Genomic DNA, 72,089 nt, shown 5'->3' on the forward strand with positions numbered 1-72,089 from the left:
GCCAGATCCACAACGTCCAGGGTACTTCAAGGGGTATAATACTAAGCACGCATGGACTCACAAAACATGCTTATGGGATCTGCCTTACTTCAAAGATCTCCTTTGCCCACACAACATCGACATGATGCACACTGAGAAGAATATCGCCGAGGCACTTTTTGGTACATTGTTCGGCATAGATGGGAAGTCAAAGGATAATACTAAGGCTAGAGTCGATCTGGAGGTGCTATGTGATAGGACGTTACAAAACATGAAAGAACCAAAAGGAAAGCAGAACTGGACGAAGCCAAAGGCATGGTTCAATCTTGGAAAGCCAGCTATGAGGGAAATTCTCTTGTGGGTGCAACAACAGTTGATGTTCCCCGATGGGTATGCAGCGAATCTAAAGAGGGGAGCAAATCTTGATAAACTGAAGATATTTGGTCTCAAGAGTCATGATTGGCACATATGGATTGAGCGGGTAATGCCGGTGATGTTGCGTGGCTTCATCCCTGAGGATGAATGGCTAGTACTGGCAGAACTCAGCTATTTCTTCCGTGTTCTTTGTGCGAAAGAACTATCGCCTGGCGTGCTAGAAGAAATGGAAGAGTTGGCGCCGGAGTTGATCTGCAAGTTAGAGAAGATCTTTCCACCGGGCTTCTTTAATCCAATGCAGCATTTGATTTTGCATCTCCCGACCGAGGCAAGATTGGGGGGGGCGTGCAAAATCGTTGGTGCTACCCAACTGAGAGGATGCAGAAGACGCTTCGAGAAAAATGTAAAAATAAACGTAGAATTGAAGCATCGATGGCTGAGGCATTCATCACAGAGGAGGCGGCAAACTTCGTAACAGCGCACTACGAAGCCAAAAATTGTCATTTGCATAATCCGAAGCCTCGGTACAATGCTGACGAGCCTAAAAAGGGTGGATCCAACCTCAGCCTATTCAAAGGGAATCTCGCACCAGCTAGTGTTTCACATCCAGTATCTTTGGATAACGAAGAATGGCGGACCATTTCGTTGTATATCTTCAACAACCTGATAGAATTGCGGCCGTACATCGAGTAAGTTCTCGATACATTGTTTCGCAACTTCTATTTCCTTTGAACTACTCTTATTCCTGGATATGTCATACAGTCGATACGTCACCATATTCTCGTATGGAGCGGAGATCCAAAAGAATTCCGTCGAAGAGTATGAGCTTCTCGCAAAGCAAGGAGGTGGCTATCCCGGTTTCATCTCTTGGTTCAAACAAATGGTAATTTCTATTAGACAATTTCATTTCATTCGCTAATTTGTGCATAATGCAACAATCCTTTCATATTAAACTTGTAGGCTAATTCAGAGTCTATGGACGCCGAATTGAGACAAGTCGCTAATGGTTTTGACTATAAGGTCCGTTCATTTGACAAGTACGACATCAACGGGTATCGCTTCCGTACCTATGGCAAAGAGCTATCTATGGCCGACCGAAAGTAAACAAATTGTTGTGTATCTGCTATCGGCGAAGGAGGTACCGAGTATTATGGGAGAGTTGAAGCAATTTATGAACTTCTGTTCTATGGTGAAAACCCACCGAATGTCGTAGTCTTCAAATGTTATTGGTTTCAGCCGAAGGAGACTAGAAGGACTCATGAACATGTAGGGCTAGTTGAAATCAACCAAAGCACTCATTTAGATGTTCCTGATGTCTATATTATGGCTCAACAGGCGACCCAAGTATTCTATCTACCGTGGGCCTGCCAAACTAATCCAAATCTGAAAGGTTGGGATGTTGTTTATGAAGTGCCGCCACGTGCTAGACTTTCTCCCCAAAGGAAGAGGATTATGAACCTCACATTAACCCAGACACATATGAAGGAGAATTCTTCCAAGAGACACGTCTTTCCAAAAAGCGTTTCAAGAACCGCTATACTTCACCCCAAAACATTGAAGTAGACAGCGACAATGAATCCGACATCACCCCAGAGGAGGAACAAGAAGAGCCGGAACAAGAAGAGGTTACTGCTGCGGATGACCTGTCAATGCTTGACCGATTACGTCAAGGTGGCCTTGCACATGTTGATGCCAATGAACCCTATGAGCCCGTCATTGATTATAGTGATGATGATGATTATGCCTTTATTGATGATACTGATCGAGATTATTAGTAGTGTCAGGTATTACATTTTTTATGTTGTACTTGATGATGATACACTTAAGTGATACACATATTATTATTCATGTCGGTCTTTTTTTATGTTGTACTAATTTCGTTTACTGTTTGTCATGGCAGGTGTTGAAAGATGGTGGGCGCTGGTCGGGAGCGTGGTCTGAGGTCTTCCATTCCAGACGCACCTCTCCGCCGAGCGTTGCTGGACAGTATGGCCACACCTCCGGGCCCTTCTTCGTCGACCGCGGTGCTCAGCAGGGGACGAGGTAGGAAGAGAGGAGGTGGGGCACGTGGTCGTGGGAGAGGAGGTAGGGTGACTGCTACGGCGCCTTCCTCGCTGCCACCCCCAGCCGTTTCACCCAAGCACGTGACTACTAGGGTGGACTCGTCCGAGGAGGAGGCTACACGGACTCCGGTCCACGAGCCTCCGGTCCATGGGTCTTGGGCCCACGAGCCTCGGGTCGACTGGCCTTCGGCCCACGAGAGTTCGGCCCACGTGACCCCGGAGGAGCACACGTCCGGATGGGGTACCTGGCCGAATCAGCCCGAGGAGCCGAGTGGCCATGCTGATGATGGCGGGGAGCCGACTGATCTTGAGGAGGAGGGGGGCACCGTCTACCAGCGTGGTGCTACACGGCTCCCGTCCGTGCCAGTGACCCGCGAGCAGAGGGGTTGATTATTTTCCTTGATGGGGAGAGGTACGTAGGTGCATTTAATATTTTTGTACCTTGTGCATTCACGTTTTTTCAAAAAACTAATGCGTTGGCCTTGTCATGCTGCAGGGGTTGGTCGATGAGTGGTGCTCAAAACAATGGCTAGCCCTCCACAACGAGGCCAAGGACAAACGTGCCCAAATGGAAGGTGTGCCACACCATCAAGGCAGCTCCAACTTATATCAGTTCGGGCGCAACTGGGTATGTGGTTTGCTTCATGATTCATGCAATTCATTCATCATGCTAGCTTGAGCCCTTTAATTACTAATTTTCATTGTTTCTCTCTTTCAGGCACGCTACAATAAGGCGGATAAGGTGCCAGAGGTGTACGACCTGTATGCCATGGCCCACACTGCCTCTTTCAAGAAAGTCAAGGCTTTCTCTCAGTCTGACCTCGATGATGCAAACAACTTCACCAACATCTCCTCCCACAACAAGCTCGTGAGATATAGAGATGAGGGGAAGGCGAGGAACGGGGAGGACTTTAACCCGAGCCAGGGTCCCATTGATCCAGAGCTGTTGATGATATCTGGTGGCGGGAGGTCCCATGGCTCCATAGCCATTGGAGATGGACTTATCCGTTGTCCTAGCACTCTCCCGGAGATCAAGGCGCGCCAGTCGAGCTCCGCTCCTGAGATAAGGCCTCGTGAACGGCCAGTGCAACTCGCCATCAAGGTTAGTGATACGTACTCAGTTATCTTTCTCCATTACATTGTGTGCGCTTCCATCAATGATTACAAATGGTCATGTGAGTGGTGTTGCAGGCTGCTATACAGAGTGAGAGAGATAGAACGGAGAAACTTCTGGCGGAGGCGGCGGAGAGGCAGCGGGAGTTGGAGGAGAGGACGACAAAGATGATGGAGGAGGAGAGGGCACGGAATGACATGCAGGCAAGGGCCATGTACGAGCTCCTTGTGGTAAGTTTCTTCTGCAGATTAGCCAAAACATTCATGTAATGTTTGTCTCATTACTAACTAGTATGACTGAGTCGTCAAAACTAAATGTGAAGTCTGTGTGCGAGAAGACAGGTCAGACCGCTCCGCCGATGCCAGTGATTGCTCCTGGGACTACGGTGAGTTTTATTTGAATGGACATTACTTGCTAGTCTTAACATTTGAGTGTCATCATGCTAACAAGACATTGGAAATGATGTTTGTTGCAGCGTAACTCCAGACAAGCATCGCACGATCCTTCTCCAGCTACCGACACGAGCCACCCCGCTCCTACACCTCCTGGATCTTGGTAAGTTTATCTAGTGTTTTGCTTAACACATGCATAAAGACCTAGACTTAGCTTTATTTCCTCCAATGCTTACCATAATGACCTAGACTTAGCTTCTTCTCCTCCAAAATGACTTAATAAGCTTACTGACCTCCAAAACCATCCATTTTACCTATGTTAGCTCTAAAACGATCTGTACTTAGCTTACTTATGTCAAAAATTGCATAATTAGCTTAGTTAGCTCATAGACGATCCATTTTACCTAAGTTAGCTCTAAAATGACCCATTTTACCTAGGTTAGCTTATAAATGATCCAGTTCATCCAAGTTAGCTCAAAAATGACCCATTTTACCTAGATTAGCTCCTAAATGATCTATTTTACCTACGTTAGCTTTAAAATGACCCATTTCACCTAGGTTAACTCCAAAATGACCCATCTTACCTAGGTTATCTCATAAATGATCCATTTCAACTAATTTAGCTCATAAACGATCCATTTCACCAAGTTAGCTAAAAAACAATCCATTTCACCTAAATTAGCTCTTAAATGATCCATTTCACCTAAGTTAGCTCAAAAAGATCCATTTCAACTAAATTAGCTCATAAATGATCCATTTCACCTAAGTTAGCTCAAAAACGATCCATTTCAACTAAGTTAGCTCATGAATGATCCATTTCACCTAAGTTAGCTAAAAACGATCCATTTCACCTTAGTTACCTCAAAAACGATCCATTTGACCTTACTTAGCTCATAAACGACCCATTTCAACTAAGTTAGCTCATAAATGATCCATTTCACCTTAGCTAGCTCATAAACGACCCATTTCAACTTAGTTAGCTCATATATGATCCATTTCACGTAAGTTAGCTCATAAATGACATACTCTTCTTGTTCTAGTCTTCTTCTTGTTCTACTCTTCTTGTTCTAGTCTTCTTCTTGTTCTACTCTTATTCTTGTTCTACTCTTCTTGTTCTAACTTTCTTATTTTTCATTTTGCAGATTTCATTCACTTGACGAAAGCTTGCATAGATGGAGTGCTCCTTATCCCTTTCTCTGTTTCTTTTGTATCGTTTAACTATGCATGTATCGTTGGATGAAACTATTGTAATATATATGGTTGGATGCCTCTATGTTGAACTTGTTATGTATGATGGAACTATGCATGTAATATATATGGTTGGATGATGAAGTTATGTGTTAGATATCTTATATGTTTGCTCTGTAATGGCCTTTTGAAATATATCTCTATATGTCATATATATTTGTGATGAAAATTGTTGGATTTAATAAAAAACAGATAAAAGAGCCAATATGCAGGCTCTTTGCCGTCTGCCACCGACGGCAACGGGCTCTTTGCCGTCTGCCGCGGACGGCAAAGAAGACACGTGGCATCCAGCTATGCTTCCTGGGAGCTGACCCATTTGGCCAGTTTGCCTACAGTGGCAGACGGCAAAGACTTTGCCATCAGTGGCAGACGACAAAGAACCTGCCATGTAGTGACGTGTAGATGACATCATACGGCGGACGGCAAAGACACTAGAAATTTTGCCGTCAGCGGCGGACGGCAAAGGCCTGCCGTTAGCCACTTAACGGACTGACAGCGCAATTATTGCCGTCCGCTCTCTTTGCCGTCCGCCGCGCTCTCTTTGCCGTCCGCCGCAGACGGCAAAGACTTTGCCATCAGTAGCAGATGGCAAAGTAACTGTTTACCGAAGCCTACTTTGCCGGAGCCTTTTGCCGTCCGCGGCTGACGGCAAAGCTCTTTGCCGTCCTCCGTTCATGCCTTTGCCGTCCGCTGTTCATGCCTTTGTCGTCCGCCGTGGCTGACGGCAAAGTAGCTGATTCCTGTAGTGAACCTGACAAGAAAAAGTTGGGCACCACACTAGAATTGCTGCAATGGAAGGCAGAGAATGGTGTATCTCACAAGGGATTTGGAAAGTTGCTGGTGATGATAAAGAATATGCTTCCAAAGGACAACGAATTGCCCGAGAGTACGTACGAAGCAAAGAAGGCTGTCTGCCCTCTAGGGTTAGAGGTGCAGAAGATACATGCATGCCCTAATGACTGCATCCTCTACCGCGGTGAGTACGAGGATTTGAACGCTTGCCCGGTATGCGGTGCATTGGGCTATAAGATCAGGCGCGACGACCCTGGTGATGTCGAGGGCGAGCGCCCCAGGAAGAAGATTCCTGCCAAGGTGATGTGGTATGCTCCTATAATACCACGGTTGAAACGTTTGTTCCAAAAGAAAGAGCAAGCCAAGGCGATGCGATGGCACAAAGAAGACCGTAAGAAAGACGGAAAGTTGAGAGTACCCCCTGACGGGTTGCAGTGGAGAAAAATCGAGAGAAAGTATGGGAAGGAGTTTGCAGATGATGCAAGGAACGTATGGTTTGGTCTAAGCGCAGATGGCATTAATCCTTTTGGGAAGCAGAGCAGCAACCATAGCACCTGGCCTGTAACTCTATGTTTGTATAACCTTCCTCCTTGGTTGTGCATGAAGCGGAAGTTCATTATGATGCCAGTGCTCATCCAAGGCCCTAAGCAACCCGGCAACGACATTGATGTGTACCTAAGGCCATTATTTGAAGAACTCTTACAGCTGTGGAATGGAACAGGTGTACGTGCGTGGGATGAGCACATGGGGGAAGAATTTTACCTAAAGGCCTTGCTGTTCATGACCATCAATGATTGGCCTGCTCTCAGTAACCTTTCAGGACAGGCATACAAGGGATACCGTGCATGCACGCACTGTTTGGATGATACCAACAGTATATATTTGGACAACTGTAGGAAGAATATGTACCTGGGACATCGTCGATTTCTTCCGAGCAGGCATCCCGTAAGAAAGAAAGGCAATCATTTCAAAGGTGAGGCGGATCACTGGACGAAGCCTCGCCACCGTACTGGTGCTGATGTACATGATATGGTCAAGGATTTGAAGGTAGTCTTTGGAAAGGGTCCTGGCGGACAACCTGTTCCGAATGACACTGACGGAGGCACACCCATGTGGAAGAAGAAATCTATATTTTGGGACCTGCCCTATTGGAAAGACCTAGAGGTACGCTCTGCAATCGACGTGATGTATGTGACAAAGAATCTTTGCGTGACCCTACTTGGCTTCTTGGGTGTGTATGGGAAGACAAAAGATACACCTGAGGCATGAGAGGACCAGCAACGTATGCATGGAAAAGAAGGCATACATCAGGGTCATGCCAGCTACGCTCTTACCAAAGAAGAGAAGGAAATCTTTGAATGCCTGCTCAGTATTAAGGTACCGTTTGGCTTCTCGTCGAATATAAAGGAAATAATAAACATGACAGAGAAAAAGTTCTAGAACCTAAAGTATCATGACTGCCACGTGATTATGAGCAACTGCTTCTGGTTGCATAGAGGGGGCTTCTACCGGATAACGTTCGATTAGCCATTGTGAAGCTATGTGCATTCCTCAATGCAATCTCTCAGAAGGTAATCGATCCAGAAATCATACCAAGGTTAGAGAATGATTTGGTGCAATGTCTTGTCAGTTTCAAGTTGGTGTTCCCACCATCCTTCTTCAACATCATAACGCACGTCCTAGTTCACCTATGTGAAGATATTAACGTTTTGGGTCCTGTATTTCTACACAATATGTTCACCTTTGAGAGGTTCATGGGAGTCTTAATGAAATATGTTCATAACCTTGCTAGGCCAGAAGGAAGCATCTCCAAGGGCCATGAAAATGAGGAGGTCATTGAGTTTTGTATTGACTTTATTCCTGACCTTAAGCCGATTGGTGTTCCTGGATCACGACATAAGGGCAGACTAGATGGAAAAGGCACGCTAGGAGGGAATCAAAAAATATGTATGGACGGATATTCTCTCACTGAAGCACACTACACAGTTCTACAGAATTCCGCCTTGCTAGCTCCATATATGGACGAACACAAGAATTTTCTACGCTCCAAACACCCGGAGCGGTCTGATGACTGGATTACACATGAACAAACCAGGAGTTTCGCCGGCTGGTTGCAGACACGTACCATGCATGACGCCTCTATTGAAGATGACCTGTACTCGCTGTCCCAGTTACCATCTTCGAATATAATGACTTTCAAAGGGTACGAGATAAATGGTAATACATTTTACATGATCGCCCAAGATAAGAAGAGCACAAACCAAAACAGTGGTGTCCGCTTTGATGCAACAACCAAGACGGGAAAGGAAACATATTATGGTTACATAGAGGAGATATGGGAACTTGACTATGGACGTGGTTTGAAGGTCCCTTTGTTTTGGTGCGGATGGGTCAATATGACACGAGGCGGGGTAACGGAAGACCCGCAGTATGGAATGACAATAGTGGATCTCAACAATCTTGCGTATGCAGACAAACCATTCGTCCTAGCTAATGATGTGGCACAGGTTTTCTATGTGAAGGATATGTCTACCAAGCCGAGAAAAAGAAAAGATAAGGAAGCGAATGCATCATACGATGAGCCAAAGTGCCACATAGTTCTTTCTGGGAAGAGAAACATCGTGGGAGTGGATGACAAGACAGACATGTCATAAGATTATGAAAAATTTGATGAAATTGCTCCATTCACAGTGAATATTGACCCGAGCATCCAGTTAAATGATGAAGATTTTCCATGGCTACGACGCAAAGGGACACACGTGAAGAAAAAGTTTCACACCCAAAGATCTGGGATGTGATCGGCTTCACTATCATCACTTTCTTCTGTGTTTCACACCCAGGAGGGAATCTCTGTAATAGTTAGGGTAGTTATGTGTTTTGGCATTTGAAACGCGAAGAAATTTTATGTGCAAACAAATTCTTTCATGCATTTACTGATTTTTTCAGCTAAATGACCCTGAAATTGAAAAGCATTTCAAATGAACTCAGAAAAGGTTGAAAGTTGGCATGGTATCATTATTTCACCCACATAGCATGTGCAAAAAAGTAGAGAGGGTTACCGCAAAAACTGGATGCACTTCGTCTACAAAATGGACAATCTCTTTCGAAGTATCACGGTTTCAAACGAAAACTCATCCGTTACAAAGGCATTTCATTTTTTAAATAACCTAAGCATAAGAAAAAAGAATCACTGAAAAATCTATTTTCATAGTTAAGTTATTCACAAACTAGTGATTCACACAAAATTCAAATAATTCAAAATTTAAACTATTCAAATTTGAAAACTACCGGCACTAATAGAAAGTTTGTAATTTTTTGTACCTAAAGCAAAAATATTCACAAAGAAACTCAAAATATAGCAAAAAACAACTAAAAATAAATGAAACAAAATAAATAAAGTAGAAAAGAAAAAAAAAGAAAAAATCTAAATGAAAGAAAGCCCACCTACTGGGCCACAGCGGCCTGCATACGACTAGAAACCCAAATTCTAGTTGGGCCAGGATGCAGGCCCGCTAGCCCAGTAGGCCCAACAGGGCATCGCAGCAGAGGTAGGCCCAGAAGGCCTGCTTTAGAGAGGAGCTCGAAACAGCAGCGACGGCGGGGCTTATAAGCAGGTGCGAGTGCCCCTCGGCTTGCGAAGTGGGACTAAACTTCTGCGCTCCTCGCATGGCAGCGCACACCAGTTAGTACCGGGTCGTGGCTCCAACCGATACTAAAGGGGGGGGGGGCTTTAGTACCGGTTGGCGCCATGACCCGGTACTAAAGGGGGTGCGGTTCCCGCCGCTTCGCCTGGCCAAAACAGACCTTTAGTACCGGTTGGTGGCTCCAACCGGTACTAAAGGTGCCTTCTATATAAGCAGCACTTGAAAAAAAATCATTCTCCCTCTGTTTCCCCATCGAAGCACCGCCTGCCCCGATCGATCGACGCCGTCGCCACCCCCGTCGCGCGCTGTTGCCGTCGCCACCCCCGTCCCCGTCGCCGCCCCCGGCCCGACCCCACATCGCCGCCCCCGTCACGTCGCCGCCCCCCGTCACCGCCCCCGGCCGTCGCCTCACGGTCGCCGTTGCCTCGCCGTCGTCGTCGCCCCGCTGTGAGCTCTCCCCTCTCCCTCGCCCCCGGCGGCCACCATGGGCGCCGCCCCTCCCCGAGCCCATACACACACACAAGCATGATGAACACACACACACACACACATTTCCTTAAGTTAATTAGTATATACGTATTTTTGTATGTTTAATTAGTTTACATGTTTTAGATTATTATTTCTTCGCTAGTATATATGTATGAATGCATGTTAGATGGATATAATTAGTGTTTAATTAGTATGAATTTTTTTATATAATGTTGTTTTTCTGTTTGTTAATGGATGTATAGAAGTTGTTTTTTCTGTTTTTAGTGTTAGATTCTTAATTAGTATGAAATTGCATATAGAATTTTGACATATGCAATGATAGCATTTTTTAAATTTGTATATAAGAAATCACAATTCGATAATTTAAAAATGTTACTTTTGCGGCATATAGTATTTTTTTCTCGACGAAGCCTGGCCTGCATCCTCGCCGTCGACCCATTCGTGACGACGTCCTGCTTCAGAGGACCCATGTCCGGGACTGGGCTCCGCCGGGCTGGCACTGGGAGGTGCTACCTTTACGGGCTCGCCGATTGGTGAGGAACCCGGGTCCCGTTGTCGACCCTGATCTCCTTTGGTGGCGTTCACGTGGGACACATTTGGTGCAGAGGGAGCCGGCCCCGCCGGAGGTGGTGCGTCGCTGTGTCAGGGAGGAGGACGAGCAAGTCCATCGCTACATGGCTGCTATGGACGTCAGGTTCTCCAATACCTGGCAGGTTCTTTGGGCAGATGACCGGAGATATGATCCTGTGATAGTTCCTTCTCTTTGGGTGTCCACGTGATTCTTCTATAGTATTCGATATTTATTAGCTACCTAGCCAGTGATTATTCGAGACGATGTATTTGAGATTATATATTATTCGAGACGATGTATTCGAGATTATATATTATTCGAGACGATGTATTCGAGATTATATATTATTCGAGATGATGTATCGAGATTATACATTATTCGAGACGATGCATATTATGTACTATATGATTCGGTTTTTCCTTATTGATTGCATCCATGCATTGTAATTTGAATACTAAATTGTTTTATATTTCTTCTGGATTAGTGTTAAATAAAAGCTATGGCGGACAATACCGGCAGAGAGGGAGAAGAGGCCATGTTCGAGATCATACGCATCCCTACCAAGCCAGATGAGCTGAATGAAGCAGATGACGGCTACCAATATCTGAACAATACCGGGGAGGGTGATTATTGTTGGGGAACGTAGTAATTTCAAAAAAAATCCTACGCACACGCAAGATCATGGTGATGCATAGCAACGAGAGGGGAGAGTGTAGTCCACGTACCCTCATAGACCGAAAGCGGAAGCGTTAGCACAATGCGGTTAATGTAGTCGTACGTCTTCACGATCCGACCGATCAAGTACCGAACACACGTCACCTCCGAGTTCTGCACACGTTCAACTCGATGACGTCCCTCGAACTCTGATCCAGCCGAGCTTTGAGGGAGAGTTCCGTCAGCACGACGGCGTGGTGACGATGATGATGTTCTACCGACACAGGGCTTCGCCTAAGCACCGCTACGATATGACCGAGGTGGATTATGGTGGAGAGGGGCACCGCACACAGCTAAGAGATCAAGAGATCAATTGTTGTGTCTTTGGGGTGCCCCCTGCCCCCGTATATAAAGAAGTGGATGAGGGGGAGGGCCGGCCCTCTCTATGGCGCGCCCTAGGGGAGTCCTACTCCCACCGGGAGTAGGATTCCCCCTTTCCTAGTAGAACTAGGAGCGCTTCCAGGTAGTAGGAGTAGGAGGGAAGGAAAGGGAAGGGAAAAGGAGAAGGAAGGAAGGGGGCGCCCCCCCTCCCTAGTCCAATTCGGACCAACCCATGGGGAGGGGTGCGGCCACCCTTTGAGGCCTTTCTCTCCTTTCCCGTATGGCCCATTAAGGCCCAATGCGAATTCCCATAACTCCCCGGTACTCCCGAAAATACCCGAATCACTCGGAACCTTTCCGATGTCCGAATATAGTCATCCAATATATCGATCTTTACGTCTCGACAATTTTGAGACTCCTCGTCATGTACCCTATCTCATCCGGGACTCCGAACTCCTTAGGTACATCAAAACACATAAACTCATAATATAATCGTCATCGAACTTTAAGCGTGCGGACCCTAAGGGTTCGAGAACTATGTAGACATGACCGAGACACGTCTCCGGTCAATAACCAATAGCGGAACCTGGACGCTCATATTGGCTCCTACATATTCTATAAAGATCTTTATCGGTCAAACCGCATAACAACATACATTGTTCCCTTTGTCATCGGTATGTTACTTGCTCGAGATTCGATCGTCGATATCTCAATACCTAGTTCAATCTCATTACCGGCAAGTCTCTTTACTCGTTCTGTAACACATCATCCCGCAACTAACTCATTTGTTGCAATGCTTGCAAGGCTTTAGTGATGTGCATTACCGAGTGGGCCCAGAGATACCTCTCCAACAATCGGAGTGACAAATCCTAATCTCGAAATACGCCAGCCCAACAAGTACCTTCGGAGACACCTGTAGAGCACCTTTATAATCACCCAGTTACGTTGTGATGTTTGGTAGCACACAAAGTGTTCCTCCGGTAAACGGGAGTTGCATAATCTCATAGTCATAGGAACATGTATAAGTCATGAAGAAAGCAATAGCAACAAACTAAACGATCAAGTGCTATGCTAACGAAATGGGTCAAGTCAATCACATCATTCTCTAATGATGTGATCCCATTAATCAAATGACAACTCATGTCTATGGCTAGGAAACATAACCATCTTTGATCAACGAGCTAGTCAAGTAGAGGCATACTAGTGACACTCTGTTTGTCTATGTATTCACACATGTATTATGTTTCCGGTTAATACAATTCTAGCATGAATAATAAACATTTATCATGATATAAGGAAATAAATAATAACTTTATTATTGCCTCTAGGGCATATTTCCTTCAATTATAAGATATTCGATCAGGACGACCGAGCTGATGAAGTCATGAACTATGATTATGATTATGATTATGATGACATAGACAATGTTGATCTTGAAATAACAAAGACTACCGGCGAGGTATATTTATATAAGCAGGCATCTAGTGATCATCACATGTTTTTTTATTTGAAGATATATTAATGAATCGATCTTTCTTCTTTCAGCCCTCCGGATCGAGCAAATCTGCTTCTACAGACAGCAGGACAAAGCGAGGCCCGGGCAAAAAGTTGAAGGAGGGTGTAAAGTACAACATCAATTCCATCAAAGGGGGTGGTGAACCCCTCACGCCTAAGAACATTGTGAACAAGTTCGTTCGTTAGTGCGGAGTTCTTGTGAAGGACCAACTCCCTATCTCCATTCAAGAATGGAAAGAGCCAAAAACTAAATGTCCAGATGTTACTTGGGTCGATGACAAAGCAAAAGCCAATCTTTGGGAATCTCTGATGGAACATTTCACCCTACCAGATTATTTCACTGATGCAGATGTGCAGAAAGTCAAGGACGCTGCTCTTATGAAGATGGCAATTGCATTCAACACCCACAAGAAAACTGTGCCAACTACCTCGCTGCAAATAGGAAGACTCCTGAATTCACGGGAACACTGGAGAAGTAAAGAGAACACTGGCCCACTTTCGTGGAATTCAAGGAATCAGAATTATCTAAGGAACGGTCGAGAGAAAATAAGGCCAATGCCACAAAAAGACGCAGTTCCATAGGTTGGGGCCAGGTGGCTACGCGGTGGCAATGCCTAAGTGGGATAAGTCTGAGCAAGATATGGAGGATGCAGGGGTCACTCCGGTTACTAGGAGCTGGCCCCCAGGTGCAGACCTTGGTTCTATGCGCATGGGGGGAGTTGGACCCGAAGACAGGCGAGGTTCCGAAGAAGGCAAGTCTAAAAGGGGCCGAACAAAATTTACTTGACGCAATAGAAGATGCTCGAAAGGGCGTGTTCACGCCCAACAAAGAGAACGACGAGCTTACGCGCGCCTTGGAAATCTTGAACACCCAGGAAGAACACGAGGCTAGGGCGTTATTCCCTGGTATGAGGGCTTTTCAGAATGGAACGACGACTACAGGACCCGTGCAAGAAAGAAGAGGGAGGAGGAGAAGACGAGGAAGCTGGAGGAGGAGCAGAGGAAGCAGGACGCAGAACGCCTTCAAGGCCTAGAAGCAAGGCACGCACACTTGGCACTCAAATTCCAGCAGCAGCAGTAGCAGATCGACTCACTTAGCCAGGAAAGGGGGTCTCAGCAGTGGCATCAGCAAGCGGATGATCGTCCAGCATTGGATAGCACCGTCCCATCCATGCTGAGAAGCAGCTTTGGTTCCTCCTCGGGCGACGCACTGCTGGATACATACCCTGTGGATGACAACATAGAGAACACTAATTGTGAGCTACACTTCAAAATGAAGAACATATCCATGAAGGTGGTGGACGCCGTTGCTGTTACAATTACCCCCGAAGCAACCTTCCATTGCGCCCCGATTCCAGTGGGCTATGCTCGTGTCTTGGTTGATGAGGTGGTGGACCCATATTCGGGGCTACAGCTTGACATTCCTAGAGGTGACGACGAGCACACACTGGGAGAGGACATACATCGTATCATCCTATGGAGAAAGGATTGCATCGTCTTTCGAAGTCCACCAACACCGCGTCTGCCGACTCCTCCTCGAAGTCCGCCACCGTCTCAGCAGACTCCCGCTCCTCCAAGTCCATGAACGCGTGAGCAGACTCCTCCTCGAAGTCTGCCACCGTGTCTGCAGACTCCCGCTCCTCCAAGTCCACCAATGCGTGAGTAGACTCCTGCTCCAACTCAGCCACGTCAGCCATCTCTGCTGCCTCAGCAATCACAAAAGAGACACGCCGCAGCTATGGTGCGTAGCGTACGAGTCGAGGTAGTACAGGAGGTACAGGCGGATGCAAGCGATATAAATATGGTCCAAGCAGCCTCGCTCCTCTTCCTCAGAGGCCTTACGACATGACTGTGGAGCAAAACAAAGCCATAGTGAAGGCCCAAGTGGACGCCCATTTTGGACCGAAACCGGCACCGCCGTCAAGGGAGAAAGTGCCTGAGGAAAAGATTGACCACTTCATTCATATGGCTAGAGCACCAGCTCCCAAGCCTATTGATTCTGACTATGAGCGCCAACTTAGGAAGGCACATCGAGCACGACTACAGAGGGAAGCGAGCCCGAGCTCGAGCCAACAAGCAGCTGCCAAAAAATGGGGGAAAATTGTTCTCCAGCTGGGAGAACAGGCGGCGCAATCGATCCGCCCGCTTGTTGTGCCAACAACACATGAGAGTACGCGCGCTGTATATTATTGTGGGCAAACCGTTCCCCAGCTGAACAATCTGGTAATAACCGAGGAGCATATAAGGCAGGCTAAAATGCTCGGTATCAGTGTTGTACAACTCCTCGACATCAAGCCCATGTCTCCTCTTAGAGAGGAGGAAATAAAATGACAATATGTTCGCGGTGATACAACCCGTTGTAATATAAATACCAAGGTCGTTGATGTTTCTGCTGAAGCCTGTGTTCTCCGGAAAAACATTGCAGATACAATGGAGCACCTTCGGCCAAGTTCTACGGCCGTACACACTGATGCGTTGGAGAGCATGTGCATATGCAAAAAGGAGAGACATACTAAATTTGAGATGCCATCTGCTTATGGATTAGACGTGCATGCTTCAAGAGGAAATCTACGAAAAAAATACTTTAATTATTTTAGCAAGACACGTTCAGGAGGAGGCATCAAGGAGTCCACAACTCATCTTGAGTATTTCCTTAGGATTTGCTACGTGAAGATGAAAATAAGAAGATTATTGTTTCTTTTCCTGTCGGGCAAGGAAACTATCAACGTAAGGAGCCAGTTTATCTGGGAGTTATTTAGTTTGAAGGATGTTGGCTGGGGTCCACCAACAGAAGAATAAATCAAGCCGTCGCATGCATGCACGAGAGCTAAAGTAGTTTTACTTTCCTTAAATATACCAAGTCGGTTTAGATACGCCTAGGTGTTATGTTTACGTGAGGGCTTGCTTTCCAAGTTAGGTAGGGTGTGCGGCTGCAATATAAAGCCAATCGATTGTATTTTGTGAGGGGAGGTTATTTTTATATGAAATAGACACGATGTGTTTTTCAGGGTAGACACCTGTATCAAGTTTTGGAGGGATCTTTAGAAAACCTCTGTGTTACGATTTCTCTTCGTGGAAATTGTTTTGCGCGTGAGTACCTTCGTCGAGATTGGTTTTCTCGTGCTGGGCCGCAAGGTTCAAACCCTCTACTTCGTGTACATCGCGTGCGCGGGACAGAGGTTGCTGCTATTGGTGGTGGAGTGTCGTGAAAGGTCGGGCCACAACAACGGATCGGATCTCACCACGAGGTTCGGTCCACATCACGCGGCCAACCTTTGGTCATGCCCAAGGAGGTCAAGAACCTCCCAACGAGAATGTATGAATTGCATTAGTGGTACATGAACATTACCAAGATTTCCAATCGAGATTCCCTCATGGTGAATGTCAAGGAGGAGCATTACTACCATGAGAAAGCTCTGTCCGTTGAGTATTCAGAACTATTTCAGTTATACAATCAAGACGCAGTCGACAAATCTCTTGTCAGTTGCTATTGTCTGTAAGTGATTTCTTTCTGTAATTTAAGTCGCAAGCTAGCTATAGTGATCATTTTGATCAATCATTACCTGTAATTATCCTCGCTATATTCTTTTCTGTGGTATTATGCAGGATGAAGATGTATGAAATGAAAAAATCTGGACGCTATGGCATTGGGTTCATTGACCCTAATACCGTTAATGAGTACACATGGAATATTCCAAGTTGTCGAGCAAGTTTAGAGGAAAGCATGCTAGAGTTCTTCAAGCGCCTCAATAGCAATGAAGATATACTACTTCCTTACAAATTCCTGTGAGTCACACTATCCTGTACTACAAATTCTGTTTTTGCTTACTAGCTAGCTAGATGTTAATAATTAAGTGTATAGGGTTTAGGCTAGTTGATTAGTGTTGTGCACAAGCCCACTTGATATGAGTAACCATGAGACCTAAGCGTTATTGTGAATATGGTTAGTTTATAATCTTTGATGAAAACGTGAATGCTGGCTTTACATATTTACAACAACAAGAGCAAACAGAGTCTGTAAAAGTTTTTCTTTATTACTTTCAGTTTATCAACTGAATTGCTTGAGGACAAGAAAATGTTTAAGCTTGGGGGAGTTGACAAGTCTCCGTCGTATCTACTTTTCCAAACACTTTTGCCCTTGTTTTGGACTCTAACTTGCATGATTTGAATGGAACTAACCCGGACTGACGTTGTTTTCAGCAGAATTGCCATGGTGTTATTTATGTGCAGAAACAAAAGTTCTCGGAATGACCTAAAACTTCATGGAACGTCTATTTGGAAATAATAGAAAATCCTTGCAAAAGATGAAGACCAGGGGGCCCACACCCTAGCCACGAGGGTGGGGGAGCTCCTCCGACCTCAACCCCAACTCTACATATTTGCTTTCGGGGAGAAAAAAATCAGAGAGAAGGATTCATCGCGTTTTACGATACGGAGCCGCTGCCAAGCCCTAAAACCTCTCGAGAGGGCTGATCTAGAGTCCATTCGGGGCTCTGGAGAGGGGAATCCGTCGCCATCGTCATCATCAACCATCCTCCATCACAAATTTCATGATGCTCACCGCCGTGCGTGAGTAATTCCATCGTAGGCTTGCTGGACGGTGATGGGTTGGATGAGATTTATCATGTAATCGAGTTAGTTTTGTTAGGGCTTGATCCCTAGTATCCATTATGTTCTGAGATTGATGTTGCTATGACTTTGCTATGCTTAATGCTTGTCACTAGGGCCCGAGTGCCATGATTTCAGATCTGAACCTATTATGTTTTCATCAATATATGAGAGTTCTTGATCCTATCTTGCAAGTCTATAGTCACCTACTATGTGTTATGATCCGGCAACCCCGAAGTGACAATAATCGGGACCACTCCCGGTGATGACCGTAGTTTGAGGAGTTCATGTATTCACTATGTGTTAATGCTTTGGTCCGGTACTCTATTAAAAGGAGGCCTTAATATCCCTTAGTTTTCGTTAGGACCCCGCTGCCACGGGAGGGTAGGACAAGAGATGGCATGCAAGTTCTTTTCCTTAAGCACATATGACTATATTCGGAATACATGCCTACATTACATTGATGAATTGGAGCTAGTTCTGTGTCACCCTAGGTTATGACTGTTACATGATGAACCGCATCCGACATAATTCTCTATCACTGATCCATTGCCTACGAGCTTCCCATATATTGTTCTTTGCTTATTTACTTTTCCGTTGCTATTGCTATCATCACTACAAAATACCAAAAACATTACTTTTGCTATCGTTACCACTACTATCATATTACTTTGCTACTAAACACTTTCCTGCAGATATTAAGTTTCCACGTGTGGTTGAATTGACAACTCAGCTGCTAATACTTGAGAATATTCTTTGGCTCCCCTTGTGTCGAATCAATAAATTTGGGTTGAATACTCTACCCTCGAAAACTGTTGTGATCCCCTATACTTGTGGGTTATCAATGCATTTCCTTTTTATGCTCATCAGTTGTAGGACATTGGTTCCTTCTCAACTTGAAATGGGCTACTAGTGGACAACTCACAACTTTAGCATTTTCCATCCTAAACTTCTGAAGTACCTTCTCAATATACTTCTCTTGAGACAAGTACAACTTGTTGCAATTTCTTTCTCGCTCAATTCTCATTCCAAGAATGTTCTTTGCTGGACCTAAGTCTTTCATAGCAAAGCATTTGCTCAACTCCTTCTTCAACTTAGCAATCCTAGAGACATTCTTGCCAACAATCAGGATATCATCAACATAGAGCAATAATATGATGAAATTATCACCTGAGAACCTCTGAATAAACACATAATGGTCCGAGCTACACTTCTTGTAGCCTTGCTCCCCCATGACAGTTTGAAACTTCATGTACCATCGTCTTGGTGTTTGCTTCAGGCCATAGAGACTTTTCTTCAGTTTGCACACATAGTCTTCTTTGCCTTTCACAAGAAACCCCTCAGGTTGCTCCATGTATATTTCTTCCTCCAACTCGCCATGAAGGAATGCAGTCTTCACATCCTTTTGCTCAACCTCTAAGTTGAGACTTGCTGCCATGCCAAGGATTACCCTTGTGGATGTCATCTTCACAACCGGAGAAAAGATCTCATCATAGTCAATGCCTTTTCACTGGCCGAATCCTTTTACAACTAGCCTGGCCTTGTACCTTGGATGTGACGTGTGATCTTCTTGCTTGATTCTGTAGACCCACTTGTTCTTCAAAATTTTCTTGCCCTTTGGCAACTTCACCAACGATAAGTATGATTCTTATGCAAGGAATCCATCTCCTCTTGCATAGAATTTTTCCACTCCTTCTTGTGTTCATCTTCCATTGCATCTGCAAAGCATTCAGGTTCTGAACCGTCAGATAATAACACCACGTATTGATCGGAGGGATACCTGCTAGAAGGAATTCGACCCCTGTTGGATCTTCTGAGTGGAGCAGCTGGTGGACTTTCTGGTGCTGGTGCTTCCTGCTGATCCGGATCATCAACTTCGGCATCATACTCTTGTTGCTGCTGCTGGGGAGCATCTTCTTCACCTGCACCACCATGTACATCATCTTGTACATCTTCTGCATCTGCTTCAACTTGCACAGGAGCTGGAGCTGCAGGAACTGGGTCAGAATTAATCATGTATTGCTGCTGCTGAGGAGGAACCTGCCCCTTTGTCTTCACAATATCCTCAATTGTTTGGTCTTCAACAAACACAACATCATAGCTTCTCACTACTTTCCTTGCTATAGGGTCAAACAGCTTGTAGCCAAACTCATCACCACCATAGCCCAGAAAGATACACTGCCGTGTCTTCGAATTAAGATTTGGCCTTTCATCTTGAGGAATATGAACAAAGGCCTTGCACCCAAAAACATTCAGGTGGTCATATGAGACGTCCTTGTCACACCAGACCATGTTAGGAACATCTCCGTGCAAAGGATAACTTGGTGAGAGATTAATAAGATAAACTGCAGTCATCAAAGCCTCACCCCAAAAGTGTTTGCGTAGCTTTGCACTTGACAACAAGCATCTGACTCTCTCCACAATTGTCATGTTCATCCTCTCAGCAAGACCATTCAGCTATGGTGTCTTCGAGGGAGTAAATTGATGCCTAATACCTTGCTGCTTGCAATATGCATCAAATGGCCCAATGTACTCTCCTCCATTATCAGTGTGAATGCACTTGATCTTCTTCTCGGTTTCTCTCTCAACCGAGGCTTGGAATTGCTTGAATACGCCTAGTACTTGATCTTTGGTCCTCAAAGTGAAGGACCAAACTTTCCTGGAAAAGTCATCAATAAAAGTCACAAAGTACTTAGCACCACCAAGAGATCTTACCGACATTTTGCAAACATCGGAATGTATCAAGTCCAACTTCTCGGGCTTCTTGTGAGGAGGTGGAGTCTTGAAGGAAACTCGGTGTTGCTTCCCTGCTAGAAAATCTAAACATTTCTTGATGTGAACTCCTTTCACACCCTTCAACAATTTTTTCTTCACTAGCACTGTCATCCCCTTCTCACTCATGTGCCCAAGTCTCTTGTGCCATAGAGCACAATGATCATCCTTCTCTAGTGCATCGATAGAAGCACTAAAGAGCTTAGCATGAACATGATACAACACTGACACTACTAGGGAAAACCTTATACACAGACGCTTACTGGTAGCGCGCTGTATTTACCCACGCTACTGCTAATTACTAGTAGCGCGCCATACTGACCCTCGCTACTAGTAAATATATACTAGTAGCGCCTGGCAAAGAAAACGCGCTATTAGTAAATATCTTCCACGGACAGGATATACTAATAACGCGGATGACAAAACCTGCGCTACTACTAAGAGAATAGCTGTAGCGATTTGAGATACCCACGCTACTACTAAGCGTGTCCACCACCGCACGCGGATCGACCCCCACCCCCACCAAACTCTCTCGCACAAATCCCTGAAAAAACTCTCTCGCGACCCCCAGTACCCCTCGGTCGATCTCCTCCCCCCACCCCTCAGTCGATCTCCTCCCCCAGATCTCCTCGCCGCCGCCCACCTCCTCTCTCTCCCCTAAATCCGCCGCCCCCCGACCTCTCCTTCACTCCAAAGGCTGCAGATCGAGCCGACAAGCTCCGGTTGGTTGCGGCCATCTCTGTGGGATTCCCTCGCCGTCCATCCATGGATACCCTTCCTCCCCTCTGGCCAGATTCATCCTCGGCTCGAGCTGCTCAACCGGCGCCCAGATCCGCGGAGCCGTCCTCCACAACCACGCAGCGGCAGCGGCAGAGCCATGGACCCGAAACCCTAGCCCGCGGAGCGAGCTCGCCATGGATCTGCAGGCAGGAGGAGGCGCATCCATGGGTACAAATCCCTCATCTTCCCCGTCTCTCCCTCCCTCTCTAACCCTCGTCCGTCTTCATGACCAGGACCAGGACCAGGACAATGCACGCCACCAACAGCGGCACCAATGTCCGGTCTTCTCCATGGGTATGGAGATCCGTCCAGTTATATCACTTGATTGTATATGTTATATAGCATGATACTTTTCTTACTTGGCAGATTACTATTCATATATGTATATTCAAGGCCATAATGTATTCTCTCTTTTGCAATGCTACCAGAGGATCCCTGCAAAAAAAGGTACATGGGGATAGCAAATTTAAGTTCAGATATGCCACATAGTAGAAACATTTGTTTTTCAGTTTTTTTGTAGCAATTACTGTGATGGAACATGCAATGTTCTCTTATATTTAGCTATTAATCAATTGTGAATAGGATGAGTTTGTAATTATCATTAATCACACTAGGATCCATTCCGGTTGATATATGCAACAAAATGAATTTGTGGTGGTTTTGAACACTTGGGAGGTACTTTTATTCTAGAGAGAAAAAGGGTTTCTGGTTTTTTCGTCCAAATCAAGCATCATATCAGATTGCTACCTACATGTTCTATTGAGTAACGGAAACAATACATTCATGTATATGGATTGGTAGTCCTCAATCAATATTCAATCATGACTTGATTTATCTTGCCCATTTCTTCTACAAGAAACACTATCAGATTAAAAGAGTCCACTGGTTGTCATTTTGTAGACTGTATGACACTGTCTGGCAGCAGCATCCCTCCCCCCACAATGCTTTAGTCTTCTTATTACATGGTTGCCTGTTTGAGGGTAAGCTTTTGTGTGCATCGGTAGACTATATGTATGACACTATGTCCTTGTTTTTATCACTTCAGTCCAGTTTGTCTTCAACAAGTACTACTCTCTGTTTAGAGAAGATGCACTCTCTTTTTAGTTTTTGGCCAGCCCAATTTGCAAGTTTGTATAGTCACTATGCTCTTCAAACAGTAGATTCATGGACTTTGTTATCTTTGAAAATGTGGAAGATATCAAGGTATTGAAGTGACTACTTAGAAAAATGGATAGATAGAAAACTACCGGAAGAATTATGCCTCTAACTCCTTATGTGGTTCGTATGTGTCTTTTCTTTTTAGGGCTTCCAACACAACAGAATTGCTTCTAATCTTTTGTGTTATCTTTTGTCATGGAAGTAGCTATGTGCTGCTTCAGTGTGTAGTTCAGTTGTGCATTACGGCTTAAATAAGAATCTCGGGAAAAATTTGTAGCACATTGGCACCGACATGTACCGCGTTGTTTTTCTGTGTCGTTCTTCTATAGAATCTATAGTTTTTGAACCTCTGTTGGTAATGTTGCAGGGTTCTGGTGGCAATGCTGACGGTCGTCGAGAGGTTCATGGACCGGATGGTGTCGTGGCTGCCGATGTATGGAGAGGTGAAGTTGATGCTCGTCCTCTACCTCTGGCACCACAACACACGGGTAAGCAGTCGACCAGACACCCCGAGCCCGAGAGATGATCAACATTTAGATACACTTCATTCGGTATGTGGCCAATTCTGAATCTGAATCTTAATGGTGTTCGGGTTTCAGGGTGCAGGGCACGTGTACGATGGCTTCCTCCGTCCGCTGGTGGCGAGGCACGAGGACAACATCGACCGATGCCTGCTAGAGCTGAGGGCCAGGGTGAGGGACGTGACGGCGTCACAACGGCGGGTGACACACATGCTACTACAAAGTTAGTAGTAGCGTGGGTGCTACCCGCGCTACTACTAACTTTTAGCTGTAGCGTGATGCGCGGGTACCCGCGCTACTAGTAGCCTTTTCCCTAGTAGTGTGAGACCATTTTACCACTTGCAACAATCATGTTGCCTTTGGTGAGCTTGTACTGTCCTTTTCCAAAACTGCTCAAGTAATCATCTCCATCAAGCAAACCAACCGAGATAATATTGAGATGAAGTGCCTCAACATGCCTCACAAATTTGAGGACTAACCTTGTACCATTTGCGGTCTCCAAATGCACATCTCCTTTTCCAATGATTGCTGCTCTATCATTGTTCCCCATCTTCACAACACCAAAATCACCTGATACATATTGTGAAGAGCTCTCTGCGAGATGTAGCATGAATGGTAGCACCGCTGTCCGGTATCCAAATCATCTCGTCACCATCCACAAGGTTGACGGTTTCATCAGAAACAACAGTGATCCTCTCCTCAACAGTGGAACCAAATCTGCCATCATTTTCTTCATGCATAACAAGCATGATGTCCTCTTCTACTGCAGTAACTCGGTTGCCCTCTGTGTCACTATCACTTTCAACTTGCTTCTGATCTTGCTTCTTCTTTTTCTTTTTTTCTTTCTTCCACTTGTCACACTGCCACTTAATGTGGCCCTTCTGATGGTAGTGATGGCACTCATAATCAGCATACTTACTTTTTGATTTGCTCCTACCTCTTTCTGCCCCTTTACCTGGACCTCTACTCCTGCTTCTCCCCATAGACTGAGTGACCAGCACCTCTGAATGTGAGGAAGAACTAGCTTCAACCATCTTTCTGGACTCTTCATTTAGTACCCTGGTTTTCACAAAATTCCAAGTGACAACTCCATTAGGTGCTGAATTGCAAACCGTGACCTTAAAGGTCTCCCGGCTGTCCGGTAATGAGCCTAGTAGCAGCAAAGCTCTCACTTCATCTTCAAATGTTATTCCCATTGAAGAAAGCTGATTTATAATGCCTTGGAATGTATTTACATGATCTGCAATTAGAGTGCCCTTTATGTACCTCAATCACATCAATTGTTTGATAAAGAACATCTTGTTTGTACCTTCTTTTCGGGCAAACAACTCTTCCAATTTCTGCCATAAGGTGCGTGCATGTGTCTCATCAATGATATGGTTCAAAACATTGTCATCGACCCATTGCCGAATAAACCCACAAGCTTGGCGATGAAGTACCTTCCAGTGACCTTCCTCAATGCCTGCTGGCATCTCAGTGGAGAATATTGGCTTCCAGTATTCTTTCACATACAACAAGTCCTCCATCTTGCCCTTCCATGCTTGATAATTTGTAACATTCAAAGATATCATCCTCTTCGTATTCACTTCCATCTTTCACCACAAGAAACTTAAGAATTTGCACAAGCAAACCAAGGCTATGATACCACTTTGTTGGAGTTGGACAACAATAATGCGCTGTACAAATTCACTGACACGGCAAATATGCACACTACACAGCCCCCTCCACTTGTGATGAACTTTGAGGGCAGCTTCAACCAACAAGTAAGCAGCGGAATAACACAAACAATATGCACATGTGACACAAGATTTAACGTGGAAACACCTCCTCAACTTGAGGTGTAAAAAAACACGGCTATGGACCGACCGGTCCATGCAACTTTACTATGAGAATGATAAGTATAAAGTCTGCTCTGGAACCTCTAGAGAGATTTACAACACACTCTGCACGTTGCCAACCGGCAACAACAACAACCACAGGAAGCAAGATTTCAGCAAAGCAGAGGTTACACAGCTTTTGTACCCTTCAGTGTATTGCAAACTGTCTTAAACCGCTGAATCAAACAACCCCAAATTTGGCAGACAAGTACACACATGAGTTCCTGAGATCCCCTCCAAATTTTAGCTCAATCGGACATCGTTTGCCTACCCAAACTGTTCGTCTCCCAAAACTATTCTGTTCTGGAACTGCAGCAGTCAGAGCTGACAAAACCACTCTTAAATCCGATACTCCACTGACCCAATCCTCAAACCAGCTAACCAGATCGAAGTACTCAAAGTAAGGAATGAGCTCACCAAGTTTGGAGTCGATCCAAGCATGTTTGAGCCTTCAATCACCAGCTTGAACACTGTCTAGTCAGATGCAGCAAATCTGGACAGAACATCTGCTTCTTCTTCTTCCTGTCTCTCAGGTTGGGGTTTCTCTTGTGTGCTCTCTCTCACTCTGACGAATGGCATCTACCACCAGCATGGGGTGGAGTGGCTAGGGTTTTCTTCTTGCTTCACTTTCCTTGGAAGCGCTTTCAACCGTTGGATGCAGCGCAGATTAACGGCTGATATGTGTTGGACTTATGTGGGCTGATGTTGGGCTGCCAACACACCTCCAGGTGGAGGGACTTAGCCCAACAGGCAGCGGTGGTGGCTTGCCTCTTGGTTGTTTGGACGGCGAGGGGTGTAGCGCCAGGTGGCCCGGGCTCGCTCCATATCGTTGGTAGTGGTGACACTCAAATCCAGATCTGGAAGCTTGTGCTCATCGTAGTTGGTCTAGGCGTCACGTGGTGGCAAGGGTGGGCTGCCGTGGCAAAGCTCCGCATTTTGGCGCCGACGGCGGCGACACCCATGGGTGCCGCTATTCTCTTGAGGACGTCATTATGATTCTGCGTTTGAGGTGTTAGAGTTGTGTCGAATATTGTGTACAAGGTAGGTTACAGTTGGACTAGGAGTTGTATTGTGTTTACATAGGATGTGGAGTTGTGTCCTAATGGGACACTTGTATTCTAGGCCTCTCATATATAGCGTGGGTAGACACACGATGTAACCTATGCCAACATAATAGCACCGGAACGCAAGGGAAGCCGACGGCATGTGCCGGTGTCCAGGGCGACCGGGTGCGGTATTGTAGCGGTGTCATGGGGAGGAGCGCCCATTGTCAGGCCCCGGGGATGTAGTCATATCGGTGAACCTCGTTAACAAATCTTGGTGTCGTGTTCGTGTGATTGCTTGGTCCTCGGGTGATCAACGGTATGCCTCGGATTTATTTTAATAAGTGGTATCATGAGCTAGGTTGTTTGAAGGTGGATTGTTGATTTAGAGGAAGGTAGCCGTTGAGTTCGTCGTGGAGACGACGTGTGAAAGAATCAGTCTTCATGGCCGAAGCTACCGCTCGGACGAGGATAAGTTTTTTCCGTGCAAGTCGTCTTGTACCACGATCAAGTTATCTGTGGGATCTCGGCGAATCGGAAGCATCGCGGTGGAAGAATCTTGATTGGCAGGTACAGCGCGTGCGGGGCGAGCAGGCGCACACAGTGCGGGCTGGCCCATGCGGGGCTGGCTGGTGCACACGGCCCAGACACGGAGAAGCTGGCTGTGCGTTAGGCACGCTGCGTGGAAGGGCTGCAGTGCAGATCCGATCGAATCAAACCGGATTTGTTTTGGACAAAAAGTGGACCGAGTCCTCACGTGATACGACGAGATGTAGCAAATCAAATCGGCAAAAGGAATATCCATTTATATGCATCCATCAGGAGAGGCATTGACAAGGCAATTGCTAGTATTGGAGTTGTGCCTGGAGGGGTTACACGTGAAGGCCAAGTTTAGTTGGATTTCGCTAGTAGTACACGGAGGTTCTGTTTGTGCACTTAGGGATCACGAGAAGACTGCTCGGTTATTTTTTCGCAGGGTCAGCCATACAAAGAACCATGGCGCCATCAGGGTACCAGATTTGAGGTGGAGAAGCTCAACGAAACTGGAAGCTTTGGGTTATGGCGGACAAGAGTGAAGGATTTGTTTGGCATAATAGGGATGCTTGAAGGTGTTGCGGGAAGTTATGTCAGCTGTGATGGATGGAAATTCTTGGAAGACAATTCGAGAGCCTCGAGCGTGTCATGGAGTCAAACAAATTCGACTGGGTCAGACTAGATAGTCTGACGGATCGACGCAAGTCGGTTGGTACAGAAGACGTGGGATCGGCGACGACGACATAGGAGCGTGGTGCTGATGGTGACTGACTTCTGGGCGTGGAAACATGTGGCGCAGGCCCCGAGGGCTTGTGTGGCTTCGACAAGACTATGGCGCGGGGTTGATTCAAGGTGTTGTCTACACGGAGCTTGAAGTAGATGAGGCACTGGGGTGGACTGATCATCTACCATGGAGTCGTGTTGAAGGTGGAGCTGAGGTCGGACGGAAGACTTCACTTGGTGCTGATTGGGGGGCTACGGCATAAGAGCTCAGAGAGTCAAAGCCTATTCAACGGGGAAAAGCGAGTGACACGTAGTTCGGACTGGAGCCCAGTGGTCTGATGGAAGAGTGAAACTCGTCATCGGTCGGTGATGATCGGTGGTACTCTGCAGTGGGGGTTGAGTGGTGTGGTTTCGCGACCCTTGAGACTCGACCGGGACAGCGGAGGCTCGACGCGGTAATAGCGGCGAGGCGTGCGGTATGCACGGACATGGAGACGGGCCAGGGCTCTGGTGGTCATATATGTGGTGAGACAACTGCGAATTTGACTCGGGATGACTACAAGCAACGGTGAAATTCCTTCAAGTTTCAGATAGACGGTCAAGAAAGGAGCGGTGATGTTGAGTTCAGGTAACTCTTATGTGTGACACCCAATATGTGAGTTGTTCACTTTCACGCAGGTCAGTGATCAGTGTGTGATGACGTTGGACTGATACTCTGGAAGTTGGGAGCACCTAGAGTAACAAGGAACTTAATTTTGCTCGAGCGTTGACTGTGGTCAAGAAAAGAAGGGACTACCAGTTGCAGGTGGGGTCACATGGAGTCTTTGGAGTAGCAGCGGTACTCATCGGATAAGCTCAAGTCCAATGTACATGGAAGTTTGACACATTGACGAATTCAAGGTGGTGGAGAATATTCGCCAAGGTGGAGTTTGTTAGAGTTGTGTCGAATATTGTGTACAAGGTAGGTTACAGTTGGACTAGGAGTTGTATTGTGTTTACATAGGATGTGGAGTTGTGTCCTAATAGGACACTTGTATCCTAGGCCTCTCATATATAGCGGGGGTAGACACACGATGTAACCTATGTCAACATAATAGCACCGGAACGCAGGGAAAGCCGGTGGCATGTGCCGGTGTCAGGGCGACCGGGTGCGGTATTGTAGCGGTGTCATGGGGAGGAGCGCCTATAGTCAGGCCCCGGGGATGTAGCCATATTGGTGAATCTCGTTAACAAATCTCGGTGTCGTGTTCGTGTGATTGCTTGGTCCTCGGATGATCGACGGTATGCCTCGGATTTATTCTAACATGAGGAGTGTTCGGACGGCCCAAATCCATCCCACGTATGGGTTGGGTTTGAGAGGTGTTGGACAGCCAAGATGTTTGGGCTAGCTTTAGGATGGGTGGCGTTTTTCGATCCAAGCGGTGTTCAGACTATCCCTGTAGACATTTGAGAAAGGTTTGAGATCTCTAAGCTCCAGCGTGGGAATTGCCCTAAACCAATCAGAAGCAAGGACAACCTCACAGTAAAAGGTTATGCATGGCTTTGATCAACGTCGTCCTTGTGCCTTTTCTCTGTACTACCTGCCTAGATAGTATAGAGTGGAAGTGGTTTGGCTCTATTCATCTGGATGCAACGAATTGTAGCTAGCTTGCATGCATGCTCACTGTCCGCTGCGGCGCGCGATCGCTCTATTGCATTGGCTGTGCATGCAGCTCTGGTAAGCAGAGAATACAGTCCAAGACGAATAGACTTTTCGCCGGTTTCAGATTAATCAAACACATTGGAATCTGTATTACTCTCGGAGTTAAACTTGTATTTTGTTTTCGTTGACAGTGTAAATAAACACACACTGAAAATATTTTGTCACCAGTACGCATTTCTACCACACAGCTGCCAAAAGAGTCATGCATGCAACGGATAATTGACCGTGATGCGAGCAGCTGAGAAATTCCCATGCAGCCGCATGTATACATGCCGTAACAAATGATCAGATCATCAGACTACCTTTTCAACTTTTACAATTGTATCTCCTTTCGACCTGGGACACACATATTATTTCTTCAGCTTATGTTAAGAGCCAACATCACATCCCTCGCAACAAAAAAGAGCCAACTATCACATGAAGCAGTAATAAATTCGCAAAAAAATCACATAAAATGTTTAGCAGCTAAGTGAAATGACATCATGAGGAGTAAGTGGTAGTGAAATGATGTCACCTTTTTGTTTTGGCATACCATGGGTCTTGACTTCATTGGAAGGAATCATACGAGACTCACGCCAAAAGATTTCGTCCTCTACCAACGGGATCTCTTGTTCATGTGAGTCAGTATGATTCATCCCAGTGAAGTCAAGACCCGTGGTGTACTGCCGGAGCATGGGAGTTCCTATTCTTTCATTGAAATGATTATGTAAAATGTTCTTAATTTCGTGATGGGACGATGCAATCGAAGCTCCATCTTTTAGATGCCTGATGAAAAATTCCCTTCTCATGACCTGCTTGAATACGGAAATAAGAAGCATTTGCGTCTTTGGCAGCCAACCAATGTAGACTCGATCGTCGCTGTAAGTGCCACAATACCCTCCATGGAACACAAGCCAATGATGAGTCGGTTGTGCAACTGTTCAACGTGTGTCCTTTCACTAAGGAAGTTTGGCACCTCAGAGGCCGCAAGCATCCTGGCTTGGTGCCCATTGCATTCTTCAGGCCGGGACCATTTCTCCCTTGGCTTTACTGCTTTGTTTCCTGTCTTAAGGACAAAAGTCGTGTCGTCATATGTCGCTTGGCACATCTGGAACGAGCGCAATACAAGAATCTTCTGCAACCTCAGGTTGCTGGGCTAATGCTTCGCAGCTACTCCTCTCAAAGACTACGTAGTGTCCCTTCCCTTCCTTGTAAAGCCAGCGCTCCTGTTGTAGCGACCGGTTATGATTTTTTCTTTTTTTTTCTTTCAATGTTAGCTCTTGTGTTTTTGCACCTGTACTTTTTTTCCTTGCTAGTTACAGCCTATTCTTTTTTCTGAGCCATGCATCTTTGCTGACTAACAACGACCTCAAATCCTCGACTAGATCATATGAGGACCTAGTAATTAATAAGTTTTGCAGGGTTCCCTCATTGCAATGACTGGCCATAAGCGAGGCGTCTGAATGATTTGCTACGTTCCAAATGTTGACATGAGGATCATGAAACGAAAGCAAGATAGATTTTATCATATCAAAAGTACAGAGTCAGTTTGAATTATTTCTCAGGTTGTTTGTGCTTAGTGGTGTGTCACTTGAGAGAATTCAGCTCTTTCATGCCACTATTGACGAGCCGACCGAGCGGACCGAGAAAACGTAGTCACCGCCGCCGCCGCTCCTCGTCGTCGCGGCCACCGGCAGCCCCCGGGTGAACCATCGTGTCCCCGAGCTTCCCCTATTCTTCCTTCCTCTCCTCCCCATGCGCCATAGCCTCTTGCTGCCACTCTCCATCGCTGCCGTGCTTGCACCGTCGCCAATCTGGAGTTCTCGACCATGGCCATGGCTGTCGTTTGAGCGCAGCTCGCACACTGGCCACCTGCTAGCCCAGGTGGGCGAACGCCTCGCCGGCGCCACCAGGATGAACTGGACGGCCTCTTGCATGTGTGGGCGCTTCACCAGGTTCGCCATGATGTACTGCAGCTCCGAGGCCATTGTTTCAGTTCATGCACCGACGAACTCAGTGCACAAGCCCACGATTTCTCCGTCGGAGAGCCAACGCTGCCGCCTTCAATTGCTACCGTTGTGGTCTTCCAGGACCCAAAGGGCGATGAGCGTGTCCACATACGCCGGCGGCTTGCTGTTAGTTTCGTCAAAATTCAGTTTCGTCAGTTTCATCAAAATTCAGTTTCGTCAGTACGGTCAGTAGTTCAGTTAGCTAGTCTGTCAGTAGATTCAGTTAGATGGTTAGCTAGTTTCGCTTGCAGGACCTAAACAGCAAGCTAGATGGTTAGCTAGATTCAGTAAATACTCTCCCTCTCTCTCTCTTGTGCGATCGGCAGCTATCTGCAGCTAAATAGGACCTAAACGCAGCAAAAAACAGCCTGCGAGGCAACATCACTGGTCGGTCCATTCGGTCCTCTCGGGCTTAACCGAGCTGACCCCCAAACGGTCCGGTCCCAGAAAATCAGCTCGTTGGACAGCTCGGTCCGGTCCGGACCGGACCGCTGGCGGCCGGTCCAAATGACGGCTCGGACCGGGACCGGACCGGCCCGGACCGTGTCCACCCTGAGTAGAAGGAGTGCTCGAGTTTGCCTCTATTTCGGTGAAGGTGACTTGGTTGAGTATGCCGCGACATATGAAGTATACATGGATGTCTACCTTTATTACAAGTTATTGTTTTTTTTTTGCTAAAGCCGAGTATTATTCCGCGTCTTCCCCTTTTTCGATGAGGATTAGATAAAAGTTTTCCACATATGTACTCTAAGCATGACTTGTTATCTCTCCTTGCAAAGTGCAATTGTACGTCTTCGCCCAATAGCAAGGTTACTCTGCATAAGCGCTGAAGAATAATTAACTACTGTCACTGTAAATAATTAATATATGAAAACAATATCACTGAAAGAAAAGATTCTATAAATGCTACTTTCCATTTCTGAAACGTCATTGCCAGATTTAAGTGGAACAACGTTGTCAGCACCGTACCAGCGGCCATTGTGAATGGTCCCAGGAAAACGAGATATTTGAGGTCTAGCTACTTCATTGCTAGTATTTACACCACCAACCTGTTTCCTGCAGATTCAGTCAAACCTGCAGTCTAGCACTTTAGCCTAGCTTGCTCCAGACAGAGCCATGGCCTCCAAACAGGCTGTGCATATGAAGCATGGGCAAGGCGAAACAAGCTATGCTCGCAACTCCAGTTTTCAGGTAGTATCTTATCTTTTCATTGAGTGGTCTCTATGACCTTTTATTTGATATTTGGCTTCCAAAACTGAAGATCCAGTTTTAAGGTAGTATCTTATCTTTTCATTGAGTGGTTTCTATGAGCTTTTATTTGACAATTCGCTTCCAAAAATGAACTAGTATTACCGTGATTTCAACGAAGAGCCGATAGAGCAATGTTAGAGAAGAAATCGGGGTGCATATAATTTGTTAAATGCTTGGCTGTATGTACCCTTTTGTAGCTCGTTGCATTTATTACTGGATACTGGCTTTCTCCTTCGCTCTCTGCATCCTAAGTTAATTAAACAACATGAAAGGAGAAGAGAAATGTCTTCAAGACAGAACAAATCCCTTTCTTGATAGTATTAACGTGTTCATGTCTTCATGAAGAGTAATTCGTTGAAAAGTACTTTGGAGAATTTGGACACTGCGGGTAAAAAGAATATGCAGGCTAAAAGTGATGTCCTAGCAAATCAAGGCTTTCGTCAACAAATCAAAATATTTGTAACAAATAGAATGTTCAAGACAAAAAAAGTGATTGTGTTGGGCGCGCTGGATAATGTTCTGCATTGCTACACCGGATTCAGCAGACAAAGCCACACAAAAAGTAGGAGCTGTGTAGTGAAATTGTAAAAAGAAAGAAATATATGTTGTCGCTTGTTGATGCGCTTAGCAGCCTTCTCTATGGTACTAGAAGATGGCTTTATAAAGATAAAAGCGTATGAGCTAATTAACACACCATTGAGCAAAAATAGTAGCTAGACTAGATTTTCTGAAGGACTACAACTTGATTGCAGAAGGCTGAGCAGAACAGGATGAAGCCCCTGATAGAAGAGGTCATCACGGACTTATGCAGCAGCACCAGTAGCTTGTTGCACGGAAAGATAGTGATCGCGGACTTGGGATGCTCCTCTGGTCCAAATGCTCTAGCACTGGTATCGACTGCCATCAATGCCATCCACAACCATTGCGTTCAGTTACAGCAGCCACCACCGGAAATATGTGTGCTGCTCAATGACCTTCCTGACACTGACTTCAACATGGTCGTGAAGAGCTTGGTCACACTCCGTCAAAGCAAGAACCCTGTTGTCGTGACAGGTGTCGCACCGGGATCGTTTTACGAGCGCCTCTTCACTAGTAACTCCCTGCATGTTGTTTGCGCATCGAACAGCTTGCAATGGCTATCAAAGGTTAGAGCTCAAAGAATTGATCCAATTGGATTGCTTGTGAGTTTAAGCAAAATCTTACCTTTACAGGCTCCCGAAGATCTAACGAGGAACCGCATCCCAGCGTTCGACATTGATGAGCATGCTAGGCGTGAAATGCTCCCAATGGTCCGTGAGGCTTATGAAAAACAATTCAGGAAAGATTTCAAGCTTTTCCTGGAGCTGAGAGCCAAAGAGTTGGTCTCAGGAGGCCGGATGGTTATTTCCCTGGTAGGGACGCGTTCTGATGTAATCGCCTCCAAATTCTCTCTTTTCCCGGGAATTGTAGCTCAGATTCTAAGTGTAATGGTCGCGGAGGTACATTTATTTGCCCTTTTCTAGTATAGCAGATTATCTATTGCAATTGTCTGTGCGGTTATTTTACCTCCCAATCTCATGACATGTCTGACAGGGTGTGATCGACAAAGAAAATTTTGATTCTTTCTATGTGCCGCTCCATGGACCTTCCATCGAACAGGTAAGGGAGATCATCAAAGAAGAGGGGTCCTTTTCAATCAAGGAGATGCGTGTGCATGACCCTACAGCCGAAATGAACATTGCTCTGAGCAGCCCAAGAAAGTTTGTGAATAATCTGATAGCCTTATTTGAGCCGATAATAGTCCAGCATTTTGGAGAGGTTATGGATGAATTTGTGAGGGCGGCAGAGCTGCATTGGAGTCTGGATGTGGATGGGAGCTTGCGAGAGGAGCGGGTCAGAACCTCTCGAGCTATGCTGGTTGTATCCCTCGCGAAGGCATGAAGATGAGGTATAGGTGCCTGAAGATACATGCACCACATTTAATGAGATCGTACTTGATTGTGTGGAATGGACATATAAATAAGCAAAATAGTGTTGTTGTCTATGTAACATTGTGTGATGGATGTATGGCGTGCACAAATTCAGACTGACATTTGTGTCATGTATCGGTTTTAGGAAGAAATGCAATGAGAGTAAAGGAGCCCTAAAGGAGAATAAATGTTGAATCCACCGCCAATTCACATAGATTTCCCTATGTATTTACTTATTGGATCGACTAGCTAAGCCTATTAATGAAATTTCCTTCGATCTAAAATACTTCAATTTACATGTTGGTCCTAATTAGTTTATCTTTATATTTGACCAACTTTACACAAAAATATACTCCCTCCATTCCAAAATATAATGCGCCCGCGCTTCCCGAGGTCCAATTTTAACCATAAATTTAACCTACGAGACCAACTGCGGCGGGAGAAAAAATTATATAATTGAAAACTTCTTTCGAATACGAATCCACTGATATAATTTTTGCTCCCGCCGCAATCGGTCTTGGTAGTTAAATTTACGGTCAAAGTTGGAGCACGTGGATAGAGTAAGCACTATATTATGGAGTGGAGGGAGTATCAAAATGTACAACATCAACTACACTTAGTATGAAAATATATTCATTGAGAATCTCGTGAAACTAATATGTTATTGTTGATATGGGCACATTTTTTTATAGATTTAGTCAAACTTAAGAATGTTTGACTTAGGACAAACTTGAACTATTTCGAAATAGAGGTAGTACTTGCTAACGATCGAAACATATCTCTTCTGCACTACTTAGAAAAAATAAGTAGTGTTCCTTTTCCTATCAGGCAGAACTCTTCGTCAACCGATTCCACGTCCCTCCACTGTTTTTATCATCGGCCCGGTTTTTCCCACCACGCCATAATTGATCGCACCTTACCAGTACACTGCTCAATCACATTAATTGACTTACATTTTACAGCCAAAAATGCTAGATACACGGATTATATCGACGGACTTTTACGGACCAGCTGACTTGTCCTTTTTTAATTGGGCTAACTAACCTCCTTCTCCTAATTAATCGGGCCCCCCTGATTTTAACTGGCGGGGGTGGGCGCCAAGCCCTGTAAAACCCCGTAATAGCCCGTTGATGTAGCAAAGCCATTTTACAGCACTACATCAACTCCACCTTACCTTTTGCATCAATTTCATATATAACGTACTTAGGTATCATAAGAGACTACATAGGAAGCAAAATTGGTGAATTTACACTGTAAAGTATATCTATGTACATCTATATGTAGTCTATAATGAAATCTCTAGAAATACTTATATTAATTTACAGAGGAAGTATATGACAAACAGTCGTATGTACGTACATATTTTTATCAAATAGATAGATGCGTCGAGTAACTTCACTGTCACTAACATTCTATCAATAGATCGTTTTTCCTCTGGTCCTGGCAGCTGGAACCCTAGCCGCCGCCAGGAGGCCAATCTTCTAGCGCCGTCCTCCGGCGGCTCCCCTCCACCGGCGACCTCGGTCATCGGTGGTGAGGGGGGGTCGCCGGATCCACGCGTGCGGATCGTTTTACTTTCTCGTAGTGTAGTTTTTAGGTTGTTCATCGCCTTGGCTTTGGTGACGACGATGACGGCGCTGAATAAAGATTCTTTAGATCCATCCCTGGCGAGAAATTCGATCCTATGGTTGGGGGTGAATTTAGAAAGCAGTATGTTCAAGTAAGGATGGCGTGGCGGCAGCGGCATCCTCATGGTGGACATGTGTTCTCATGCTCCACCGTTGCGACGGCGTTTACTCCAGCGTCGGCGAGGAGCTTGGGAGGTAGTCCTGGAGCAGATGTAGATTATGGTCTGCGTCGATGACATCTGGAAGACGGAATGCATGTTGGGTTCGTGGATGGCAGATATGGTTTCCTCCTTCGACGTCTTAGTCGTGGTGGGGTGCTAGATCTGGAGTTCGATGACGTGTCCGGAGTGTTGCTCCGGTCTGATTCGTTCAAAGGCAATGGCTTCACTTTTGGTGAGCCACCTTGGAGGTCCACAAAACTGCATATCAACGATGGAGCCGCGTGAAGCTCGGGTGAGGAGGTGATCCGTCATTTTTTTTTTGTGGCTACTATGAAGGTGCTGGAGACAGGTGACGGGCATTGATATGAAGCTCAGAGATGTTCTGCTATCTTTTCAGTTTTGTCATATCGGTCCTTACGTGACTTGTACTTTGATCTTTATAATACTAGTAAATGCGCACGTGCAACACACGTTAATATTTAGGTAATATATTAATTGCACGCGGATATTAGGTATGCTATTATTTGTGTGTTAATCCGGTGATTAGCGCAATATTTGGTATGATATTAATTGCACGTTGAACACATTTAACGCAAGCCATTGAATCAGTATAGGTCGTTGGATTGACTTACTTCGATGGGCGAGATTAGTTGGATCTGCCCCTTTGGGTCCTTTTATATCTATATTTATACCAATATAAAAAGACCCAAATGGGCAGATCCAAACCATCTCAACCGTCAAATCATGTTATCTAGCGGTTCAAATCGCTCCAATGTTGAGCACCAAACACGTTTAACGCTCTAATTACCCACCACTGCCATTGGTTATAAACACGTTTTGACTCAACGCTATCTCTTGAAATCTGTCGTGTAATTAATATCCTACCATTCCCGTGAAAAAGTAATTGATATCTTACTAAATACCAATGTGCAACAGATATATCTTACCTAATATAACATACAACTAATATCTTACCTAATATAAACGTGCAATGCACGTACATTATTACTAGTTGGTCTAAATGAATGAGACACGTATTATCATGCAAAAAAGAAAACTTCACTATCACTGTGGTGGCCATAAGATGGACAACTGCTCATTCACGAGACAGGAAAAACATTGTGCTGCAACGTTTTGCACCACGCATCATCGTACGCGCACCTTAATTCTTGAGATCGTGAGAGCTGCATGTGCGCGTGGTGTGCTTCAAACATGCCAAACTCGCGCGCGCCCATCCCCACCCCCATCCCCACGGTATGACGAAGATGCCTGCGTCGCACTCGCACCAGCGATTTTGTTGGACGCGTCGGGTCCACATGTACGATTCATCTATACCAATATAAAAAGACTCAAATGGGCAGATTCAAACCATCTCAACCGTCAAATCATGTTATCTAGTGGTTTAAATCGCTCAAATGTTGAGCACCAAACATGTTTAACGCTCTAATTACCCACCATTGTCATTGGTTATAAACACGTTTTGACTCAACGCTATCCCTTGAAATCTGTCGTGTAATTAATATCCTACCATTCACGTGAAAAAATAATTGATATCTTAACAAATACCAACGTGCAACAGATATATCTTACCTAATATAACGTGCAACTAATATCCTACCTAATATAAACGTGCATTGCATGTACATTATTACTAGTTGGTATAAATGAATGAGACACGTATTATCATGCAAAAAAGAAAACTTCACTATCACTATGGTGGCCATAAGATGGACAGCTGCTCATTCACGGGACGGGGAAAACATTGTGCTACAACGTTTTGCACGACGCATCATCGTACGCGCACCTTAATTCTTAAGGTCGTGAGAGCTGCATGTGCGCGTGGTGTGCTTCAAATATGCCAAACTCGCGCGTGCCCATCCCCACCCCATCCCCACCGTATGACAAAGATGTCTGCGTCGCACTCGCACCAGCGATTTTGTTGGACGCGTCGGGTCCACATGTATGATTCACGTGTCCGGTCGCCTCTCCTAGCTTTTTTCTTTTTCTTTTAACAGAGAAGGGTCCTGAAGGACTTGGACTTTTACTTTAGGTAACCATCGAAGTACACTTTATAGCAAGACTCATAAGAAATAGAGAAATATAACTAAGTCCCTGACTTTTACATGGAGGTCCCCAAATTGAAATTAAGAAAGACGATCAGGTCCTTGACAGCCATCGCTCGGACCGAACCTCGCCGCCATCGGGGACAAACCAGTTGGCGCGATGAAATTGCCATGGTTGCACCAACTGCACACCATAGCCTCCGAACCGCGGCTGAAATTGCATCCCATATACCCGCAAACAAAAAAAAAGAAACTGCCTCCCATAAGGCACACAGGCCGGAAGGAATCGAGATAGCCACCATTCGGCTAGAAGAATCCGAGTACCGGCGAAGACCAGTAGCCAACTGCTGGCGTCGTCGCTTCGCCAAGGAATCCTCGGTTGATGAGCTCGAACTCGATCCGCAGGCTTCAGATTTTTGTTCCACCTCGGCTCCTCGTCCACCACCGTGGTGGCTTGAGAAAACCAGCACCAGCAGATGGCCATCCTACAACAGGCTTATTCGAGAGGAAGAGCTCGCACCAGATCCGCGCCACCCAGACTCTATCCTCCTCGGACGGCTAGCAGAGGAGGAAACCGGCAGCCACCAGACGCGGCCTGGACGCGTCCATGGCGAGCTCAGAGACGACATGACGCAGACTCCACGGAGGCACACAGACCTAACCTTAGCCAACTACTGTACAGGGAGGAGTCCCTCACCCTCACATCACCGGCAGCAAGCCCGCCTCTCCTAGCTAGTCTGGTCCAAATCCTACGTGTAGGTTGTCCTCGCGAAACAGAGCAAGCTTGTCCGGTGGTCGATTGGTCTGATATTCTTTGTTCAAATCATAGTTACATTTTCAGTTCCTTCTATGATCTCTCCCTCGGTAGCCTAGTCGCGAGCGTCTTGCATGATCCAGTTATTCTAAGATTAGTGTTGTATGAGGGCTATCTCATCACCTTGTATCGCTCGGCCATGTATGTTCTTTGGTTGTTGCTTTTATATAAAGCAGGACGAAAACATGTTTTGAGAGAGCTAATTTCCAACTCTTTTTCATCAGCATACAAATCACCACCATCCTTAATTTCTATAACCCCACTCGATCCATATACCACCTACTTCATGAGTTGCTAACAAATATGTGATTTCCGTTATATGTGTATTGTAAAGGGGTTAGCCTGGTTAAAAAAATGAGTAGCTAACCAACCAACTTTCCACTACTGCGTTTTGGGGGTGGTGATCCACGTGCTACATACTTTAGGTGAAGGAGTTGCATTTGTATTATTAAGTCGGCTCAAATTATCATAGTCGTAAGCACAGTCAGATATTTCAACCAGGAAATGAAAATAATGTGAGGCTTTTATACATCCAGGTTGCACTCACGTAAAATTTATCATTCAAGCAGTGTTTCTATTGTGCAAAGGAAAAATCAAATGTAGAAAAAATGTAATAGTATCTATTATTATTATGTACTAAAGGCAGGATAAAAAAAATGAGAAGCACTAGGCATCAGACTACTAATGATTTGCTACATATCTCTATTATTAAAGTGGAGTTTGTTCCGCCCCCTCCCCTCTTCCTTTGGCTTTTTGGTAACCTCAACCAATGTCACACAAAATAAAAACGACATGGAACTATCACATATGATAGAAAATGAAAGCATTCAGACTAGTCAAGGGACAAATCGGATTCGACCACTTAAAAGACCTGGGACACTAGGTGGGGTTCCAACTCTGGTTCTACTCATAGCCTTATTAAGTTGTTTAATGCAGTAAATTGTGTTATCCTATATATGAAACCTGATACATCAATAGTGGGACCAATACGTGCTAATGCTAACGCTTCTTTCAGCTATTTGTCCTCGTTCGAGTTTTTCTGTATCTTCTGTATGATGAAGGAGATACTAGAGTTTTTTTTTGCGGGTGAATGAGATACTAGAGTAACTTGAAAGAAACATATACAAAAGGGGTCACAAGACATTGTAAATGTTGCTCATCTAGTGTTTGCAACCAAAAAGTGTCTTCATCAGTTGAGATTGAATGGCGGTTGGGAGAAATTCTTTTGCACGATTGTTGAATTTTGCGTGAATCATGGCACTCGAATTCCGGACATGAAGGAAACATATGTCACATGGTGGCCGTGCATGACATCAGCCTGACCATTTCACAAAGGAGCACTATTTTCTAGTGGAGGTATTTCGTGCAACTCTTGACAGCCAACCACATGAATTGGATCGCATGTTTAATGAAAAGATAATGGATCTTCTTATCCACTAGTGCCACATTAATTCCTAGAAGTAAATTTATATCTTTTAAAGGTAATGAGATACGTCAGTTGGTGGAGAATTATTACCCAACAGATTTTAATCAACAAGACCGTTTTGGTTAAGCACAACAACTAAAACTCTTAGTTCCTCATGTTTCTAATGACGTAGAGTTGCAAAATTGCCAACTCCTTGTTGAGACAGGAAGATATAAAATCTACCATCTAATTGATAAACTACTCTGTCTACTTGTTAGTAAGGTCAACACATGCCTTTTCGATAATGTCTGATTAACCGGGGCTTTTGATTTCAGCCGCCTGTATCATAGCATCGAATTTTGATCAAGTTCCGAATTGTCGGGTGTTGCTAAATTGCTGCTGGTATGCTGCCTACCCTAGTGAAAATTGTGAATGTTTTTTTTTTGAACCGGGCGAATCCCCTTTCCATTACTTGAACATAACGGAAATACAACCAAGTTCAGCAAATAGGACGGGAAAGAGGAAAGCGGGTTCAAGCATCGCCGGGAAACCCACCATGAGCACTCGCCATCGAGATTACTCACCATGAGGCGAAAACCCGACGACACTATAAAACCAGGACCCCAACATCTAACTCATAGTTTATCAAAAGACCACTGCTCACATCAGAGCAACATGCTCCACAGCAACCTCACGCAGGAGGTATCTCGACCAAAAGCAATAAAGCAATAGACGCAGCAGATCTTCTTCCTTCTTCTCGATCTTTTTTCTCAGCGCACTCCTCCATCCTGGTGCGCCGTTGCGCAGATCCTCATCATGCGAGACATGTTGTCCTTCAGCAGAGCTCCTCCAGCCCTCAGACTCGCCGCATCCTCCTGCTTCATCAGTCCTGCCCAGTAACAAAGAAGTGCACACGCAGAAAAAATGCATTCAAACGGGGTTTTGATAGGGGTGTGCTCAAAAGTAGCTCGATTGCGGCAGGTCCAAATAGCCCAACATAGAGTTGCAATGCCCACCGTATAAAAGACATCGCCACCCAGGAAAAAAGTATAACACCAAACAAATGCTTGCCACAAGTTGTTAGGGCATAAATCTATGCCAAACATGCATCCAACTACTATCCAGGCAACCCTGGCAATGGGGCAAGTGAAAAAGAGATGCTGGGAGGTTTCTCTCTCCCCACAAAAGGAACATTTGGGTTCCCTGTTCCATCCTCGACATTTCATCACATCTCTGGTCAGCACCGCATCTTGCGATAGCTGCCACATGAAAATTTGAATTTTCAAAGGAATACGGGCTTTCCATATCCAGCGATAATCGCAACCAGCAATGTTTCTTTCCAGGTAGGTATATAGAGCTTTAGTGGTATAGTAGGGCTTGGGACCCAGGCCCCATTTGATACTATCACTTTCTGTAGATACACAGGTTTCCCTAACCATCAAAACCAATTTCTTCCATTGCTCATTAAGTTCAGAGTTCAATCTCCTTCGGAAGAAGGCGATAGGGTTAGCATCCAAACAATCCTTCACGACACAATCAGGATTATTGCAGATGGCAAAAAGCTAGGGAAATTGTTCAGCAAATGGAGCTTGGTCGCCAACTGGGTCAATCCATAGCCTAGCTATGTTACCAGAATGCACGGCCACTTTCCTCCCAACCATATATAGATCTTTCACTTTCATAATGGCCTTCCAGCACGGAGAGTCAGTGATTCTCCCCTTAACCGAGGCTACTGTGTCTCTACCAAAATATTTGGCTCTGATAATATCTTGCCAAAGCCCCTGTTTCATCTCAAGTTTCCACCACCATTTCACCAAAAGGCATATATTTTGCCTGTGGAGGTCTTTCACACCCAAACCCCCCTTTTCCTTGGATCTACATATCCTTGACCATCTAACCAGGTAGTATCTCTTTCTGTTTTTAGTCACCTGCCAGAAGAATTTCATTCTGTGCTTATCCAACCTCTCTATGATGGTTTTAGACAAAAGGAATATAGACATATAATAGTAAGCAATGCTGGAAATATTAGCATTCAATAAAGTCAACCTGCCCCCCGAGGAGGCATTACTTCCCAGTCCAGATTCACATCTCTTGACAAATTTTGCCTCTAGGTATTCCCAGTCTATGCCCTTCAGGGTCGAATAACTAACAGGAACACCAAGATATTTCATTGGGAAATGCCCAATCTGGCAGCCAAAGATATCAGCATATTCTTTCAAAATATTCTCATCTCCTCCCACACTAAAATTTCACTTCTCTGAAAGTTAATTTTCAGTCCTGACATGAGTTCGAACATAAACAGCAACAGTTTCAGGTTGAGCGCTTTTTGAGGGTTATGTTCAATGCACAGGATTGTGTCGTCTGCATATTGCAGAATGGCCACTCCCTTATCTACCAAATCCGAGTCCAACCCATCAATTAACACGTTTGCTTGTGCTTGCAGTGCCATCTTACACAAGCACTCGGCAGCAATATTAAACAAGAAAGGGGACACCAGGTCTCCTTGCCGCACCCCTTTGTGGCTCTGAAAGTAAGGCCCCGAGGTATTATTAAGCTTTACACTCACCGTGCCATTGTGGAGAATTTTCTTCATCCAACCGCACCAAATCTTACCAAAGCCTCTGATCTCAAGGCACTTAAGCAAGAAATCCCAGTTAACCTTGTCGTAAGCTTTTTCGAAATCAAGTTTAATAATGATGCCAACTCTCTTCTTAATATGAGTATGATGCAAAATCTCATGTAAAGTAAGCACCCCATCCATGATATTTCTGTGTTTAATAAAGGCATTTTGGTGCTTGCTAAACACGATGTCAGCATAGGGGGCTGCTCTGTTGTCTAACACCTTTGTGATCAACTTATATGGGCATCTAAGTAAACAAATAGGCCTAAATTGTTGAATTTTGTTCGCACCATTGATCTTAGGAATCAGAGTAATGACCCCGTAGTTTAGCCTTTGAACATCGAGTGTTCCCTCATACATGGCCTCAAAAAGCCTCATAATATCACCCTTCACAATCTCCCAACAGTGTTGGTAGAATTCTGCTGGAATGTTGTCAGGGCCAGGGGCCCTGTTGCTATTCATTCCAAACAGAGCATTTTTGACTTCCTCTTCTGAGAACGGCCTACATAAATTTTCATTGTCCTCAGCTTTTAACTTCTCCTCCACCCCCCATATATTAGGGTCCACCTCGAGCAAATTTCCAGGTGCCAGCCCAAAAAGATCTCTATAAATTTCAGTAGCATGATTTAAAAGATCCTTCGTCCCCTCTATGACTGTATCCCCTACATTTAGGGAGTGAATAGTATTTTTCCTTTTATTGCCATTAGCTATTTTCTGATAGTAAGCAGAGTTACTATCCCCTTTAAATAGCCATTTCTCTTTAGATTGTTGTAGTAAGAAAAGTTCTTCATTTACCAATATTTCATTTAGTTCCACTAACAGTTCAGTTTTCCTGCAGAACATAGCTGGATCTAACATACCCCCCTCTTCTTCTTTCTCAATTTTTGCCAACTCATCGCTGATGTTTCTCTTTCGAATCTTCTCATGCCCAAACTTATTAGAACCCCAGCCTTTGAAGAACCTTTTGAAGCGTTTCAGTTTGATGTTTAACACATCAATGGGGTCTGTAGCTTTAACATGTTGGTTCCAAATCTTTTCTACCAAAGGTAGGAATTCTTCATATTTGAGCCAATTAATTTCAAACCTAAACTCTCTTTGCTGTGGGACTCTGACAACATGGTTATCAGAGGACAGCAAAAGAGCATTGTGAATGTTATATTATGTACAAAATGTTTTGCTGCATATACAGCAGTGTACAGATGATAGTGCTTAGGACAATCAGAGTCAACTTGCGCTTTGGAGTGGAATAATTAGTTCGATGTTTCTGTATATACACACTAAACTACCTCCCTTTGTAAAGGTTAGTGTCAAAAACGCTTTTATATTATGGAGGGAGTATAAGAAATTTTTAGTGATCTTTATACAGGGATTTATCTTTTTTGAGGTGTATGTGTGTGGAGGGGGGGGGGGGTATTTTTCTCACTAAACTAAATAAACGGCCATATTTCATAATTTTTTTGAGACAATCGGCCATATTTCATTTGGTGCTTCTGGACTGGTTTTGCCGTTGCATGGGCTTTAAAGGTGTCACAGACTGGGCCGGTTTCCATGGTTAGTAGGCTGCACGCTCGTGCTGGTCCACCGTGCTCCGCTCCCCGATTTCCTAAAGCGAGAAAGAAAAAAAAACTCGGCTCAACACTTGAGTCTCCAGCATAACGGCGGTCGGGATAAAGGAGGAGCGGCGCCGCCGGCGACTACGGACCTCCCCGTCCTCGGCAGCAACCAGAGATTTGAGGTCTGAAACTATCCCCCCCCCCCCCCCCCCCCCCCCCCATGAACCCTAACTTTCCCTTACTACAACAGTGGACAGAAGAGAGGGTGCTACCGTAGGTGGCAGGTAGATAGGCGAGGTTGGGTAACAGCCAGTTTTTCACACTCGGTATGTTATGCTGGATGGATGGATGCATCATGTATGCTTGTGTTCTATGTGCTGGATATTTGCAACCACACTGAATGAAAAAATCTGTTCATTAACTTCACCCATTTCCATTGATTGCATCTGTCTGTGGCCGCTGCTGTTTCAGGGTCGATCCCGTTCCCAACTCGCCTTCTGTGGATGGAAAGAGGTTGTGGCAATCTACGACGCCGGTTGACCCCATGTCGAAGGTGCTTGCCTACTCATCGAGATCCTACTCCTAATCGGCTACCCAACTACCCTCGTCCGTGCTGCTGTCGTCTGCAAGCGATGGTTCTCTCATGCCTCCGACCCCACCTTCCTCTACCGCTTCCGCAGGCTCCACCCTCCCCGCTTCTACGTCGACACCGGGACGCTTCGGAAGAGCTCACGCTTCGCAAAACTATGAAGTGATAGCGTATAGATTCTGCATGCGGCCAACCCATATCACATGACTCAAGATGGCAAGAATTGAAATAAATAAAAGGAGAGCGTGTGTTGCACGCAAATGGTAGGAGAGAGAGGGAGCCGGATCCCCTGACATACGCCGCCTAACGTTGAGCCACTGAAGGGTGGGCCCGGGCCCACATGTCAGTGTGTGGGCCGTACGTCAGACGAGCCGCGTCCGAGAGAGTGTGTTGCATGCAAGGTTAAAAGAGAGAGAGTTGTCTGCGGCATGCCGAGTTATTAAAAGAGAGATACAAGTGTGTTGCATGTGAGGGTTAGAACAGAGGAAGTTGCATGCAAGGTTTAGAGAAAGAGAGAGAGAGAGTTGTCTGCTTGTCACGTGAGAATAAAACTCAACTTCTCATATCCGGAGTCCGGACAAGTCAAGAAAAAGTTCGCAGTGATGGGATGGATCCCTGTGCATGCAGTACAGTGGCAAGGCCCATGTGCATCAGCTGGCGCACTGCAAATTACAACGCGATCACAGAACAGGAATCAGTTCACGAGGCAGGAGAAGCAGGGGTGTCCCGACACCCCGGAGTTGAAAATCCGTTCTCATCACAAAGTAAGAGGTTGATTGGTTTGCTATCAACATTTGACATTGTCAATATTTGGCAAGCCAACATTTGGCAAAATAAAAAATTGCCAGTATTTGACAACCTTTTGTGAGATTGGTAGCGAAAATTAGTATGCAACTAATCTCTAGCCAACTTTTGGCATCAAACTAATTAGGCTCTTACTCTCTTCGTTCGAAATTACTTGTCACAGAAATGGATGTATCTACACATATTTTAATTATAGATACATCCATTTTTACCTACTTTTAAGACAAGCAATTTGGAACGGAGGGAGTAGTTCCTACACTATTCCTACACTTTTAGTGAACTCCTTTTCAAAGAACACAGCAACGATATGTCCTACTTCTAATCCAGATCCATCTAACATAGGAAATCCTCTAAGGAGGGAACAAAATCTATGGTGCACATGTATATGTTGCAAAGCTCCCTTGTCTACCACAGGAAATGAATCCTCTGCTCGTTGGCAATAAAATCTATATGGCGGCCACCATAAGAGAAATTCTTGTCTTGGATTTGACAGCCTCAAGTTTATCCACATTTCAGCTTCCACAAGGGTTCCTTTCACCCCCTTTCGTCACCATTTTGTATGTTGTAGTTGGAGACTTGAATTTTTTTTTTGTAGGAATGTTTTATCAATTCATTTTCATTTCATTTGTACCCCTGGCAAACTCGAACTTTCGTCGAAATGGTCTCTAGCCATCTTGTATGTTTTAGCTGGAATTCAATCTGTATTGCTGGAACAGTTTTTATCATTTTGACTTTTGCCTCCTACATGATAATTATTTGACTTTGTTTACAACTAGTTATATTTTTACTTGTTTTGATCTTGTCGCCATTAATTGTCTCCATCCTTATTCTTGGTCTATTTTTGCTTGCAATAGTGACGCGGCGTGAAGATGAGGAAGGTCTTGGATCAAAGAAGAGTGAGCTGCATTTCTTTGCTGCCAGCTGGGTGTGTGGGTGGTAGCAAAAATACCATCTTAGAAAAAGAAAAGAAAACATCTGCTAGCTGTGTTTTGTGTCAGTGAGAAGTTATACTGAGCAGTGGCGGAGCTACATGGGGGCCAACCTGGGCGGTGCCCCCCCCCCCCCCCCCCCCATCTCAAGAAAAAATCACCTACTATATGTTAGTTTTTGTGCTGTATGTTCACGAAAAACAAGGTAAACCTCATAGTTTTGCCCCTCCTTAGCCCATTGCCCCTCCAAAGATTTGGCCCAAGCTCCGCCACTGATACTGAGTACTGTATTCCAAAAAGCCCGTCTTAGAGAAGGCAAGTGCAGTATCGGTTAGCTGTCTTTTGGGTCAGTGGTAGGTTATACTGGGTACTGGATTAGGATTTCCTATTGTTAGATGGAACTGGAGCAGGTTCTCCTATTGTTGATTTGAACTGCCTGCTATTTATATCTTCTTTGCAAATCCTGTTCTAGTTAGCAATGTGCTTGTGAAATATGAGGAATAACATTTGTTGCCAGGAGTAACAAGACAGTTATGGAATTACAATGAAACACAAACATTGAATGATCACCTAGACTTTTTATCTGCAAAGCTTAGTTGTATTTCATGTAATCCCTCATGGTGAGACTTGTGGGAGACACGGAACATGCAGGGGTTGTGGCCTGCCTGGTCTTAACAGGGCTCTAGAGACACGGAACATGCAGGGGCCAGGAGTTGTGGACTGCATGGTCTTAACACGGAACACAGGGAACCTAAGATAATGAAGCAATATAAGCCCCACTGTCTCATCAAAAGATTTTATCATGATACTTATTTGAACAATCCACACATTTGTTGGGATGAACTTCCCGGTTCCTATTTAAGTTCAGGGTTTTTGAGCTTTTACTTTAGATTCTGAACATCTTCTGTTACCTGGTACATACAAGGGGGGAACTGATGGGTTTTTTTTTTTTGGCGGGTGGGAACTGATGAAATTAATCCCAGTCTGTAAAAAAAAAGAACAGATCAGAACTGCAGTCTGTATTATCAAACATGCATAGACACAAAAATTTCTCTATCCAATATAAAGCTATAACCTGCGAGCATTGGCAGGGTGGTTGTATTCCTGCCTAGCCTGTGTCCCCCAGAGAGCCTGGAGCTGCCTCCATCACCCGCTGACATCTTCCTGTCAAGGGGTGAGACAGCTGTTATGACCGCTCGCAAGGTGCTCTCAGTGACTAGGCCATGGATTTGTGCTGTCACAACATGGTTCATTGCTTTTGATGTTCACGTGCTGGGCAGATTGATACTAGTCATGTTCATCCTAATTTTGGAGTCTGAATCTAATATTTTACAGTCTGAATATGATAGCTCACTTCTGAATTTTATGCTTGTAGTTGTAGGTGGATACACGTCGGCTGATTGTGCGGACTTTGAAAGAGTACTTGTGGTTACCCGCATCCAGTCTTGACATTCTAGGCCAATACTCCTCATGTTGCTGGTTTGTAAAAACTGGCATTGTTGGATATATAGCTTCCCTCGGTTAACTGTTGGTCGTCAGAGTGTGACAGACGAATTGAGCACATACAGGTTGGTTCATCTTTTGTGTTTTGCAAATCCTGGACTCAGTTGTTCTCTCAACCTTGTTTGTCTATAACGACAAAGGGTGTTATCATCAGTTTACTAATCCCTTCGATCCATATTAATTGTCGCTGATTTAGTACAAAGTTGTACTAAATCAGCGACAATTAATATGGATTGGGGGGAGTAATATTTATTTAAGAGAGCTCATGGTTCTCGTGTTGATTATACTCCTGGTCAGAACATTTGAGTATATAATGTTGTTTGGTCAGCATTGTAAGGTGATTAAGATATGATCAGACCCTGATTAAGATATTATGGTCAGATCTGTGAAAATTGTAGGATGGATGAATATTGTGGTTGTATATTGATTTGACCCTCATATGGGGTATATATATAGAATACACGAGGGGGTAGAGACTTGGAGTACAAGATAAGTAATACATGGTTTAAACCTGTCGATCTACTCCTTATCTCTATCTTGAAACCCAAACTATATTCTAACATTCCCCCTCAGTCGTAGCGGGAGTGAAACGGACGATTGCGACTGGATTTGAAGTATCGTGCTTGCATCGTCTTCTCCGCTTCACCGTCATCACCTGCATCTCTGATTGGTCAACACCTGGGGCGGTGACTGTGTCCCCTTCCGGTGCCTTCCTTGTCTCTCCTCTATTCCTTCCCGCAGTCACAGTGGGAGAGGTGTGGACGCTAGTGACGACTCGGACGCTGTTGACTGGAGTTGTTGTAGACGAAGCCCTCTATGTCGATGTCGAGTTAGCCGATCATGGTGATGTAGCCGTGGTCGATGTAGCCGTGGTCAATGGTGTAGTCGTCGTGGATGATGAAGCCACACAAAGCCGGAGACGCAAAAAAATGCGCTATGACGGAGCTGCAGACGTGGACGATTCACCTTGCAGATGTCAGAGGGTGCCGTCGGCGATGAGTCCACCGGTTTTGCCAAGACCAGAGGAAGCCCATCGAGCACACATCAGTTTTGCCAGAACCGTGTGGCCGTGTAGGGTCGTCACCGTAGTGACGCCGTGTCGATGCAGTCGTGCCGTTGTGGATGACGCGGTCGATGCCGTTGTCGTGACGCGGTCATTGCCGTCATCAAGGTCGCGTCTTGCAGAAAAATCTGTCAGGGGACGCTAGGCGTCCATCTTGTGGACGAGGTGGAGGCGTTGTGTTGACGAAGATGATGGTGACCACGTTGATGAAGACCTTGGCGATGAAGTGTCGGTAATGGCATCGCAGCGGCGTGTCGACGATAATGTGTCGCTTGAAGGTGTCCCGCAGATCGGAGCGGCGCCGGCCGTGTGTCAATGTAGATCCGCTGGAGGCGCACGAGGATGGATCTCACACTGATTATCACCAGATTTGAAGATCGTTGGGTTTATTTGGTGGCTAAGCTAAACCAATCTACTATGAAATTTAGAAATTGAAAAATATCTATTTTATGGAACCGATTCAATCTTTGATCGATCGGGTGCCGCGCCCCTGGGGAGAGAACATTAATCTCCCCAGGGGCGGCGCGCTGCGGAATTGGTGGGAAGTCCTAGGATCGGCGTCGTGAGACTAACCGCTCTGATACCATGTGAAAATTGTAGGATGGATGAATATTGTGGTTGTATATTGACTTGACCCTCATATGGGGTATATATATAGAATACATGAGGGGGTAGAGACTTGGAGTACAAGATAAGTAATACATGGTTTAAACCTGTCGATCTACTCCTTATCTCTATCTTTAAACCCAAACTATATTCTAACAAGATCATCCTTCTACATCGAAGACTTTGGACCGTGCCTTCCGTAGGGTAGAAAGTTGACCAAAATTTTCGCACCACTCTTCAGCTCTGGCTCTTGATTGATTCATATCACCTCATTCACATTTTCTTCAAATAGATGTCCTTTTGCTTGGGCAAACTTTATGCAGTGTGAATGTTCTTTACACGCTACCAAAACTTTTTAACCAAATAATGGCCAAAAACGCAATGCCATCCCTGTACAACGTCACACTTAAGACTTATCCATAGCATTGACCACCTGCACCATTTCCCCGGTTATTATTTGAAGATCACTTGGTAGTTCATTATTTGGCTGCTTGATGTATTCGCATTATCTACGCAGTGTGCACTTGCTTGTGTTCATCAAGCATCGTATGGAAGCATTAAGCAAATAAGCATTAGCAAAAAAAACTCCACTGTGCAGCCACTGTATAAAAAAGATTTTAATACCACTCTCAGTAAGAATAAAATGTGAGTTTCAGTTTTTCTTTCTGCCAGCTTCAGAAAAAATGTGCCTGTGATGTTCTAAAATGTCTGAAATGTTTGCTTTTGACTTTTAAGCCCACGTGGAAGAGCCAACTCAATGTAACCATATTAAAATAACAAGTCTGCTCATCTAAAACAACCACTACTATTGACTGGTTGTTAAATATTGTAATATCCTTATCCTTCTTTGAATGTTACCTAATCGTTGAATCAATCTTTCTATTGTCTGGCTTAAGATGGGTAAGCAGCCATCCCCAGATAGCAGATGGAAAATAAGAATTGAGGCTTCCTAATCTGGTTCTATCAGGTTTTCTGGAGGTTAGCCTCGTTCTAACCAAAGCCATGGCCTCCAAGCAGATGGTGCATATGAACCAAGGACAAGGGGAAAGAAGTTATGCTCGCAACTCTGGTATTCAGGTATGCTATTATTTGACACTTGGCTTCTCAAAACTGTCCATCAGGAACTTGTTCATAATATAGTTTTTGTTTTTGTTTTTGCGGGAGTTTATAATATAACTATATTCGTGAAATTCAAAAGAAGAAATGAGGAAGTCAAGAAGCATGCTATTTAGCTGAAAGATTATAGTAATAGATTTTCTGAAGAAGTTCAAATCGACTGCAGAATGCTCAGCAGAACAGGATGAAGCTCCTGATAGAAAGGGCCATCATAGACTTATGCAGCAGCAGCACCTTGTTACCTGAAACAATGGTGATCGCGGACTTGGGCTGCTCCTCTGGCCCAAACGCGCTGGCACTGGTATCGGTCGCCGTCGAGGCGATCCATGGTTACTGTCTTCAGTTCCAGCAGCCACCACCGGAGCTATGCGTGTTCCTCAACGACTTGCCTGACAACGACTTCAATACAGTGGTGAAGAGCCTTGTCACACTCCGTCGAATTAACGACCCTGTTGTCGTGACGGGAGTCGCACCGGGGTCGTTTTATGAGAGGCTCTTCACCAGTAGCTCAGTGCATCTTGTGTGCTCGTCCAGTAGCCTGCACTGGCTCTCAAAGGTGTGAGTGTGACACTGCTCGATGGATCCGCTGCATTAACTTGCTAATTCTATAAGCAAAATCTAGCTTGATCTTGACAGGCTCCTGAAGTTCTAAGGAGGAACCAGATCCCGGCTTTCTACATTGATGAGCATGTTAGGCGTGAAAAGCTCCCTATGGTCCTTGAGGCTTATGCACAGCAGTTTAGGAAGGACTTCAGACATTTCCTGGAACTGAGAGCCAAAGAATTAGTCCCGGGAGGCCAGATGGTTGTTTCCATTATAGGAAGGCATTCTGATGGCATCGCCCCCTTTCACATCTGGGACATCCTTGCTCAGGTTCTAAGCCTTATGGCCTCAGAGGTACAATTTCTTAGTTTTTCTGGCATAGAATTTTATCATTTGCTGACGAAGGCACAAGTAATCGATCTTTCGCGATGACCGACAGGGTGTAATCGACAAGGAAAAGTTTGATTCTTTCTACGTGCCAGTCTATGGACCTTCAAAGGAAGATTTAAGGGAGATCATCCAAGAAGAGGGCTCCTTTTCCATCAAGGAGTTTCTGGTGCATGACTTTTTAAGCGACCTAGACAGTGCACTCGTCACCCCAAGCTGGATCGCCAACCAGATAAGAGCCGTGTACGAACAGATAGTCGTGCAACATTTTGGGGATGTGATGGACGAATTCGTGAGGATCGCGGAGCGGCGCTGGAGCCTGGATGCAAGCTTGCTGCAGCAAGAGCATGCCGGATTAGCTATGCTGACTCTGTCGGTCGCGAAGGCATGATGGATTGATGATTGTGGCCAGTGGTGTGACTGCTTTGCTTTTTCCAAAGGTACGCCACTTTTAAATGAGACAGAAGCCGTTGGTTTCTTCAAGGCAACAATGTCAACAGTTTCCTTTGATCTTGTTACTCAGGATGGTGAGTTGGTGGCTGGTTTGGAAGGCAACAATGTCACACTTCATTAATCTATTTGCATATTGGAGTGGGCTTTCTTGCGTCATACTATGTCATTGCTTCTCTTGTATGTTTATGGATTTTTATACATTTCTATTATTTTGTCATTTGAATGGACTATTCTATATATTGTAAAATGTGTGACTCGTTTGTCCAAGTACTTTTTTTTTTTGAAAATGAGAAGGTGGCTCAAGGCCTACCTTATATTTCCAAAACAGGCACATGGCCTCGGAAGGTTCGGTTACATGGCTTGTGTGATGCACCAGGGTGCAAGGCCACAAGCAGCCTAGAACAAGAGAGAGAGAAACCAAAAGGCAAAGGAAAAAGAAGAGAAAAGGAAAGGAAGCTCTCCTAGCCGTCAATCAAATTAGCCCAATAATGCAGGTTATCTTTGTCTCGCTGCTTTCTAGCTCTGTTGGACCAAAGACATAGCAAATCAGCTGCATGGAACTAAGATATGGCTCCGTCCAGCACTTATTGTTGAAAACTCTATCATTCCTAGCTTGCCAGACGGTGACTGCACAAGCCGCAAAAGCAACATTCCATTTATGTTTGAAAGCAAGCTGATCCGCTGCCTGACGAACGAAAGTCTGAATAACAGGGGAGTGCAGAGCCAAAGGACCCAACAGGAGCCTGTGCCAGATGGTGTTGACCGGACGGCATCGAAGCAACAAATGATCAACCGATTCAAGGGCTGGGCATAGATCGCATCCAGCGTCAGAGGCAGCCACTGACCAGCCCTTCCGAGCCATATTGTCTCTTGTGTTCAAACGCCCCCAGAAGACAAGCCACAAGAACACCCTATGCTTTAGTGGTATAATGGGATCCCAAACCCACTGATTGGGAGCCCAACGCAAGCCGCGGAAGGTGAGCAACCTGTAGAAAAAGCCTGTGCTGAGCCTGCTGCCAGCCATCGAAGAAACTCGGGTGTCCAGGAGCGTAGAGGCAGGGGTAATATTTTCCAGTAAATGATCCAAGGCGAGCAACTCTTGAGTCGCCGATTGGGAAAGATTTGGGTGGAGACACAAATTCCAACCTTCCATTGTGAACTGGGACTTAACCGAACAATCCTGGTTGCGAGCGAAGGAGTATAAGACCGGAAAGAGGTGTCTCAGCCTGCCAACTTCCAACCACTGGTCGTGCCAAAAGGAGACATGAGAGCCGCTGCCCGTAGAGCAGCGAGAGGAAGACAGGACCAAAGGAATGCAGCCCTTAAACCCTTTCAATATGGCCGTATCTTTGTGGTTGCTGCTCAAGGGTACACTGGTCTTGCAGTATTGTGACGCAAACCAACGGTAGCAAGAGATGTCTGAGGATTGGAGGATTTTTGCTACAAACTTGCAAAGCATAGCCCGGTTATGGGCGTGTAAATCTCTGATGCCCATACCACCATTGGCACGGGGCAGCACCACCTTATCCCAAGCCACCAGGCACTGACCACCCTTGATGTTGTTCCTGCCTTGCCAGAAAAAAGCTCGAAAGAGGCCTTCCAGTTTGCTAATTGATTCCTTAGGCCAGGGAAAGCAAGTCATGAAATAACTTGGTATGCCTGCCAGCACCGAGTTAATGAGCGTGAGACGCCCTCCCCATGAGAGAAAGGTGGCCAGCCAACTAGATAGACGACGATCAACTCTGTGAATAACCGGGAGTAGCATGCCATGCTTGATCTTGTGTAGAGAGAGGAGCATCCCCAGGTAAGTACATGGAAAGGAGGAGATCGGGCAGCCCGGCGTACTAGCAATCTCAGTAGCCACCTCCGCAGCAACACAAACCGGCACGAGGGTGCTTTTGTGGAAGTTAATGGACAACCTAGAGAAGTCTGAGAAAGCAGTTAGGATGTGCTTGATCACAGTAGCCTGCTGCACATTGCCCTGGAAGATAATCATCGTATCATCCGCATATTGTAGCACTGGAAAGAGATCATCAGACCCGAGCGGATGCAAAAGGTTGCCGCTCTGGAAATGCAAGCAACATAATCTTTGTAGCACATCAGCAACCAGTATAAAGAGGTATGGTGATATGGAGTCACCCTGCCTAAAGCCCCGCTTTGCATGGATGGGAGCACCCACCTCACCATTCATCAGTACTCTAGAGCTTCCGTTGAAAGGAGTGCATGGATCCACTGTATCCACCTAGCAGGGAAGCCCCTGATGCTCAAGATTTGTGTAAGGCAGTCCCAGCTGACAGAATCGAAAGCCTTGCGAAAATCCAGCTTGAGAGCAATGACAGGTAACTTCTGCTTGTGTGCTATTTGTATCATTTCAGCAGCTAGAGCAAAATTCTCCACAATAGAGCGTCCTCTCATGAACCCTGACTGCAAGGAGTGCACCAAATCTGGTATGCGCCTCTGCAATCTGTTTGTCATGACTTTGGACACCAACTTAGGAGCTATGTGTACCAAAGAAATGGGCCGGAAATAGCACATCTCCAACGGTGTATCCGTTTTCGGCAGCAACGTGATGAAAGCAGAATTGATACCGTCGAGAGCGACGCGGTTGGCGTGAAAATCTTCAAAAAAACTGGATCAGGTCATCCTTTAACAAATTCTTAAACGCCTTGTAAAACTCATTAGTGAACTCATCTGGGCCCGGACTTCTATTGTTGGGTGCACTGTCAATAGCATGAACAGTCTCTGCCCAAGAGAAATCACTAGCTAGCTCGGAGAGGTCGACGGAGCTGTACAGGTCGTTGAGCTGGACTGTTGGCATAGAAAGAGCGGGCTGGCCCAAGATATCGGTGAAGTAGGCGGCAGCCAAGCTGAGCTTCTGGTCATTTTGGTAGTACTGCACACCATCGTGCAAAAGAACCTTTACTTTATTTCTTCTTGCCTGACAATTTGTCGCTGCATGGAAGAAAAGGCTATTTTCATCACCGGATACACACCAGCGCAGCTTGGCCCGACGACGCCACAGAGCAGTCTGCCACAAAATCAGTTGTTCCGCCCTAGCAGAAGCTAATTCACGGAGAACTACTTTAAGCATAGACAGCAGCCTCCTTTCCTCAACAGCATTCAAATAGCTGATCACGTGTTTATTGTTTGCAATGAGTGCCTTGAAGCTGGACTGTCGTATGCTCCATTGTCGTAGGGCAGCCCGGGATCCATCTCATCTTAAAGTTGATGAGCGATGCAGAAGAAGAAATACTCCTGGTGCCCCGTGACCAGCAGTCTTGTATAATGCTCCTGGACTCCTCCATCTGAAGCCAATGGTTCTTAATTCTGAACAGCTTGCTTCTGGTCGTCTCAGTCTGGAACTGAACCAAGATGGGTGTGTGGTCGGAAGTTGTAGCAGGCACACAAGAAGTAGAAGTATGCAGAAAACTTAAATTCCAGGCAGCGTTCACAAGAACTCGGTCCAGCCGGACAAGAGTGGGGGAGGATCTTTTGTTGGACCAAGTGAACAACCTATTGTCAACCTGGATATCATCCAACCCGTGCTTCCTGACCCAGCCATTAAACATCTCCATAAGGTTCCAGTTGATATGACCGTGGGACTTTTCATGAGCAAAACTATACATATTGAAGTCGCCCAGCACTATCCAAGGCAAACCTGGCTCTACTGCAACACTAGACACTGCTTCAAAGAACACAGCCCGATCATTGCCCGAGCATGGAGCATAAACAACAGTAAGCAGAAAGGAGCTGGCAGAGGTTGCTGATGACAATCTGACAGTGACATGGTACCGGTGAGCGCACACGAGCTGGCCAGTAACATTACTAGAATCCCAGGCAACCAAGATTCCACCAGCAGCTCCATCCGAAGGCATGGCAGTATGATCCTTGTACGATGCGGGCAGAAAAGATCGCAGTTTAAAGAGGGAGAGAGAGGGCAGCTTTGTTTCCTGCAAGCATACAACACTAGGGCAGCAAGAGGTTATAACATCACGAACCAGTGAGCACTTTTCATCATCACCAAGGCCGCGTACATTCCAGTTTAGGATCTTCATAGTGTAAAGGAGAGCACACCACTCATAGGAAAGAAACAGCAACACAGATGCATGCTTGAGTGGATGCAAGAGAGGTAAAACATTGATTGAATTGATAGAAGCTGATACAACCGACGACTCACATAACACAACCTGATGCAGATCATGACATACTCTAGAACACACACACAGACGAAGAACAACTGACAACAGCTAGCAAACTGACGAAGAAGAACAATGCAGACTAACAGAAGCTTAAGCAAGACAGCAACGTAACTGAACTGACAAGCCCAAAGGCATACAGCGGCATAGGTTGGAGAACTGCACATTGGGGTTGTCGAGGACACGCACAGAGGAAGCAGAGGAGTCGCTGGAAGCAGAGGAGGCCGCCGCGTCAGTGTAAGCAGCCCAGGCCCTGACTTGGTCAACGATGGTAGCAGCGTTGAGGCCACATTGATCTGCAATTAGCCTCAGCTTGCCCCTGGTCAGCGGTGCCGGAGTTGCCGCAAGGGGCAGCTCCAGGAGGCCAGCCCCCACTTTCGCCTTCTTGCGGCGCGAGGAGGAGGAGCCGGATCTGCGGGGAGCGCCGCCGCCTGATTCGGACTCAGAAGCCACCGCCTTTCGCTTGGACGCACGCTCGACAGAGCCCATGCGCATGCCTTCATACGCGCTACGAATGCGCGGACTCCGCCTGGGGGATGACGCAGCCGCCCGCTGGACGGCAGCTGGAGATGGCGGATCCTCTGCCCCCTGCATCTCTAGATCAGCAACAACAGGCTGGACGTTGAGATCGAGCGCGCGGCAGCCCACGGCACGCGGTTGAGCAGGCGCATACCCAATAGGAGGAAGCAGCTGCAGGGCAGGCGGAGCATCGTGGAGGTCGCCGACAGCGGGTGGAAGAGGCGGATCGCGACAGCTACAGAACACTGTGGCAACGTGCGGGGGAAGCGCAGTGCACGCCCCATGCTTGAGATCAGTAGCCACAACAGGGGAGGCTTGACCGCAGGGGAGCGTGCCAGGCTCAGGCCATGGGACACGGCTGGCAAGCCGCATGCAGATGGGCCGGGTGGTTAGGATTTGATGTGCTTGAAAGTGGGCTTGGGCTGGGAAGTGGGCTGCAACTGGGATAAGCAACTCCTCCGAGGAAGAGAGGAGCGGGCCGACAGCAAGCAGCAGGCTGGAGGGGGCGTTGGGCTTTGGGGGATATTTGCTTTCGACAAAGGGCAGTAGCGGCAGAGTGCGGGAGCACAGACTGCCGTCAAAAAACTTGGGCCAGAATTTAAACAGCAGAGACCTGCAACTTTCCCGTGCCAAGGAAACCGTGAGGTAATTGAAGCAGGGGAAGGATCCGTCATCCACCATCAGCGGCCACACCAGAATGGAGCCATGCACCGCTCGGCGGGAGCTGAGCTCTAGTTTGAAGGAGAAACTCATCTCCTCAGGATCAAAGGAGACGACCGCCCGCGGCGCCCGCACGTCAGCCGCCAGCAACGAGGAGTGAAGGCAGAGACGTGCCTCATCCTCGTGGCCGATCTGAGCCATGGTGGGGATGGAGAAAGGAGAGGGCTTGATCAGCTTGGGCTTGACGGCGATCTTGAGCATGGCTAGGCAGTCGCCAACGGATGCCATGTGAGGATGCAAAAAAGCTCTGAAAGCCCGGTCCGTCATTCCTTCGCCTCCCTTCGAGAGATCGAAGGAGGATCTAGGGTGGGCGTGCCCTTGCCTTGACGAAGTAGGATGACGCGATCCGCCGATGCCTTCCTCCCCAACATGGCCGGCCGGCCGTGGTGGGGCGGTGGGGGCTCCTAGAGAACGGGTCACGTCCCAGATCTCGTTGATGAGGACATCAGCGTAGATGTCGTTGCCGTCAACACGGTGGAAAGTGAGGTGGTGTGGAATATGATGTAGAGCTTCCACCTTGACAAGCATGAAGATACTTGAGAACTCACTGCCATGGAGGCAGGCGTGCTCAAGCCTGAAAAGGTTGGCGAAGCTGGCGACACTAGCCGCCACACCCTGCCTGTTCCAAAGCTCCAGCGGCATCTTCTCCAAGGAGAGGCTCACAACGTGACGATAGGAGAAGGAGAAGGCATTGTCACCCGCATTGTGCGGCAGTATCCAGACTGAACGGTTGTCCAAGCAGATAGGGCTAGCCCGCATAGCAGCTACCTGCTCGGCCTCCCGCTGGAAAACTACAAAGACAGTGCCCACTGCACAACCGGCGAACCGGATGGCCGTGATGCCAAGGTGGTGGCGGAAAACTCTCCGGAGCCAAGCAAGGAAGGCAGGCCTGGGAGGGGTGATGTTGACAAGGAAGACGAGGGAGTTTTAATCGGCGACCATAGGGTAGTGAACGTCGATGGAGGTGGGGCGGCCATGCACAACAGGATCCATGGCCGCAGGGGTCAGAGGAGAGGAGCTGGAAGGGGGCGCGAGGATAGTAGAGCAGGTTGGAGAGGCGAGAGGAGGTGAATGCTGAAGGCACGCAAGGGCAGGGGGATTTAAGGATGCAGGGTTGCGCTTGGGAGGTCGCATGAAGCGCAAAGGGCGTTGAAAGCGGTCATGGCCAACCAAGCGACACCGCCAGCAGACAATCGGATCCCGGCAATCACGCCGATGGTGGCTATAGGAAAGGCAGCGGAAGCAGCGTTTGTGCAAGTCTTTAGGCTTACCAAATATAAAAAGAGGATTTGGCGTGGCGTGCGAGACTACAGGCGAAGGTCTAGCAACAGGAGAGATCAACGCGTCCTTGTATGGAGTGCAACCATCCATAGACAAGGAGGAAGAAGGGGAGTCAACAGAAGCGTGACCAGCAGACCCGGCGTTGTTGGAGCTAAGAACAGCGCGCGATTGGCCAGGAGGGGGTGGCGCTTGCAGGGCAAGAGCGCTTAGCAGGGGAAGGCTGCCGAGCACTTGATTGCACTCAGCCGCGCCATTGCATGGAGCAGGCCCCGCAGCATGCAAACCACCATCCGAACCCTCGGAAACCAGGGCATGCGGGGGCGAGGCAATCGAGTGGCCACCATCGAGGGCCAGAACGGGAGGGCACGGGCGAGGACCAAGAATCGATGGCCTGAGCGAGTTGGCTATCCACGTACGACGACGTGCACCAGAGGCGCCAACGAGAGGTGCAAGCGACGCGTCATGACGGGCAGAAGTGGCTAAGCAGGAAAGAGACATGCTAACTTGTAGGATCGAAAGTATGTCTAGAGGGGGGGTGATTAGACTACTTGACCAAATAAAAACTTAACCTTTTCCCAATTTTAGTTCTTGGTAGATTTTAGCTACTTTAGGACAAGTCAAGCAATCATCACACAATTCAAGCAAGCATGCAAAGAGTATATTGGCAGCGGAAAGTAAAGCATGCAACTTGCAAGAATGTAAAGGGAAGGGTTTGGAGAATTCAAACGCAATTGGAGACACGGTTGTTTTTCCCGTGGTTCGGATAGGTGGTGCTATCCTACATCCACGTTGATGGAGACTTCAACCCACGAAGGGTAACGGTTGCGCGAGTCCACGGAGGGCTCCACCCACGAAGGGTCCACGAAGAAGCAACCTTGTCTATCCCACCATGGCCATCGCCCACGAAGGACTTGCCTCACTAGCGGTAGATCTTCACGAAGTAGGCGATCTCCTTGCCCTTACAAACTCCTTGGTTCAACTCCACAATCTTGTCGGAGGCTCCCAAGTGACACCTAGCCAATCTAGGAGACACCACTCTCCAAGAAGTAACAAATGGTGTGTTGATGATGAACTCCTTGCTCTTTTGATTCAAATGATAGTCTCCCCAACACTCAACTCTCTCTCACAGGATTTGGATATGGTGGAAAGAAGATTCGAGTGGAAAGCAACTTGGGGAAGGCTAGAGATCAAGATTCATATGGTAGGAATGGAATATCTTGGCCTCAACACATGAGTAGGTGGTTCTCTCTCAGAACATAAGAGTTGGAAGTGTAGATGTGTTCTGATGGCTCTCTCCACGAGTGAAGAGGAGGTGGAGGGGTATATATAGCCTCCACACAAAATCTAACAGTTACACACAATTTACCAATCTCGGTGGGACCGAATCAACAAACTCGGTCAGACCGAAATAGTAAACCTAGTGACCATTAGAGATTTTCGGTGGGACTGACATGCAACTCGGTAGGACCGATATGGTTAGGGTTAGGGCATAACGTAATCTCGGTGAGACCGATTACACAAACTCGGTGAGACCGATTTTGGTAATAAGCTAACCAGAGAGTTGGTCAGGTAAACTCGATGGGACCGATTTGCTCTTTCAGTGAGACCGTAATGTTACAAAAAGGAAACAGAGAGTTTACATTGCAATCTCGGTGGGACCGATCCGCTCTTTCGGTGAGACCGAAAAGTTACGAAAGGGAAACAGAGAGTTTGCAATCCCATCTCGGTGAGAACGAGATCCCTATCGGTAGAACCGATTTTCTAGGGTTTGGCAATGGCTATGACAAGTGAAACTCGGTGGCGCAGGGTTGAAAGAATCGGTAGGACCGAGTTTGGCTTTGGGTTTAGGTCAAATGTGGATATGGAAAAGTAGTTGAGGGTTTTGGAGCATATCACTAAGCACATGAAGCAAGAGGCTCATTAAGCAACACCTCATCCCTCCTTGATAGTATTGGCTTTTCCTAAAGACTCAATGTGATCTTGGATCACTAAAATATAAAATGAAGAGTCTTGAGCTTTTGAGCTTGCGCCAATCCTTTGTCCTTAGCATTTTGAGGGATCCACTTTCAACATCCATGCCATGCCAATCATCGAGCTTTCCTGAAATAATCATCTTGGAATAGCATTAGCTCAATGAGCTATATGTTGTTATGAATTACCAAAACCACCTAGGGATAGTTGCACTTTCAATCTCCCCCTTTTTGGTAATTGATGACAACATATAGATCAAAGCTTCGACAAATAATAATAAGAATGGAATATATCATCGCTTTGAGAAGTGTGTGATAAGTAAGAGCTCCCCCTAAATTTGTGCATATTTAAAGTTTGCTTTGGACTGCAAATGCACAAGGAGTTAGACTCATGGGTTACTCTTCCATGTCACATACATCTTGGTGGAGCGCTTAAAATGATAAGAATGAAATACATGCACTCATCACCAAGAAAAGTGAATGATCACATAAGATAGATAAGATAATATCAAGCATGCATAAGTGTAGCTTATGATCAAACACATGATCATCAATGTCTCACAGGCATAGCAAAGTATCTCAACCAAAAGCAAACAAAGTTCGAAAAACCACCAAATAAAGCAAGAGAGAATAAAAGCAACACTCTCTCTCTCTCGAAGCCTATGATCTATACATTTTTCTCCCCCTTGGCAACAAGTTACCAAAAAGTTCCTAGAAAATGCATAGTGCTAGATCGACTCTCAGGCTTGATCTTCTGGTGGTGGTGGAGTCTGGATCACTCCAAGGACGAAGCCTTCTGTAGACGTGGTTGGAGTTGAAGCTAAAGTAGATGTGGAGCTAGTTGGGCTGGTGCTGTAGCTGGAGCTGAGGTGGTGGCTCTGGTGTCAGGAACTGGCACTGCAATCGACCTCTGAGCTCGTGGCACTCTGGCAAATGCATCAGTTGTAGTCTTGCCCTTCCTCTCCTGCATATCATCCTGAAGTTGCTCCACTGCAGACTGAATCTCTGTTACTTTGACATCCAAGTCATAGAACTTTTGTTCCATGATCCTCTCTAAGCTCTGCTGATTCTGAGTGAGGGTGGCCAGTCCTTGCTCAATCCTCAGTGTGGATGCAATCAAGTAACCAAGCCGCTCTTGTTTGGTTTTCAAGAAATACTCAGATGCCTCCTCTTGAGTTGGCATCTTGGCAGCTTTCTCCTTCCTTGCCTTCTTCTTCTGTGCTTGTGCTTGAGCTGATGATGGTTCATTCTCATTCATCACAACTTGATTATCTTCAAAATCTGGATGGATAGGCAGGTGTTCCTTGTCCAATAAGTATATGCCTGTGCCCATCTTCGAGTTGATTAACTCCTGAATTTGTGGGGCATATCCACAGCTCCTCTTCTGATCAGCCGCTGTCCTCTTGATAGTCTCTACTATGAGGCTCATGACCTTGAATTTCTGAGGTACATCAAATACATGAAGCAAATTGATTGCATGGCCTCTGATCATCTTGTGATCACCTGACTTGGGCAAGAGAGTGTGCCTCAAAATCCAATTAATAGTTGGCAGCCCTGACAGAAGATAATGCATAGAGCCAAATTTGAAAGTTTCAAGAGCTTCATTTGGAATTTCCTTGTACATATTGGACATAGAGTTGTGGTCCATCTTCTTCTTGGCATAGATATCCAAGTCATCCTCATGCTCCTCTGGGGCATTGATGAGCTGTGCCCACTCAGCAACAGTAGATTGGTACCTCGTACCTTCAGACATCCATGTGATCCTTCCATCTGGGTAGAAGTGTGCTGTGGAGTAGAATTGCATAATGAGTTCCTCGTTCCACTTTGTGAGCTTCTGCCCAACAAAGTCTGCAACTCCACAAGCACCAAAACTGTCAATCACACCAGGATAGTGTTCCTCATTGTCCTTGATGTACTCCCAATCAACCCATCTCATGTCACAAACTATGGGCTTCTTATCAAGCAGCACTGTCTCATAGAAATCTTATTGTTCCTTGGTGTGAAACCTGTAATCAACAGTAGTTCTTCTCCTTGAAGCATATGGATCTACTTCTCTCCACTTCCTTAGCCCTGAATCTCTTCTGATTTTCATGTCCTCAGCCACAGGATGAGCATCATTGTGGTCTGGGATCTTGGGCTTGAGCTTTCTGAGCACTTGACCTTCTTCTTCTTCAGCAATGTCAGGCACTGGGGCCTTGTTCTTTTTAGCTACAGGTATGCTCCTTGTATTCCTCTTGGGTGCTGACTTGGGCTTGGAGGCAGCTTTGGGTGCTTCTTTGGGCTTAGACGTGGCAGCCCCTGATCTTATAGCATCACCCATAAGCTTAGGTGCCTTAGGTGCTGGTGCAGCAACCTCTTCTTCCTCCTCTTCTTCCATGATGGAAGCCTTTCCAAGCACTCTGGCTACGGTCTTCTTGACCCTTTCCTTCCTTTTATTTCCTTCAGCAGCAACTGGCTCTATGGGTGCAGGCTTTTCAGGAATCTGAGTTGAAGCTCTGGCCTTTGGCATAGGCTGCCTACCTGCTGGCCTTTTGATTTTCAATCCTGGCTTTGTGCCTTGAGCTGAGCAAAACTCCTTCTTGAGCACTACTTTCTTGGAAGTAGCTTCCCCTTCTGCCACATAGTCCTCATCCTCTGAGTCTGAGGTTCTCTTCTTCCTTTGTCTGGTGGCAGCTTTTGGCAGATTGCTAGGGGTGCTCCTGCTGCCTTCATCGGAAGAACTGGAGGGACTAGTGCCCTCACTCATGTGCACTTGCTGTTCTGACACATTCTGGCTGTCACTCTGATCTGACATGATGAACAAGCTGTCTGCTGACCCTGTGAATAGTTTATAGATGAGGTAGAATAGATGAGCATCACAAAATGCAGAGATTTTTGCAAAAGAATGACTCAAAAACTTAGTTTTAGTTTCCCACAGAAATCATCTCGGATCTACCGATTTTTAAACTCGGTGATACCGAAGCAGTTTTGGAACCTAAACTAGTGAACTCGGTCAGACCGAGTCACAGTTTGGTGGCACCGAGACTGCTAGGGTTTCACAAAGTTCCAAAATCGGTCACACCGATTAGTAATTCTCGGTCAGACCGAGTCTTACTTGTGCAATGGCATGAGCCAAATCGGTGGGACCGAGTTTTTCAACTCGGTGGGTCCGAGATGGTTTCGGCAGAAACCTAACCCTAAAATTTTCGAATCAAAACTAATCTACGAATGCATTGACTGGATAGGAGTGTTTCAATCGTGGCAAGAATCATTAAGAACACAATGTGCTAGGAATCGGACGGGGAATAGCACTGTGATCGAGTCCATACCCTAGTTCGGTGGAGACTCGCTACGGCGGCAACGGCGGGGTAGAATTCCATTGACGGCAATGGAGACCAGCGACTGGAGGCGGCTGGCGGCGAGGAGACGATCCGGAGACCACGTTGGCAGAGCGAGCTATCACGCGGGCGAAGGGGTTCGGAGAAATTTCCAAATTTTTGCCCGTGACTATATATAGCCCGACCCTGTCGGTGTGACCGAGTGGAACAACTCGGTGGCACCGAGATGCAAAACTGTATGCAGTTATTGCAACTCGGTGTGACCGAATGGTTCAAATCGGTTGCACCGAGATCGAAAATTCAGATCAACTTAATGATCTCGGTAGGACCGAAAGTAGGATATCGGTCAGACCGAGAATCATAAAGAGGTTTTGGAAGTTTAAGTCTATGACGAATCGGGGACTCCGAGTGCTCCTCACACAGAGTGGTTCGAATCTGACTTGATCAAATTTTGTGATGTAGCATGAATAGAGTTTGAGACGAGAAAAGCATAGATAGCTAGAGGAGGTTCTTAGGCATTCTTGTCCATCCACTTGGCAAAAGGAAATAAAACCAAACAATCAAAACAACAAGTGGATGTCCTCGAATGAGTAAAATATGCAACCAACATGCTCACACAATAAAATGGCAATTGAAATATGTGACAAAGCATGCACAACCAATTCTAGCATCTATCAAGCAATTGGCGATGACTAGGTCATCTATATATGAGTATATTGACTTAGGAGTCAAGTGAGAACACTTGATCATGAAGGAAATATGCCCTAGAGGCAATAATAAAGTTATTATTTATTTCCTTATATCATGATAAAAGTTTATTATTCATGCTAGAATTGTATTAACCGGAAACATAATACATGTGTGAATACATAGACAAACAAAGTGTCACTAGTATGCCTCTACTAGACTAGCTCGTTAATCAAAGATGGTTATGTTTCCTAACCATTGACAAAGAGTTGTCATTTGATTAACGGGATCACATCATTAGTTGAATGATCTGATTGACATGACCCATTCCATTAGCTTAGCATCCGATTGTTTAGTATGTTGCTATTGCTTTCTTCATGACTTATACATGTTCCTATGACTATGAGATTATGTAACTCCCGTGTGCCGGAGGAACACTTTGTGTGATACCAAATGTCACAACGTAACTGGGTGATCATAAAGGTACTCTACAGGTGTCTCCAAAGGTACATGTTGGGTTGACGTATTTCGAGATTAGGATTTGTCACTCCGATCGTCGGAGAGGTATCTCTGGGCCCTCTCGGTAATGCACATTACTTAAGCCTTGCAAGCAATGCAACTAATGAGTTAGTTGCGAGATGATGTATTACAGAACGAGTAAAGAGACTTGCCGGTAACGAGATTGAACTAGGTATTGGATACCGACGATCGAATCTCGGGCAAGTAACATACCGATGACAAAGGGAACAACGTATGTTGTTATGCGGTCTGACCGATAAAGATCTTCGTAGAATATGTAGGAGCCAATATGGGCATCCAGGTCCCGCTATTGGTTATTGACCGGAGACATGTCTCGGTCGTGTCAAAATTGTTCTCGAACCCGTAGGGTCCGCACGCTTAAGGTTTCGATGACAGTTATATTATGAGTTTATACATTTTGATGTACCGAACGTTGTTCGGAGTCCCGGATGTGATCACAGACATGACGAGGAGTCTCGAAATGGTCGAGACATAAAGATTGATATATTGGACGGCTATATTCGGACACCGGAAGTGTTCCGGGTGATTTCAGAGAAAACCGGAAAGCCGGAGGGTTACCGGAACCCCCCGGGAGAAGTAATGGGCCATATGGGCCTTAGTGGAGAGAGAGAGGGGCAGCCAAAGGTGGGCCACGCGCCTCCTACCCCCCTGGTCCGAATTGGACTAGGAGAGGGGGGCGGCGCCCCCCTTTCCTTCTCCCTCCCCAGTTCTTTCCCCCTCCTAGTAGGAGTCCTACTCCTACTAGGAGGAGGACTCCTCCTTGGCGCGCCATAGGGGCCGGCCGGCCTCCTCCTCTCTTGAACCTTTATATACGGAGGCAGGGGCACCCCAGAAAGACACAAGTTGATCCACGTGATCATATTCTTAGCCGTGTGCGGCGCCCCCTGCCACCATAGTCCTCGATAATATTGTAGCGGTGCTTAGGCGAAGCCGTGCGACAGTAGTACATCAAGATCGTCACCACGCCGTCGTGCTGACGGAACTCTTCCCAGACACTTTGCTGGATCGGAGTCCGGGGATCGTCATCGAGCTGAACGTGTGCTAAAACTCGGAGGTGTCATAGTTTCCGTGCTTGATCGGTCGGGCCGTGAAGACGTACGACTACATCAACCGCGTTGTCATAACGCTTCCGTTGTCGATCTACAAGGGTACGTAGATCACACTCTCCCCTCTCATTGCTATGCATCACCATGATCTTGCGTGTGCGTAGGAAATTTTTTGAAATTACTACGTTCCCCAACAGTGGCATCCGAGCCTAGGTTTTATGTGTTGATGTTATATGCACGAGTAGAACACAAGTGAGTTGTGGGCGATATAAGTCATACTGCTTACCAGCATGTCATACTTTGGTTCGGCGGTATTGTTGGATGAAGCGGCCCGGACCGACATTACGCGTACGCTTACGCGAGACCGGTTCTCCCGACGTGCTTTGCACAAAGGTGGCTTGCGGGTGACAGTTTCTCCAACTTTAGTTGAACCGAGTGTGGCTACGCCCGGTCCTTGCGAAGGTTAAAACAGCACCAACTTGACAAACTATCATTGTGGTTTTGATGCGTAGGTAAGATTGGTTCTTGCTTAAGCCCGTAGCAGCCACGTAAAACTTGCAACAACAAAGTAGAGGACGTCTAACTTGTTTTTGCAGGGCATGTTGTGATGTGATATGGTCAAGACATGATGCTGATTTTATTGTATGAGATGATCATGTTTTCTAACCGAGTTATCGGCAACTGGCAGGAGCCATATGGTTGTCGCTTTATTGTATGCAATGCAATCGCGCAGTAATGCTTTACTTTATCACTAAACGGTAGCGATAGTCGTGGAAGCATAAGATTGGCGAGACGACAACGATGCTACGATGGAGATCAAGGTGTCGCGCCGGTGACGATGGTGATCATGACGGTGCTTCGGAGATGGAGATCACAGGCACAAGATGATGATGGCCATATCATATCACTTATATTGATTGCATGTGATGTTTATCTTTTATGCATCTTATCTTGCTTTGGTTGACGGTAGCATTATAAGATGATCTCTCACTAAAATTATCAAGAAGTGTTCTCCCTGAGTATGCACCGTTGCGAAAGTTCTTCGTGCTGAGACACCACGTGATGATCGGGTGTGATAGGCTCTACGTTCAAATACAACGGGTGCAAAACAGTTGCACACGCGGAATACTCAGGTTATACTTGACGAGCCAAGCATATACAGATATGGCCTCGGAACACGGAGACCGAAAGGTCGAGCGTGAATCATATAATAGATATGATCAATATAGCGATGTTCACCAATGAAACTACTCCATCTCACGTGATGATCGGACATGGTTTAGTTGATTTGGATCATGTGATCACTTAGAGGATTAGAGGGATGTCTGTCTAAGTGGGAGTTCTTTAAGTAATTTGATTAATTGAACTTAAATTTATCATGAACTTAGTACCTGATAGTATCTTGCTTATGTATGTTTGATTGTAGATAGATGGCCCGTGTTGTTGTTCCGTTGAATTTTAATGCGTTCCTTGAGAAAGCAAAGTTGAAAGATGATGGTAGCAATTACACGAACTGGGTCCGTAACTTGAGGATTATCCTCATTGCTGCACAGAAGAATTATGTCCTGGAAGCACCGTTGGGTGCCAGGCCTGCTGCTGGAGCAACACCAGATGTTATGAACGTCTGGCAGAGCAAAGCTGATGACTACTCGATAGTTCAGTGTGCCATGCTTTACGGCTTAGAATCGGGACTTCAACGACGTTTTGAACGTCATGGAGCATATGAGATGTTCCAGGAGTTGAAGTTAATATTTCAAGCAAATGCCCGAATTGAGAGATATGAAGTCTCCAATAAGTTCTATAGCTGCAAGATGGAGGAGAACAGTTATGTCAGTGAGCATATACTCAAAATGTCTGGGTATAATAATCACTTGATTCAGATGGGAGTTAATCTTCTAGATGATTGCATCATTGACAGAATTCTCCAATCACTGCCACCAAGCTACAAGAGCTTCGTGATGAACTATAATATGCAAGGGATGAACAAGACTATTCCCGAGCTCTTCGCAATGCTGAAAGCTGCGGAGGTAGAAATCAAAAAGGAGCATCAAGTGTTGATGGTCAACAAGACCACTAGTTTCAAGAAAAAGGGCAAAGGGAAGAAGAAGGGGAACTTCAAGAAAAACGGCAAGCAAGTTGCTGCTCATGAGAAGAAACCCAAGTCTGGACCTAAGCCTGAAACTGAGTGCTTGTACTGCAATCAGACTGGTCACTGGAAGCAGAACTGCCCCAAGTATTTGGCGGATAAGAAGGATGGCAAGGTGAACAAAGGTATATGTGATATACATGTTATTGATGTGTACCTTCCTAATGCTCGCAGTAGCACCTGGGTATTTGATACTGGTTCTGTTGCTAATATTTGCAACTCGAAACAGGGACTACGGATTAAGCGAAGATTGGCTAAGGACAAGGTGATGATGCGCGTGGGAAACGGTTCCAAAGTCGATGTGATCGCGGTCGGCACGCTACCTCTACATCTACCTTCGGGATTAGTATTAGACCTAAATAATTGTTATTTGGTGCCAGCGTTGAGCATGAACATTATATCTGGATCTTGTTTAATGCGAGACGGTTATTCATTTAAATCAGAGAATAATGGTTGTTCTATTTATATGAGTAATATCTTTTATGGTCATGCACCCTTGAAAAGTGGTCTATTCTTATTGAATCTCGATAGTAGTGATACACATATTCATAACATTGAAGCCAAAAGATGCAGAGTTGATAATGATGGTGCAACTTATTTGTGGCACTGCCGTTTAGGTCATATCGGTGTAAAGCGCATGAAGAAACTCCATACTGATGGACTTTTGGAGCCACTTGATTATGAATCACTTGGTACTTGTGAACCGTGCGTCATGGGCAAGATGACTAAAACACCGTTCTCCGGTACAATGAAGAGAGCAACAGATTTGTTGGAAATCATACATACAGATGTATGTGGTCCAATGAATATTGAGGCTCGTGGCGGATATCGTTATTTTCTCACCTTCACAGATGACTTAAGCAGATATGGGTATATCTACTTAATGAAACATAAGTCTGAAACATTTGAAAAGTTCAAAGAATTTCAGAGTGAAGTTGAAAATCATCGTAACAAGAAAATAAAGTTTCTACGATCTGATCGTGGAGGAGAATATTTGAGTTACGAGTTTGGTGTACATTTGAAGCAATTCGGAATAGTTTCGCAACTCATGCCACCCGGAACACCACAGCGTAATGGTGTGTCCGAACATCTTAATCGTACTTTACTAGATATGGTGCGATCTATGATGTCTCTTACTGATTTACCGCTATCATTTTGGGGTTATGCTTTAGAGACGGCCGCATTCACGTTAAATAGGGCACCATCAAAATCCATTGAGACAACACCTTATGAACTATGGTTTGGCAAGAAACCAAAGTTGTCGTTTCTGAAAGTTTGGGGCTGCGATGCTTATGTGAAAAAGCTTCAACCTGATAAGCTCGAACCCAAATCGGAGAAATGTGTCTTCATAGGATATCGAAAAGGAAACTATTGGATACACCTTCTATCACAGATCCGAAGGCAAGACTTTTGTTGCTAAATTCGGAAACTTTCTGGAGAAGGAGTTTCTCTCGAAAGATGTAAGTGGGAGGAAAGTAGAACTTGATGAGGTAACTGTACCTGCTCCCTTATTGGAAAGTAGTACCTCACAGAAAACTGTTTCTGCGACACCTACACCAATTAGTGAGGAAGCTAATGATAATGATCATGAAACTTCAGGACAAGATACTACTGAAACTCGTAGATCAACCAGAGTGAGATCCGCGCCAGAGTGGTACGGTAATCCTGTTCTGGAAATCATGCTGCTAGATCATGATGAACCTACGAACTATGAAGAAGCGATGGTGAGCCCAGATTCCGCAAAATGGCTTGAAGCCATGAAATCTGAGATGGGATCCATGTATGAGAACAAAGTATGGACTTTGGTTGACTTGCCCGATGATCGGCAAGCAATTGAGAATAAATGGATTTTCAAGAAGAAGACTGACGCTGACGGTAATATTACTGTCTACAAAGCTCGACTTGTTGCAAAAGGTTTTCGACAAATTCAAGGGGTTGACTACGATGAGACCTTCTCACCCATAGCGATGCTTAAGTCTGTCCGAATCATGTTAGCAATTGCCGCATTTTATGATTATGAAATTTGGCAGATGGATGTCAAAACTGCATTCCTGAATGGATTTCTGGAAGAAGAGTTGTATATGATGCAACCGGAAGGTTTTGTCGATCCAAAGGGAACTAACAAAGTGTGCAAGCTCCAGCGATCCATTTATGGACTGGTGCAAGCCTCTCGGAGTTGGAATAAACGCTTTGATAGTGTGATCAAAGCATTTGGTTTTATACAGACTTTCGGAGAAGCCTGTATTTACAAGAAAGTGAGTGGGAGCTCTGTAACATTTCTGATATTATATGTAGATGACATATTACTGATTGGAAATGATGTAGAATTTCTGGATAGCATAAAGGGATACTTGAATAAGAGTTTTTCAATGAAAGACCTCGGTGAAGCTGCTTACATATTAGGCATAAAGATCTATAGAGATAGATCAAGACGCTTAATTGGACTTTCACAAAGCACATACCTTGACAAGATTTTGAAGAAGTTCAAAATGGATCAAGCAAAGAAAGGGTTCTTGCCTGTGTTACAAGGTGTGAAGTTGAGTCAGACTCAATGCCCGACCACTGCAGAAGATAGAGAGAAAATGAAAGATGTTCCCTATGCTTCAGCCATAGGCTCTATCATGTATGCAATGCTGTGTACCGGACCTGATGTGTGCCTTGCTATAAGTTTAGCAGGGAGGTACCAAAGTAATCCAGGAGTGGATCACTGTACAGCAGTCAAGAACATCCTGAAATACCTGAAAAGGACTAAGGATATGTTTCTCGTATATGGAGGTGACAAAGAGCTCATTGTAAATGATTACGTTGATGCAAGCTTTGACACTGATCCGGACGATTCTAAATCGCAAACCGGATACGTGTTTACATTAAACGGTGGAGCTGTCAGTTGGTGCAGTTCAAAACAAAGCGTCGTGGCGGGATCTACATGTGAAGCAGAGTACATATCTGCTTCGGAAGCAGCAAACAAAGGAGTCTGGATGAAGGAGTTCATATCCGATCTAGGTGTCATACCTAGTGCATCGGGTCCAATGAAAATCTTTTGTGACAATACTGGTGCAATTGCCTTGGCAAAGGAATCCAGATTTCACAAAAGAACCAAGCACATCAAGAGACGCTTCAATTCCATCAGGGATCTAGTCCAGGTGGGAGGCATAGAGATTTGCAAGATACATACGGAGCTGAATGTAGCAGACCCGTTGACTAAGCCTCTTCCACGAGCAAAACATGATCAGCACCAAAGCTCCATGGGTGTTAGAATCATTACTGTGTAATCTAGATTATTGACTCTAGTGCAAGTGGGAGACTG

General features: G+C 45.7%; 2 protein-coding genes across 2 annotated transcripts; both read left to right on the forward strand.

Moving 5' to 3' along the window:
* Positions 1-31,982: 31,982 nt before the first annotated feature.
* Positions 31,983-34,197, forward strand: LOC125549200 (S-adenosyl-methionine 4-1-methyl-2-pyrrolidinyl-3-oxobutanic acid methyltransferase-like). The gene is made up of 4 exons (XM_048712667.2): positions 31,983-32,114; positions 32,927-33,319; positions 33,386-33,652; positions 33,747-34,197. Exons 1-4 carry the CDS (start codon positions 32,040-32,042, stop codon positions 34,092-34,094), a joined length of 1,083 nt encoding a protein of 360 aa, XP_048568624.1. The 5' UTR covers positions 31,983-32,039; the 3' UTR covers positions 34,095-34,197.
* A 16,538-nt stretch (positions 34,198-50,735) lies between these two features.
* Positions 50,736-52,620, forward strand: LOC125549195 (inactive anthranilate O-methyltransferase 1-like). The gene is made up of 5 exons (XM_048712663.2): positions 50,736-50,938; positions 51,144-51,533; positions 51,614-51,874; positions 51,960-52,347; positions 52,431-52,620. Exons 1-4 carry the CDS (start codon positions 50,864-50,866, stop codon positions 52,296-52,298), a joined length of 1,065 nt encoding a protein of 354 aa, XP_048568620.1. The 5' UTR covers positions 50,736-50,863; the 3' UTR covers positions 52,299-52,347; positions 52,431-52,620.
* The last annotated feature ends 19,469 nt before the right edge of the window (positions 52,621-72,089 follow it).

Source organism: Triticum urartu, chromosome 3A, assembly GCF_056163025.1.
Source record: "Triticum urartu cultivar PI428250 chromosome 3A, HENAU_Tu73, whole genome shotgun sequence".
Taxonomy (NCBI): domain Eukaryota; kingdom Viridiplantae; phylum Streptophyta; class Magnoliopsida; order Poales; family Poaceae; genus Triticum; species Triticum urartu.

What these genes read in the sequence shown, in the direction of transcription:
- LOC125549200 (XM_048712667.2), top strand. Translation starts at nt 32,040, where the DNA reads ATGGCCTCCAAACAGGCTGTGCATATGAAGCATGGGCAAGGCGAAACA. An exon ending in GCTTGCAATGGCTATCAAAG is followed by an intron (nt 33,320 to 33,385) that starts GTTAGAGCTCAA and finishes TTACCTTTACAG; the next exon opens with GCTCCCGAAGATCTAACGAG. An exon ending in TAAGTGTAATGGTCGCGGAG is followed by an intron (nt 33,653 to 33,746) that starts GTACATTTATTT and finishes CATGTCTGACAG; the next exon opens with GGTGTGATCGACAAAGAAAA.
- LOC125549195 (XM_048712663.2), top strand. Translation starts at nt 50,864, where the DNA reads ATGGCCTCCAAGCAGATGGTGCATATGAACCAAGGACAAGGGGAAAGA. An exon ending in GCCTGCACTGGCTCTCAAAG is followed by an intron (nt 51,534 to 51,613) that starts GTGTGAGTGTGA and finishes TGATCTTGACAG; the next exon opens with GCTCCTGAAGTTCTAAGGAG. An exon ending in TAAGCCTTATGGCCTCAGAG is followed by an intron (nt 51,875 to 51,959) that starts GTACAATTTCTT and finishes GATGACCGACAG; the next exon opens with GGTGTAATCGACAAGGAAAA.